Source organism: Triticum urartu, chromosome 3, assembly GCF_003073215.2.
Source record: "Triticum urartu cultivar G1812 chromosome 3, Tu2.1, whole genome shotgun sequence".
In the NCBI taxonomy this organism is placed as follows: domain Eukaryota; kingdom Viridiplantae; phylum Streptophyta; class Magnoliopsida; order Poales; family Poaceae; genus Triticum; species Triticum urartu.
This window is the reverse complement of record NC_053024.1, coordinates 699,869,607-699,940,842: the sequence shown is the minus strand read 5'-3', so window position 1 is coordinate 699,940,842 and position 71,236 is coordinate 699,869,607. Positions and strand designations below refer to the sequence as shown.

General features: G+C 46.8%; 4 protein-coding genes across 5 annotated transcripts; 3 read left to right on the top strand and 1 right to left on the bottom strand.

The window, feature by feature from the left end:
- Positions 1-32,867: 32,867 nt before the first annotated feature.
- Positions 32,868-33,728, top strand: LOC125546014. Its single transcript, XM_048710089.1, has 2 exons — positions 32,868-33,224; positions 33,310-33,728. The coding sequence occupies exons 1-2, from the start codon at positions 32,883-32,885 to the stop codon at positions 33,496-33,498; spliced, it is 531 nt and encodes a 176-aa protein (XP_048566046.1). The 5' UTR covers positions 32,868-32,882; the 3' UTR covers positions 33,499-33,728.
- Positions 33,729-33,950: 222 nt separating this feature from the next.
- LOC125546013 (BTB/POZ domain-containing protein At2g30600) lies at positions 33,951-39,567 on the bottom strand. Of its 2 annotated transcripts, XM_048710086.1 has the most exons (13): positions 39,276-39,566; positions 37,593-38,412; positions 37,164-37,496; positions 36,815-37,042; positions 36,356-36,517; positions 35,497-35,709; positions 35,349-35,396; positions 35,199-35,257; positions 34,988-35,120; positions 34,833-34,907; positions 34,656-34,736; positions 34,500-34,568; positions 33,951-34,414 (listed from the first exon to the last, which is right to left on the bottom strand). In XM_048710086.1, exons 2-13 carry the CDS (start codon positions 38,394-38,396, stop codon positions 34,202-34,204), a joined length of 2,418 nt encoding a protein of 805 aa, XP_048566043.1. In that variant the 5' UTR covers positions 38,397-38,412; positions 39,276-39,566; the 3' UTR covers positions 33,951-34,201. The 2 variants fall into 2 exon arrangements, with proteins under 2 accessions (XP_048566043.1, XP_048566044.1); XM_048710087.1 differs by lacking the exons at positions 33,951-34,414; positions 34,500-34,568; positions 34,656-34,736 and having other exon boundaries at positions 34,833-34,930; positions 39,276-39,567.
- A 3,244-nt stretch (positions 39,568-42,811) lies between these two features.
- Positions 42,812-45,712, top strand: LOC125549269 (zinc finger MYM-type protein 1-like). Its single transcript, XM_048712720.1, has 2 exons — positions 42,812-42,890; positions 43,065-45,712. The coding sequence occupies exon 2, from the start codon at positions 44,103-44,105 to the stop codon at positions 45,069-45,071; it is 969 nt and encodes a 322-aa protein (XP_048568677.1). The 5' UTR covers positions 42,812-42,890; positions 43,065-44,102; the 3' UTR covers positions 45,072-45,712.
- Positions 45,713-46,842: 1,130 nt separating this feature from the next.
- Positions 46,843-52,002, top strand: LOC125546012 (protein LIFEGUARD 2-like). Its single transcript, XM_048710085.1, has 4 exons — positions 46,843-47,270; positions 47,770-47,883; positions 51,265-51,422; positions 51,534-52,002. The coding sequence occupies exons 1-4, from the start codon at positions 46,994-46,996 to the stop codon at positions 51,738-51,740; spliced, it is 756 nt and encodes a 251-aa protein (XP_048566042.1). The 5' UTR covers positions 46,843-46,993; the 3' UTR covers positions 51,741-52,002.
- The last annotated feature ends 19,234 nt before the right edge of the window (positions 52,003-71,236 follow it).

Below are 71,236 nucleotides of genomic sequence, written 5' to 3'. Positions count from 1 at the left end.
CTCACTTTTGTAATGGGAGGCAAGGAATGGGGATACCGGGAGAAGAAAGGATCACATGGACGGCAAGCCTCCACCACCGGCAAGTGGGGTTGCTTCACATCCAATCTCCACGGCCGCCGCCTCCATGGGGACGAACTCCCATGTTCACAACCGGGCTCCCAATCGGCCGCTGCCTCGCCGACCTTGACGACGAAGTAGTCCCTCCCTTCGATCCCATTCGCAACGGAGGCAACACCCATCCCAGCGGACGGGTCCGCGGTGAGATCCCTACTGGATTGTGGTCGCGCCTCCCCAAACCTCACCGCGGGACACATGAGAGGGCGCCGTTGCCATGGTCAGGCTTGGATGGGGAAAGGAGGCGACATAGCAGCAACGGCGCCTTCGCCGGGATTGGTGGCGACGGCGGCGGCGAGCGAGCGGGAGGACGGCGGCGGCGAGAGAGTAGGAGGGTGGTGGCGGCAGTCCATCGGCCGCCGTGACGTGAGAGGAGGATGGGGATGGGGCCGCGATCTGGACGTATGGAGCGGTCGAGAGGAGGGGAAGCAGGCGGCTGGGTTTTTCCATCATGCGGGGTTTGGGGGAGGTCAAACGAGAGGGTTTTTTTTCGTGTGGGAGGCAGAGCAACGAGGGCGGATGTAGGGAGACGGGACGCGGTCGGTTGGCAGGAAAAGAAAAGCTACGCAAAATCACATCAATATAAGAAAATATCCCATCAATACTTGATTGATTGCGATTTATATTTTTTATATGGTAACTAATCTGATCATCAATACTTGATTGATTGTGATTTATTTTTTATATGGTAACTAATCTGATGGGTTTATGTGGGTGGTGAAGTGAAAAGGAAAGCTACGCATTTTTTTAGTCTGTAGAGATGATTGATGATAAGAAAGGGAAAATCACATCAATATAAGGAAATATCCCATCAATACTTGATTGATTGCGATTTATTTTTTATACGGTAACTAATTCGATCATCAATACTTGATTGATTGCGATTTATTTTTTATATGGTAACTAATCTGATGGGTTTATGTGGGTGGTGAAGCGAAAAGAAAAGCTACGCATTTTTTAGGCAATAGAGACGATTGATGATAAAAAGGGGAAAATCACATCAATGTAAGGAAATATCCCATCAATACTTGATTGATTGCGACTTATTTTTTATATGGTAACTAATCTGATCATCAATACTTGATTGATTGCGATTTTTTTATGGTAACTAATCTGATGGGTTTATGTGGGTGGTGAAGCGAAAAGACAGGTGGGAGGGAGACGAAATAAAACCAGTGAAATAAAACCAACGAAAGTGGTGAGGCGAAATAAAAAACAGCGAAAAATAACCGGCGGACTATTCGTAGATTTTTTTGGTTCGTCTGCCTTGGTGCGACGGGATGTTAGGGCCTGGAGTGCGTGGGGGCGGGCGGGGGACTCGGCTTGAGGTTTTTTTTGGTTCTATGTGTCTTAGCGTGAGACGGGAGGTTGGGCGTGTGCGGGACTCGATCGCGGGGTTTTCTTTGGTTTTTCGCGGCTGAGAGGGAGGTGGGAGGAAGTACCAAAGAAGTACCAAAAAAGACCGGATGAGGTGGGATGAAAATAAAATCCGGAACGCGACCTACCAACTGAGACATTAGGAGTAGAGATTGTGAGAAAGAGGGAACGTAGGAAGAAGGGGAATCTATTTTGGTATATAGCACGGGGCGGCATGGTAACCGGCATGCAATTATCGGCATCCGGGAGTGGCGCACTTCGATCACCAATTCACCATTAAGGCTGGTAGCAATGGTGATTTATTTCCTCAAACTTTGTACTCAACTGAAGGGACGATTCGCCCCCATCCCATGAATGCCAGACCGGCGAGGTCGCCCTGTGGCCTGTGGCGTCCCATCGCCTAGCGAGGCCCTCCCCGCCCCTGGACGGCTGGACCCATCTAGGCAGCAACGCACGATTCGCCGCCGCTAGAAAGGAGAGAAGTCGGGGAGGAGCGAGCGGTTATGGAGAGAGGTAACCCCAGCAAGGCCGAGTCGACACAGCCCAATGCTAAGCTGGCCCAATTAACAGGAAACATCGGATTTTGTTATGGGAGCAGCAGCCAAATCCAGTTCGCGTACACCCATATGAAGAGAAGTGCATCTCACGGCCAAGAATGTCTAGAGGGTGAGATCCGATGGCTTAAACGGCTGATGGCCTGAGATGAATGGAAAAGTGCTCGGTTATAATGTATCTAAATAATTACCTATGTAACGGCCTATATTAATAACTACGATACCCCGCACATTGTTGCCGAATGGTTTGCTACATATTTCAAGGTGGTTCGTTTTATGAGACATGGATATTTTAAATGATAATATAAAAAAGCTAAAACTAAATATACATGTAATTTATTATGTTTGATTACTATGTAGTTGTAAAATGTTTATTAAATATATATTGTATTATAGAATGAAAATTCTCATGTATGTTTGCATGGTAAGATGAGTCTTTTTTCCATGCATGTTCTGATGAAGTGGCATGCTTGCATGTTGAGATATATGGTAGTGGGGGTGAGCCTTTTCTCATGCATGTTGTGCGATGATGTGGCATGTTTGCATGGTGAGAGAAATAGTTACTGAAGGCTAACTATTTAGATATAGAAGATTTTGATTAATTTGGATCGGTTATATGGCATATTTTAGTAGACTCGGGCTATGAACTGAGCGTAGTTCGGATGGTTAGGGTTGGTACCAACCCATCAAGGTTCAAGCCCTAGACTTTGCCATTGGTGGTCGCATGTTTCTGAATTTATTCACGTCTTTCATTGATTTGTGTTCAGTGGACGGAGACGTTTCTATCGACAATGAAGCTTTCTCTGGGGCGTAGCGTACAGCGATGGATCGGCCCGCTGCATGCGTTCTGCAGGCAGGCTTCTCTGATATGGGTGCCCTGTTCCTATGCGCGTTGTGACATTAGAGCATCTCCAGTCGTTTGGCCCCCCAGGGCGTTAAAAAAGGGCGGTCTGAGGGGAACCGGCGCTAGTTCGGCCCCTGGGGGCGATCTAGCTCCCAGTCACGTCCCCAGGACGCGAAAAATTCGAATTTGGTCGTTCCCGCTCACAAAAGACGCCACAAGTCGGGCGATCGCAAGCCATAGTTCGGCGTACAAAAAATAGAGTAGCAGAAGTTCGCGTGCGCATCACTCGGTGGGCTCTGTCCCAGGCGTCGGCGGAGTTAGCGTGCGTGGGCTTGGCTGTGACGGAGCAGCCTCTGCGCTGGGCGGCGTCGGCGCGGCTTCGGTGGTGTTGGGCGTCGTGGAGGCATCGTCACGCGGGCTTTGCGGCGGCGTCGGCGTGTGCGTCGGCGTCGGCATCGGCGTGCGCGTCAGCGTCGGCGGCCTTGTCGAGGGAAGCTGGTTCAGGATGAGGCCGCGCTCCGCCAAGTACCACGCCTTGACCGCCTCGTCGGTGCTCTGGAACATGTCCGCCCCGCCCAGCAGGAAAGCTAGGTCAGTGTTTCTCTTCTTCGCGGCGACGTTCGTCCGGAGCAGGTTGAGCTTGACGGCGCTGCTCGACATCAACGCCGACCACCGCACCTCGGTCTTCTCTTCACGAAGGACGGCCCGGGTATGCGCGTCGGCGAGGCAGTGCTCGATGGACTCCTGCACTCGAGCGGTGGTCGTGTCGGCGTATTTCCCCTTCTTGGCAACTTTGTTGCCGTCCGGCCGCCCTTCCGATGCGCCAGGAGTCGACGCGTCCGGCTTGTAGGTCTCCTTGGCCTTGTCGAGGGTGCGCTGGACTTCCGCTCACTTCTCGCACTTGTCAATGAGCTTGTAGACATGGAGGTACTTGAATTCGGCGTCGCTGTTGCTCTGCCGGTACAGGGTGAACATGCGCAGCAACTGCATGGAGGGACAAACAGTTGGCACACCTACACGGCGAAGAGAGGCGGGAGGCCGGCGTGGCATACCTGATCCTCGACGCTGGCGCCGCTCTCCGGGCGAGCCGCGACCTCCTCGATGACCCCATGCCATTTGTTGCACGCCCCCTGGATACGCCCCCAATGGTTCGCCATCGCCTCGGAGCCGCGCTGCATGTAGACGCCTTTGAAGTAGGGGTCGACGAGTTTGCGCTCGTCGAACTCGGCCTTGATGCGGTCCTAGTACGTGTCGACGCTCTGGTTCGTGCCGGTCGTCTGGTCGAGGCAGACGACTTTCCATGCTTCGGCGAGGCATTACTCCTCCTTGGACGCCCATTTGATGCGCGGCTTGTTATGGAACGTAGTAATTTCAAAAAAAATTCTACGCACACGCAAGATCATGGTGATGCATAGCAACGAGAGGGGAGAGTGTGATCTACGTACCCTTGTAGATCGACAACGGAAGCGTTTGATTGATGTAGTCGTACGTCTCCATGACCCGACCGATCAAGCACCGAAACTACAGCACCTCCGAGTTCTAGCACCCGTTCAGCTCGATGACGATCCCCGGACTCCGATCCAGCAAAGTGTCGGGGAAGAGTTCCGTCAGCACGACGTCGTGGTGACGACCTTGATGCACTACCGTCGCAGGGCTTCGCCTAAGCACCGCTACAATATTATCGAGGACTATGGTGGAAGGGGGCACCGCACACGGCTAAGAATATGATCACGTGGATCAACTTGTGTGTCAAGGGGTGCCCTCTGCCCTCGTATATAAAGGATCAAGGGGAGGAGGCTGGCCGGCCCTCTATGGCGCGCCAAGGAGGAGTCCTCCTCCTAGTAGGAGTAGGACTCCTACTAGGAGGGGGAAAGAAGTGGGGAGGGAGAGGGAAAGGGGGGCGCCGCCCCCCCTCTCCTAGTCCAATTCGGACCAGGGGGGAGGAGGCGCGAGGCCCACCTTTGGCTGCCCCTCTCTCTCTCCACTAAGGCCCATATGGCCCATTACTTCTCCGGGGGGGTTCCAGTAACCCTCCGCCTCTCCGGTTTTCTCCGAAATCATCCGGAACATTTCCGGTGTCCGAATATAGCCGTCCAATATATCAATCTTTATGTCTCAACCATTTAGAGACTCCTCGTCATGTCCGTGATCACATCCGGGACTCCGAACTAACTTCGGTACAAAACTCATAAACTCATAATATAACTGTCATCGAAACCTTAAGCGTGCGGACCCTACGGGTTCGAGAATAATGTAGACATGACCGAGACACGTCTCCGGTCAATAACCAATAGCGAAACCTGGATGCTCATATTGGCTCCTACATATTCTACGAAGATCTTTATCGGTCAGACCGCATAACAACATACGTTGTTCCCTTTGTCATCGGTATGTTACTTGCCCGAGATTCGATCGTCGGTATCCCATATCTAGTTCAATCTCGTTACCGGCAAGTCTCTTTACTCGTTCCGTAATACATCATCTCACAACTAACTCATTAGTTGCAATGCTTGCAAGACTTATGTGATGTGTATTACCGAGAGGGCCCAGAGATACCTCTCCGACAATCGGAGTTACAAATCCTAATCTCGAAATACGCCAACCCAACATGTACCTTTGGAGACACCTGTAGAGCACCTTTATAATCACCCATTTACGTTGTGACGTTTGGTATCACACAAAGTGTTCCTCCGGCAAACGGGAGTTGCATAATCTCATAGTCATAGGAACATGTATAAGTCATGAAGAAAGCAATAGCAACATACTAAACGATCGGGTGCTAAGCTAATGAAATGGGTCATGTCAATCAGATCATTCATCTAATGATTTGATCCCGTTAATCAAATAACAACTCTTTGTTTATGGTTAGGAAACATAACCATCTTCGATTAACGAGCTAGTCAAGTAGAGGCATACTAGTGACACTCTGTTTGTCTATGTATTCACACATGTATTATGTTTCCGGTTAATACAATTCTAGCATGAAAAATAAACATTTATCATGATATAAAGAAATAAATAATAACTTTATTATTGCCTCTAGGGCATATTTCCTTCGGTCTCCCACTTGCACTAGAGTCAATAATCTAGATTACACAGTAATGATTCTAACACCCATGGAGCCTTGGTGCTGATCATGTTTTGCTCGTGGAAGAGGCTTAGTCAACGGGTCTGCAACATTCAGATCCGTATGTACCTTGCAAATCTCTATGTCTCCCACCTAGACTAGATCCCGGATGGAATTGAAGCGTCTTTTGATGTGCTTGGTTCTCTTGTGAAATCTGGATTCCTTTGCCAAGGCAATTGCACCAGTATTGTCACAAAAGATTTTCATTGGACCCTATGCACTAGGTATGACACCTAGATCGGATATGAACTCCTTCATCCAGACTCCTTCATTTGCTGCTTCCGAAGCAGCTATGTACTCCGCTTCACATGTAGATCCCGCTACAACGCTTTGTTTAGAACTGCACCAACTGACAGCTCCACCGTTTAATGTAAACACGTATCCGGTTTGTGATTTAGAATCGTCCGGATCAGTGTCAAAGCTTGCATCAACGTAACCTTTTACGATGAGCTCTTTGTCACCTCCATATATGAGAAACATATCCTTAGTCCTTTTCAGGTATTTCAGGATGTTCTTGACCGCTGTCCAGTGATCCACTCCTGGATCACTTTGGTACCTCCCTGCTAGACTTATAGCAAGGCACATATCAGGTCTGATACACAGCATTGCATACATGATAGAGCCTATGGCTGAAGCATAGGGAACATCTTTCATTTTCTCTCTATCTTCTGCAGTGGTCGGGCATTGAGTCTTACTCAACTTCACACCTTGTAAAATAGGCAAGAACCCTTTCTTTGCTTGATCCATTTTGAACTTCTTGAAAACTTTGTCAAGGTATGTGCTTTGTGAAAGTCCAATTAAGCGTCTTGATCTATCTCTATAGATCTTAATGCCTAATATGTAAGCAGCTTCACCGAGGTCTTTCATTGAAAAACTCTTATTCAAGTATCCCTTTATGCTATCCAGAAATTCTATATCATTTCCAATTAGTAATATGTCATCCACATATAATATCAGAAATGCTACAGAGCTCCCACTCACTTTCTTGTAAATACAGGCTTCTCCAAAAGTCTGTATAAAACCAAATGCTTTGATCACACTATCAAAGCATTTATTCCAACTCTGAGAGGCTTGCACCAGTCCATAAATGGATCGCTGAAGCTTGCACACTTTGTTAGCTCCCTTTGGATCGACAAAACCTTCTGGTTTCATCATATACAACTCTTCTTCCAGAAATCCATTCAGGAATGCAGTTTCTACATCCATCTGCCAAATTTCATAATCATAAAATGCGGCAATTGCTAACATGATTCGGACAGACTTAAGTATCTCTACGGGTGAGAAGGTCTCATCGTAGTCAATCCCTTGAACTTGCCGAAAACCTTTTGCGACAAGTCGAGCTTTGTAGACAGTAATATTTCCGTCAGCGTCAGTCTTCTTCTTGAAGATCCATTTATTCTCAATTGCTTGCCGATCATCGGGCAAGTCAACCAAAGTCCATACTTTGTTCTCATACATGGATCCCATCTCAGATTTCATGGCTTCAAGCCATTTTGCGGAATCTGGGCTCACCATCGCTTCTTCATAGTTTGTAGGTTCATCATGATCTCGTAGCATGACTTCTAGAACAGGATTACCGTACCACTCTGGCGCGGATCTCACTCTGGTTGATCTACGAGGTTCAGTAGTATCTTGTTCTGAAGTTTCATGATCATCATCATTAGCTTCCTCACTAACTGGTGTAGGTGTCACTGAAACAGTTTTCTGTGATGCACTGCTTTCCAATAAGGGAGCAGGTACAGTTACCTCGTCAAGTTCTACTTTCCTCCCACTCACTTCTTTCGAGAGAAACTCCTTCTCCAAAAAGTTTCCGAACTTAGCAACAAAAGTCTTGCCTTCGGATCTGTGATAGAAGGTGTATCCAATAGTCTCCTTTGGATATCCTATGAAGACACATTTCTCCGATTTGGGTTCGAGCTTATCAGGTTGAAGCTTTTTCACATAAGCATCGCAGCCCCAAACTTTCAGAAACGACAACTTTGGTTTCTTGCCAAACCACAGTTCATAAGGCGTCGTCTCAACGGATTTTGATGGTGCCCTATTTAACGTGAATGCGGCCGTCTCTAGAGCGTATCCCCAAAACGATAGCGGTAAATCAGTAAGAGACATCATAGATCGCACCATATCTAGTAAAGTACGATTACGACGTTCGGACACACCATTACGCTGTGGTGTTCCGGGTGGCGTGAGTTGCGAAACTATTCCATAATTTTTCAAATGCACACCAAACTCGTAACTCAAATATTATCCTCCACGATCAGATCGTAGAAACTTTATTTTCTTGTTACGATAATTTTCAACTTCACTCTGAAATTCTTTGAACTTTTCAAACGTTTCAAACTTATGTTTCATTAAGTAGATATACCCATATCTGCTTAAGTCATCTGTGAAGGTGAGAAAATAACGATATCCGCCACGAGCCTCAATATTCATCGGACCACATACATCTGTATGTATGATTTCCAACAAATCTGTTGCTCTCTCCATAGTACCGGAGAACGGTGTTTTGGTCATCTTGCCCATGAGGCACGGTTCGCAAGTACCAAGTGATTCATAATCAAGTGGTTCCAAAAGTCCATCAGTATGGAGTTTCTTCATGCGCTTTACACCGATATGACCTAAACGGCAGTGCCACAAATAATTTGCACTATCATTATCAACTCTGCATCTTTTGGCTTCAACACTATGAATATGTGTGTCACTACTATCGAGATTTAATAAAAATAGACCACTCTTTAAGGGTGCATGACCATAAAAGATATTAATCATATAAATAGAACAACCATTATTCTCTGATTTAAATGAATAACCGTCTCGCATCAAACAAGATCCAGATATAATGTTCATGCTTAACGCTGGCACCAAATAACAATTATTTAGGTCTAATATTAATCCCGAAGGTAGATGTAGAGGTAGCGTGCCGACTGCGATCACATCGACTTTGGAACCGTTTCCCACGTGCATCGTCACCTCGCCCTTAGCCAATCTTCGCTTAATCCGTAGTCCCTGTTTCGAGTTGCAAATATTAGCAACAGAACCAGTATCAAATACCCAGGTGCTACTGCGAGCATTAGTAAGGTACACATCAATAACATGTATATCACATATACCTTTGTTCACCTTGTCATCCTTCTTATCCGCCAAATACATGGGGCAGTTCCGCTTCCAGTGACCAGTCTGCTTGCAGTAGAAGCACTCAGTTTCAGGCTTAGGTCTAGGTTTGGGTTTCTTCTCTTGAGTAGCAACTTGCTTGCTGTTCTTTTTGAAGTTCCCTTTCTTCTTTCCTTTGCCCTTTTTCTTAAAACTAGTGGTCTTGTTGACCATCAACACTTGATGCTCCTTCTTGATTTCTACCTCCGCAGCTTTCAGCATTGCGAAGAGCTCGGGAATAGTCTTATTCATCCCTTGCATATTATAGTTCATCACGAAGCTCTTGTAGCTTGGTGGCAGCGATTGAAGAATTCTGTCAATGACGCAATCATCTGGAAGGTTAACTCCCAATTGAATCAAGTGATTATTATACCCAGACATGTTGAGTATATGCTCACTGACAGAACTGTTCCCCTCCATCTTGCAGCTATAGAATTTATTGGAGACTTCATATCTCTCAATCTGGGCATTTGCTTGAAATATTAACTTCAATTCCTGGAACATCTCATATGCTCCATGATGTTCAAAACGTCGTTGAAGTCCCGATTCTAAGCCATAAAGCATGGCACACTGAACTATCGAGTAGTCATCAGCTTTGCTCTGCCAGACGTTCATAACATCTGGTGTTGCTCCAGCAGCAGGCCTGGCACCCAGCGGTGCTTCCAGGACGTAATTCTTCTGTGCAGCAATGAGGATAATCCTCAAGTTACGGACCCAATCCGTGTAATTGCTACCATCATCTTTCAACTTTGCTTTCTCAAGGAACGCATTAAAATTCAACGGAACAACAGCACGAGCCATCTATCTATAATCAAGCATAAACAAGCAAGATACTATCAGGTACTAAGTTTCATGATAAATTTAGGTTCAATTAATTTACTTAAAGAACTCCCACTTAGATAGACATCCCTCTATTCCTCTAAGTGATTACGTGATCCAAATCAACTAAACCATGTCCGATCATCACGTGAGATGGAGTAGTTTCATTGGTGAACATCACTATGTTGATCATATCTACTATATGATTCACGCTCGACCTTTCGGTCTCCTTGTTCCGAGGCCATATCTGTATATGCTTGGCTCGTCAAGTATAACCTGAGTATTCCGCGTGTGCAACTATTTTGCACCCGTTGTATTTGAACGTAGAGCCTATCACACCCGATCATCACGTGGTGTCTCAGCACGAAGAACTTTCGCAATGGTGCATACTCAGGGAGAACACTTCTTGATAATTAGTGAGAGATCATCTTATAATGCTACCGTCAATCAAAGCAAGATAAGATGCATAAAAGATAAACATCACATGCAATCAATATAAGTGATATGATATGGCCATCATCATCTTGTGCTTGTGATCTCCATCTTCGAAGCACCATCATGATCACCATCGTCACCGGCGCGACACCTTGATCTCCATCGTAGCATCATTGTCGTCTCGCCAATCTTATGCTTCCACGACTATCACTACCGCTTAGTGATAAAGTAAAGCATTACAGCGCGATTGCATTGCATACAATAAAGCGACAACCATATGGCTCCTGCCAGTTGCCGATAACTCGGTTACAAAACATGATCATCTCATACAATAAAATTTAGCATCATGTCTTGACCATATCACATCACAACCTGCCCTGCAAAAACAAGTTAGACGTCCTCTACTTTTGTTGTTGCTAGTTTTACGTGGCTGCTACGGGCTTAAGCAAGAACCAATCTTACCTACGCATCAAAACCACAATGATAGTCTGTCAAGTTGGTGTTGTTTTAACCTTCGCAAGAACCGGGCGTAGCCACACTCGGTTCAACTAAAGTTGGAGAAACTGTCACCCGCAAGCCACCTATGTGCAAAGCACGTCGGGAGAACCGGTCTCGCGTAAGCGTACGCGTAATGTCGGTCCGGGCTGCTTCGTCCAACAATACCGCCGAACCAAAGTATGACATGCTGGTAAGCAGTATGACTTATATCCCCCACAACTCACTTGTGTTCTACTCGTGCATATAACATCAACATATAAAACCTAGGCTCTGATGCCACTGTTATGGAACGTAGTAATTTCAAAAAAAAATTCCTACGCACACGCAAGATCATGGTGATGCATAGCAACGAGAGGGGAGAGTGTGATCTACGTACCCTTGTAGATCGACAACGGAAGCGTTTGGTTGATGTAGTCGTACGTCTCCACGACCCGACCGATCAAGCACCGAAACTACGGCACCTCCGAGTTCTAGCACACGTTCAGCTCGATGACGATCCCCGGACTCCGATCCAGCAAAGTGTCGGGGAAGAGTTCCGTCAGCACGACGGCGTGGTGACGATCTTGATGCACTACCGTCGCAGGGCTTCGCCTAAGCACCGCTACAATATTATCGAGGACTATGGTGGAAGGGAGCACCGCACACGGCTAAGAATATGATCACGTGGATCAACTTGTGTGTCAAGGGGTGCCCTCTGCCCCCGTATATAAAGGATCAAGGGGAGGAGGCCGGACGGCCCTCTATGGCGCGCCAAGGAGGAGTCCTCCTAGTAGGAGTAGGACTCCTACTAGGAGGGGGAAAGAAGTGGGGAGGGAGAGGGAAAGGGGGGGCGCCGCCCCCCCTCTCCTAGTCCAATTCGGGCCAGGGGGGAGGAGGCACGCGGCCCACCTTTGGCTGCCCCTCTCTCTCTCCACTAAGGCCCATATGGCCCATTACTTCTCCCGGGGGGGTTCCGGTAACCCTCCGGCTCTCCGGTTTTCTCCGAAATCACCCGGAACACTTCCGGTGTCCGAATATAGCCGTCCAATATATCATTCTTTATGTCTCGACCATTTCGAGACTCCTCGTCATGTCTGTGATCACATCCGGGACTCCGAACTAACTTCGGTACATCAAAACTCATAAACTCATAATATAACTGTCATCGAAACCTTAAGCGTGCGGACCCTACGGGTTCGAGAACAATGTAGACATGACCGAGACACGTCTCCGGTCAATAACCAATAGCAGAACCTGGATGCTATATTGGCTCCTACATATTCTACGAAGATCTTTATCGGTCAGACCGCATAACAACATACGTTGTTCCCTTTGTCATCGGTATGTTACTTGCCCGAGATTCAATCGTCGGTATCCCATACCTAGTTCAATCTCGTTACCGGCAAGTCTCTTTACTCATTCCGTAATACATCATCTCACAACTAACTCATTAGTTGCAATGCTTGCAAGACTTATGTGATGTGTATTACCGAGAGGGCCCAGAGATACCTCTCCGACAATCGGAGTGACAAATCCTAATCTCGAAATACGCCAACCCAACATGTACCTTTGGAGACACCTGTAGAGCACCTTTATAATCACCCATTTACGTTGTGACGTTTGGTAGCACACAAAGTGTTCCTCCGGCAAACGGGAGTTGCATAATCTCATAGTCATAGGAACATGTATAAGTCATGAAGAAAGCAATAGCAACATACTAAACGATCGGGTGCTAAGCTGATGGAATGGGTCATGTCAATCAGATCATTCATCTAATGATGTGATCCCGTTAATCAAATAACAACTCTTTGTTTATGGTTAGGAAACATAACCATCTTTGATTAACGAGCTAGTCAAGTAGAGGCATACTAGTGACACTCTGTTTGTCTATGTATTCACACATGCATTATGTTTTCGGTTAATACAATTCTAGCATGAATAATAAACATTTATTATGATATAAGGAAATAAATAATAACTTTATTATTGCCTCTAGGGCATATTTCCTTCACGGCTCGCCTGTCCTGGCCGCCCACTTCTTCTTGCGCCCCTTCGCCGTCGCAGGCGTCGGCTCCTCCTCCTCCTCCTCCTGCTCCTCCTGGTCGTCCTCGCCTTAGATGTAGCCGAGCTCGCCGTCCATGCCGCCGCTGAGATCCACCACCTCGTCCTGGGTGACGAACCCGGGAGATGCGGCGGCCGCGGCCGAACCTGTCGCGATGATGTCGTCCATGTCGGCCTCGGTCTCGTCGGTGTCGCCGAGGTGCGAGAAGGGCAGCGGGCCACGGCTTAGCGGGGGCGTCGGGGAGGAAGCGTAGGCGGGCGGCGAGTAGTTGTATGGAGGGTACTGCACGCCGGCGAAGGCGGGTGAGGGCGTGCGCTGGACCGGGTATCCATGGGGGAAGGTGACGTTTGGGTTGAGCCCACCGTGCGCGTCACCATCGGCGTAGCTCGGCGAGGGCGATCCCCATGGTTGTGGAGAGCCGACGCCTTGCTGACCCCAGGGCGCGTACTGGGCGTGGCTTCCGGGTGGATTCATCATCCCCGCGCGAGCCGCATCGGCCTCGATTTGGTCTGCCGAGGCAGCCGCAGCCGCGCCCGCCGCGTTGTCGCGGGCCTTCTTGGCGATGGCCCTGTTCCGTCGGTCGGCGGTGACAGCCTCCCGCCACTGAACTTGCGCCCTACACTCGGCGTTTGACATGCCCGGTGGCTTGGTCGGCGGCGCCCTCGGCTTCCTCTGCTTCGGCTGGGCGACGGAGGCGATCGCGGTTGCCGCCGCGTGGAGGGCGACGCACTTCTTCGGTGGCATGGCGGCCGGCTGGGACACTGGTAGAAAAAGGGCCTATAGTCCCGGTTCGTAAGGGCCTTTAGTCCCGGTTCCTGAACCGGGACTAAAGTGTCTGTACTAATACCTCCCCCCTTTAGTCCCGGTTCAATCCAGAACTGGGACTAAAGGCCCTCCACGTGGGCAGTGCGCAGAGCCCAGTCAGGAGACCCTTTGGTCCCGGTTGGTGGCACCAACCGGGACCAATAGGCATCCACGCGTCAGCATTTCCGTGGCTGGGGTTTTTGTTTTTTTTTGAAAGGGGGGGGGTTGGGGGTTTTGGGGGGTTAATTTAGGTGTTTCATATATTGTGTTAGCTAGCTATAATTAATAGAGAGAAGTGTCCTCTCTTATGTCCGTGCTTGGTCGACGCTACGTACTATACATACGTATAGAGAGGACTAGACACGCTGGCTAGCTAGTAAGCAAACGAAGGAAACAGAAGATCGTGATGAACATATATATGCATACAGAGAGAAGTGATATCGACCACCTCTCCTTCTCCGAGAGATTGGTCGAACAACAAGTTCTCGTATATCTATCTGACACTACCGGCTACATATATACAGTAATTATCTCTTACAAATATAATCATACGGACTCAGGGTCAACATAGAATTCTCCGTCTTCAGGGATCACGTGGTCAAGAAAGAATGCCGCCAATTCCTCTTGAATTCCTCGCATGCGAGCTGGTGCTAGGAGTTCATCCCGCTTCCGAAACATCTAATTTAAAGAAGGGGTCAATACATATATATATGAATGAATGAAACTCAACACAAATGATGGTAATAAAATAAAATTGTGAATGCTGTTATTTACGTACTTCATATTGTTCGTCAGTGTAGCACCGCTCACAGGTCATGTGGCGGATGGACTCGCAAACATAGTATCCACAGAAATCATTCCCTTGTTCCTGCCACAACCACTTTACAAGAAATAGAGGTTAATCAAACTGATAAGCAAGAATGCCAAATGGTATTGATGAAACTAGCGCTTGAATGACTAGTAGATGCGCTTAAAATGCTACTATAGCTAGTACTTACTTTCGGGTGTCTAAATTGCAGCTCCTTCGGCAGTCCCGGAGCTTTTCTTGTGAATTTTCTCCAAACCCTGCCGGACAAAGAAAACAATTACTTGATATATCAGGAAATGAACAAAGTTGCTGATATGGTGGATAATGATCGATTTAATTTACTTCTCGAGTATTTGAGTCATGTCTGCATAGTCCTTGGGATCTTTTCATCTTGAGTCTAAGACGGTTACTAGTCCCTGCTCAAGCTTAATATGTAGGAGAATATAGTGGAAACTGCACACGCATGCATAACTCATCAATTACATTACTATAACCTTGACTAATATATAAGGGAAACCGAATACGCACAAGACAGTAACACTCACTTGAAGTTGTAAGGAAAGAGTATTATATCTTTGTTTTGATTTATTATCAACGATTGTAGCATGCTGGCCTCGGTTTCTGCGACATGAAATTTAACCTGAGTTGCATCTATGAGATATGTGTTAATGAACCCAATATCATCGACTTGTCTTTTCTTCAATTCGATGATCTTCAATCTGCATAATATAGTGAGGATGATTATAAATACATGCAATGAAAGAGCTAAGCTATATAGAGAAACTTAATGACAAGTAGTACTACTTACAGACAGTAGCAGGTGGCAGTTGCTTTATCGAGGGCCAATTGATTGAAAAACTGATAGAACTCCTCAAATGGAACAGGCAACAGATCAATTCCAACGAGGTCATGCTCCTTTTTAACTTTCAAATACAAAGTACTCCTCCCCCCAGAGTCTCTGCAGATTTTCAAGTACCAATCATGCAATCTTCGCATCATCGTTGATAGAGATCTTTCATCTTTGACGAGAGGCTTCTCGTACTCGTATCTTTGTATCTGCACGTCCATGGGTTCATAATGTACTTCGTCGGGCAGGTAATCTGCAAGATTGCTATAACCGGGCACCATCCTCGGATCATTAGCGACGTTGTGGCTAGGCACCTTGAGCGGGGGGCACGATTGCTTCGCTTGTTCGCCGAGCTGGGCAATTTGTTTCCCAGCTCGTCGTTCTTTCAGCCTTTGATCACTGACAGTACTTCCCGACCGCTCCGCTTCGGCAAATTCCTTTCCAATAATGCGGTCATAGTTTCCTTTCGGCGAATCAGACTTCGGTGGTTTTGTCAGGGCAGCCAGAGTGCGCTTCACTTTCACTCGATCTACCTTCTCCTCCGGAGGTGGATGTTTCTTTGCTTTCACCCCTTCAAAGAATTTCTTCACTTCTTCTCGCGCGATCTCGGCGTTCTCCTCCTGGGTCCTCTCGTATGGTAACTTCTCTGGAGTCTTCAGAGAAGGACCGAATCTGTATGTCCTCCCGCCTCTGGTTGTACTACTAGACGCCGACCGAGCAGACGTAGCGGTTGTCTTCTTTACTTGCTTAAGAGGCGGAGGAGAAGGACTACGACGCGCCGGAGCAGCTGGAGCGGCGGCAGGTCTCTTCCGCCCTTGCTGACGAGGCGGAGAAGGAGGAGGCTGGCTGCTCGGGCGCGTCGGCGCAGGCGGAGAAGGAGGCGGAGTGCCGCCGCGCGCCGGAGAAGGAGCCGGCCGAGGGCCCTGATCCTCACTCGCCGGAGGAGGAGGCGGTGGAGGCGGAGTGCCCTGACTCGCCGGAGGAGGAGGAGGAGGCGGTGGCGTCCAGTTCGGAAGGTTGATGAGGTCCTTCCGCCATAGGCATGGAGTCTTCAGAGCAGACCCCAGCCGAGTCTCCCCTTCACCGGTAGGGTGGTCAAGCTGGAGGTCCTCAAATCCCTCCGTTATCTCATCCACCATCACTCTAGCATATCCTTCTAGAATCGGCCGGCAGTGAAAAGTTGCGCCGGGTTCAGTAGGAAAAACAGAGCCAACAGCCGCCTTGACCTTCAAATTCATCCATTGCGTCATAAGGTGGCAATTTTGAGACTCTGTTATAGCATCCACGGGATAGCTGGCAGGAGCCGTCAAGGCATGCTCCCGCTGAAGCAGCTCGGTGGAAGCCACGCTGCTTCTGCGCTGAGATGGCGGGGTAGCTTCGGGGGAGGCTTCGGCAGTACGTTTGCTGCGATTTGCTTCTCGTTCCTCTATCGCGTCTACCCTTGCTTGCAGCGCCTGCATTTGGGTCTGCTGCACTTTTTTCCTCCTCTCATGGGATTTGTAACCGCCTGCGTCCGGAAACCCAACCTTCCACGGAATGGAGCCTGGCATGCCTCGTGTCCGTCCAGGGTGCTCAGGATTCCCGAGGGCCATTGTGAGCTCGTCGTTCTCTCTGTCTGGAAAGAACGTCCCTTCCTGCGCTGCTTCGATATACTGCTTAAGCTTACTGACTGGTATGTCCATTTGATCGTTCGTCCAAATGCACTTCCCTGTTACAGGGTCCAGTGTTCCGCCAGCCCCGAAGAACCAAGTCCGGCAACGGTCTGGCCAGTTAATTGTCTCTGGTTCGATCCCTTTATGAACCAGATCATTCTCAGTCTTGGACCACTTAGGCCGGGCTACGAGGTAGCCACCTGACCCCGTGCGATGGTGAAGCTTCTTCTTCGCAGCATTTTGCTTGTTTGTCGCCGACATCTTCTTACTCTTTTCCGATGTCTTGTGGGCCACAAATGCGGGCCAGTGATCTCTGATATTCTCATATCTTCCCTTAAATTCTGGTGTCTCATTATTTTCGACAAACTTATTCAGCTCTTTCTTCCACCTCCTGAATAGTTCTGCCATCCTCTTCAGAGCAAAAGACTTGATTAATTTCTCTTTAACTGGGTTCTCTGGATTATCCTCAGGCGGTAGGGTGAAATTTGACTTCAGCTCAGTCCAAAGATCATTTTTCTGCATATCATTGACGTAACAGACCTCAGGGTCTTCTGTAGCCGGCTTAAACCATTGTTGGATGCTTATCGGGATCTTGTCCCTAACTAGAACCCCGCACTGAGCAACAAATGCGCTCTTTGTCCGGAGGGGTTCAATAGGTTGACCGTCGGGCGCGATTGCTATGATCTCAAACTTTTCATCCGAGCTCAACTTTTTCTTCGGGCCTCGTCTCTTTACCGAAGTTGTGCTCGATCCGAAGGGCTAGAAAAAAGAACAAAGACTTCATTAATATGTGTACATACCAAAACAATGAATGCAACAATCAGCTAGTCAGCATAGGCTTAACTAATATATATACCTGGCCGGACTCGGTTCGGTCACCGGAGCCGTCCTCATGTTCTTCTTCTTGCACCGGCAATAGGTCACCGTAGCCAGCTTGTTCACCCTCTCCTTCCAGACCATCGGTTTCGTTGAGAAACAATGAGATGGCATCACTTCCTTCTGCGATTATGTCCCTCAACAATGCTTCTTTTGTTGCTTCGTCTAGGGCGGTGTCCATAGTTTCTACAAATATTTACAACATGGCAATTATTATTCAAACATGATAGATGGATATATTAGTGCCAAACGTAGAACTAGCTACCTAATCATAGTAAGCTATCGGGAGGGGGTATATATCGACAATGACGACACTACATCTTCTCCTCTATTCTTTCTTCTCCTCTTATTTTTCTTCTTCCTCTTCTTTTTTTATCCTCTTCTTCCTCTCATGTTCGATAGGATCGCCAACATGCCCTGGTTACTTCCGGCTAATGATGAAGGCATGGATTTCTTCAATACTTTGACACTCGGAAACCTCTCTCTACTTCCGGCTAATAAGAAGAAGAAGAAGAAGAAGAAGAAGAAGAAGAAGAATAAAAGAAGAAAAAAAAGAGGAGAAGAAGAAAGGAATAGTGGAGAAAAGAGAAAATAGAATATATTCTATTTTCTCTTCTTCTCCACTATTCCTTTCTTCTTCTCCTCTTCTTTTTCTTTTTTTTTCTTCTTCTTATTTATTTCTCCTCTTCTTTTCGGTAGAGGAAACCCTAAATAGCTAGCAAGTATCGTGGGTGTGAGATACATGTGGCCTTCGGTGTCGGACACTACATCCACGTCCCACAAGTGACGTGGGCGTCGAAGCCCGCGCCACTTGTGGGATGTGGGTGTAGTGTCCGACACCGATGGTACATGTATCTCACACCGACGATACTTTCTATTTAGGGTTTCTCCTCTACCGCTCCTCGACCCCTCGACAACCCCCGTTCCCGATAAAATAAAGAGGAAGAAGAAGAAGAAAAAAGAAGAAAAGAAAGAATAGAGGAGAAGACTTCCTCTTCTTCCTCTCCTTTATTCCTTTCTTCTTCTCCTCTTCCTTTTCTCCTCTCCTCGTCTTCTCCTTCTTCTTCTCCTTCTTTCTCTACTTATTTTCCTTTTCTTTATTTTACTTTTTCCTCTCCACTAACATCATCATATATATGAAAAAATGCATATATGAAAAAAAAACATCATCATATATATCATCTATCATCTATGAACAAAAATATTCCTAGATACATAAAAAATTTCTACAAATGAAAATAACCTAAAAAAATCATATGATCATCTATGAACCAAAAAACATCATTTGATCATCTATCATCTATGAACAAAAAAATCATCATTTGATCATCTATCATCTATGAACAAAAATATTCATCATTTGATCATCTATCATCTATAAACAAAAATATTCCTAGATACATAAAAAAATTCTACAAATGAAAATAACCTAAAAAAATCATATGATCATCTATGAACAAAAAAACATTCATTTGATCATCTATCATCTATGAACAAAAAAATCATCATTTGATCTCTATCATCTAAGAACAAAAATTTGCAAAGGGATGGCGCCGGCGGCCGGACCAAGCTAAGGAGAGGTCGGCGGCGAGGATGGCGTCGGGGGGGCGGGGGCGAGGGGCGCGGGCCGGGGCGGCGCAGCGGGCGACGGCGACGGGGGCGGGCCGGGGCGGCCGCGTCGCAGGGGCGGGCCGGGGCAGGGCCTGGCGGGCGACGGCGGGCGGCGGCGAGGGCGAGGGCGCGGGCGACGGCGGGCGACGGCGAGGGCGCGGGCGACGACGGGCACGGGCGAGGCGACGGCGACGGCGGGGCAGCCTGACGGCGTCGTCGAGGCGAGCTCGGGCAGCCTGGCGGCGTCGTCGGGGCGGGGAACTGGCGATGAAATCTGAAAAACGCTAAGTCTCTGCTTATATAGAAAAGGCTTTGGTCCCGGTTCGTGGCACAAACTAGGACCAATGCCCCCCTTTAGTCCCGGTTGGTGCCACCAACCGGGACCAAAGGCCAATTTTCGGCAGCCCAAAGGGCGGGAAGCGGCGGCCTTTGGTCCCGGTTGGCGGCACCAACCGGGACTAAAGGGGGGCAATGGTCACGGTTGGTGCCACGAACCGTGACCAATGCCCCCTTTAGTCCCGGTTGGTGCCACCAACCGGGACCAATACCCTTGTGCTGCCCCGCGCCCATAAGTTTAGTCCCACATCGCTAGTTCACAGCGCCCAACACCAGTTTATAAGCTCTGCTGCCTCCTCCCTCTCGAACTCCTCTGAACAGCAGGCCTATGGGCCTAATTTGACACTGCTTTGCCTGTGGGCCTATTGGGCCTTCTGCGGGCCTGAATCCTGGCCCATGTAGGGTTTCTAGTCGTATTCAGGCCGTGGAGGCCCAGTAGGTGGCATTTTTTTTGGTTTTTTCTTTTTTATTTCTATATTTTTTTGGTTTTTTATTTTTTTTATTTCTACTTAAAACTAAATACTTACAGTTTTTTAGTGATTTCTTTTTGCTTTTAGGTCACAAAAATTATAAATTTTCTGTTAGTGCCATTAGTTTTAAATTTTAAATAGTTTAAATTTGAATTTTTAAAATTTTGTGTGAATCACTAGTTTATGAATAACTTTACTATAAAATTAGAATTTTTTTCTATTTATTTTTTATTTCTACTTAAAACTAAATACTTACAGTTTTTTAGTGATTTCTTTTTGCTTTTAGGTCACAAAAATTATAAACTTTCTGTTAGTGCCATTAGTTTTAACTTTTAAATAGTTTAAATTTGAATTTTTAAAAATTTGTGTGAATCACTAGTTTATGAATAACTTTACTATAAAATTAGAAATTTTTTTCTATTTATTTTTTATTTCTACTTAAAACTAAATACTTACAGTTTTTTAGTGATTTCTTTTTGCTTTTAGGTCACAAAAATTATAAACTTTCTGTTAGTGCCATTAGTTTTAAATTTTAAATAGTTTAAATTTGAATTTTTAAAAATTTGTGTGAATCACTAGTTTATGAATAACTTTACTATAAAATTAGAATTTTTTTTCTATTTATTTTTTATTTCTACTTAAAACTAAATACTTACAGTTTTTTAGTGATTTCTTTTTGCTTTTAGGTCACAAAAATTAGTGAAAAGGTTGAAAGTTGGCATGGTATCATCATTTCACCCAAATAGCATGTTCCAAAAAGTAGAGAGGGTTACGACAAAAACTTGATGCTCTTCGTGTACAAAATGGACAATCACTTTCGAAGTATCAAAGTTTCGAACCATAAGACATGAAAGCATTTCAAATGAACTCTGAAAAAGTTGAAAGTTGGGATGGTATCATAATTTCACCCACATAGCATTTGCTTATTGCGGGAGAAAGTCTTCACTTTTTCTTCGCTTGTGTCATTTGCTTATTGCGCCGTAACCATGGATAATCTTCATTGTTTATCAGGATGCTTGGGTCAGCCTTGACATTGAAGGGAGGAATTTCATGAAACTTTTCATAATCTTCAGACATGTCTGTCTTGCCGTCCACTCCCAGGATGTCCCTTTTTCCTGAAAGAACTATGTGGCGCTTTGGCTCATCGTATGATGTATTCGCTTCCTTATCTTTTCTTTTTCTCGGTTTGGTAGACATGTCCTTCACATAGATAACCTGTGCCACATCATTGGCTAGGACGAAAGGTTCGTCAGTGTACCCAAGATTTTTCAGATCCACTGTTGTCATTCCGTACTGTGGGTCTACCTGTACCCCGCCGCCTAACAGATTGACCCATTTGCACTTAAACAAAGGGACCTTAAAATCAGGTCCGTAGTCAAGTTCCCATATGTCCACTATGTAACCATAATATGTGTCCTTTCCGCTCTCGGTTGCTGCATCAAAGCGGACACCGCTGTTTTGGTTGGTGCTCTTTTGATCTTGGGCGATCGTGTAAAATGTATTCCCATTTATCTCGTATCCTTTGTAAGTCAATACAGTCAAAGATGGTCCCCTGGACAACAAGTACAACTCATCACAAACAGTGTTCTCACCTCTGAGACGTGTTTCCAACCAACTGCTGAAAGTCCTGATGTGTTCACATGTAATCCAGTCGTCGCACTGCTCCGGGTGTTTGGAGCGCAGACTGTTCTTGTGTTCATCGACATACGGGGTCACCAAGGTAGAGTTCTGTAGAACTGTGTAGTGTGCTTGAGATCAAGAATATCCGTCCCTGCATATTATTGAGTCTCTTCCCAGAGTGCCTTTTCCAGTCAGTCTCCCCTCATACCACGATTTAGGGAGACCAATCTTGTTAAGGCCAGGAATGAAGTCAACACAAAACCCGATAACATCCTCTGTTTGATGGCCCATGGAGATGCTTCCTTCTGGCCTAGCGCGGTTACGGACATATTTCTTTAGGACTCCCATGAACCTCTCAAAAGGGAACATATTGTGTAGAAATACGGGCCCCAGGATGACAATCTCGTCGACTAGATGAACTAGGACGTGCGTCATGATATTGAAGAAGGATGCTGGGAACACCAGCTCGAAACTGACAAGACATTGCGCCACATCACTCCTTAGCCTTGGTATGATTTCTGGATCGATCACCTTCTGAGAGATTGCATTGAGGAATGCACATAGCTTCACAATGGCTAATCGAACGTTTTCCGGTAGAAGCCCCCTCAATGCAACCGGAAGCAGTTGTGTCATAATCACGTGGCAGTCATGAGACTTTAGGTTCTGAAACTTTTTCTCTGGCATATTTATTATTCCCTTTATATTCGACGAGAAGCCAGTCGTGACCTTCATACTGAGCAGGCATTCAAAGAAGATTTCTTTCTCTTCTTTCATAAGAGCGTAGCTGGCAGGACCTTTATACTGCTTCGGAGGCATGCCGTCTTTTTCGTGCAAACGTTGCAGGTCCTCTCGTGCCTCGGGTGTATCTTTTGTCTTCCCATACACGCCCAAGAAGCCTAGCAGGTTCACGCAAAGGTTCTTCGTCACGTGCATCACGTCGATTGAGGAGCGGACCTCTAGGTCTTTCCAGTAGGGTAGGTCCCAAAATATAGATTTCTTCTTCCACATGGGTGCGTGACCCTCAGCGTCATTCGGAACAGATAGTCCACCGGGACCCTTTCCAAAGATTACGTAGTGTAAATCATTGACCATAGCAAGCACGTGAACACCGGTGCGCATGGCGGGCTTCTTCCGGTGATCTGCCTCGCCTTTGAAATGCTTGCCTTTCTTTCGACATTGATGGTTGGTCGGAAGAAATCGACGATGGCCCAGGTACACATTCTTCCTGCATTTGTCCAGGTATATACTTTCAGTGTCATCTAAACAGTGCGTGCATGCGTGGTATCCTTTGTTTGTCTGTCCTGAAAGGTTACTGAGAGCGGGCCAATCGTTGATGGTCACGAACAGCAACGCCTTAAGGTTAAATTCCTCCTGTCTGTGCTCATCCCACGTACGTACACCGTTTCCATTCCACAGCTGTAAAAGTTCTTCAACTAATGGCCTTAGGTACACATCAATTTCGTTGCCGGGTTGCTTAGGGCCTTGGATGAGAACTGGCATCATAATGAACTTCCGCTTCATGCACATCCAAGGAGGAAGGTTATACATACATAGAGTCATGGGCCAGGTGCTGTGATTGCTGCTCTGCTCCCCGAAAGGATTAATGCCATCCGCGCTTAAAGCAAACCATACATTCCTTGGGTCCTTTGCAAACTCATCCCAGTACCCTCTTCCTGAGGGGCTCGCCGTCAACATCACCAGGGTCATCTCGTCTGATCTTATACCGCAACGCACCGCATACCGGGCATGCGTTCAGATCCTTGTATGCACCGCGGTAGAGGATGCAGTCATTAGGGCATGCATGTATCTTCTCCACCTCCAATCCTAGAGGGCATACGACCTTCTTTGCTGCGTATGTACTGTCGGGCAATTCGTTATCGTTTGGAAGCTTCTTCTTCAATATTTTCAGTAGCTTCTCAAATCCTTTGTCAGCCACAGCATTCTCTGCCTTCCACTGCAGCAATTCCAGTACGGTACCGAGCTTTGTGTTGCCATCTTCGCAATTGGGGTATAACCCTTTTTTGTGATCCTCTAACATGCGATCGAACTTCAGCTTCTCCTTTTGACTAATGCATTGCGTCCTTGCATCGACAATGACCCGGCGGAGATCATCATCATCGGGCACATCGTCTGGTTCCTCTTGATCTTCAGCAGCTTCACCCGTGGCAGCATCATTGGGCACATCGTCTGGTTCCTCTTGATCTTCACCAGCTCCCCCCGTTGCAGCATCACCGTATTCAGGGGGCACATAGTTGTCATCGTACTCTTCTTCTTCGCCGTCTTCCATCATAACCCCTATTTCTCCGTGCCTCGTCCAAACATTATAGTGTGGCATGAAACCCTTGTAAAGCAGGTGGGAGTGAAGGATTTTCCGGTTAGAGTAAGACCTCGTATTCCCACATTCAGTGCATGGACAACACATAAAACCATTCTGCTTGTTTGCCTCAGCCGCATCGAGAAACTCATGCACGCCCTTAATGTACTCGCGGGTGTGTCTGCATACATAGTTCTCATCTAACAACATATAGCTCTCCAGAGCATCTAATTAATTAAACCATACGTTGAAACTATGTAAAATATTTCAATGCGAAAACAAATGCGATCATAATCGCAACCAAGGTAACAATTGATCCAACGGCATAATGATACCAAGCCTCGGTATGAATGGCATATTTTCTAATCTTTCTAATCTTCAAGCGCATTGCATCCATCTTGATCTTGTGATCATCGACGACATCCGCAACATGCAACTCCAATATCATCTTCTCCTCCTCAATTTTTTTTATTTTTTCCTTCAACAAATTGTTTTCTTCTTCAACTAAATTTAACCTCTCGACAATAGGGTCGGTTGGCATTTCCGATTCACATACATCCTAGATAAATAAAATCTATGTTACGTTGGTCGGCATAATTTTCATAAACAATAAATGAACCAATAGTTATGAAGATAATATACATACCAAATCCGAATCATAGACAGGACGAGGGCCGACGGGGGTGGATACCAAAACCATCGCACTATATAAGATGCAATAATAAATGTAAGAAAATGATACAAGTATCTATCTAAACAGACAAGTAAGAATATTTTTTCTTTCAGAAAGAAGATAAGAACAAGAGGCTCACCACGGTGGTGTCGGTGATGAGATCAGCGCGGGTGATCGACGGCGGTGAAGACGGGGACGGGGCGTGACGGACCGCTAAATCTAGACAAATCTCGAGGAAAATGGAGCTTGGAGGTCGAGCTTCGAGAGGAGAAAGTTTAAGTAGTGTGGCTCGGGCATTCCATCAAACACCTCATGTGCATAGGAGGTGAGCTAGAGCACCACAAACCCCTCCCCTCGCCGGCCAGAGAAAAACAGAGCACTGGAGTGCTCTGCTCGCGGGCGAGGGTATATATAGGCACCTCATTGGTCCCGGTTTGTGGCAAGAACCGGGACTAAAGGGGAGCCTTTGGTCCCGGTTCAGGCCACCAACCGGGACCAATGGTGGTGGGCCAGGAGCGAGGCCCATTGGTCCCGGTTCGTCCCACCAACCGGGACCAAAAGGTCCAGACGAACCGGGACCAATGGCCCACGTGGCCCGGCCGGCCCCCTGGGCTCACGAACCGGGACCAATGCCCATATTAGTCCCGGTTCTACACTGAACCGGGACTAATGGGCTGAGCCGGCCTGGACCATAGCCCTGTTTTCTACTAGTGGGAGGGACGCGAGCGGGAGGGAGATTGGCGGGAGGAAGGAAGAGTACTGGAGGGAAGTGGGGAAAACGCGGGAAGAAACGGCGGGAAGAGGCACTCGCCTCGCCGACAGGATGGACCCACGCGCCCTTTTCGCTTGTGCCGGCGCCCCAGACGCCCCCCAGGATGCCGGGTTCAGCCTGGGTCCGCCGGCACCAGTTTCGCCCCGAGCCGGCGTAAAACGGGCTTCTGGGGGCGCGACTGGGCCGTTTTTTGGACGCCGGCGCGGTAAAATCGCCTGGGGAGGGTCTGTTGGGGGCGCGGCTGGAGATGCTCTTAGGCATCAAACCGTAAATTTTTCTTCCACGTTCATTCGCGGACAACGGACCAGTCCGCGGTGCAGGAGACCGTCATCCTTCCGTAGACCTATATATTTCGAACCACATTTTAACTAACCGAACAAAATTCTTACGAAGCGGTGGACATTCATCAAAGTTTGGATAAAAAATAGAACAAATTATCTATACATATCATACAAATTAGGTCTAGTATAACAATGTCTCTAATTCCAATAGATCCCGGATGTCCAATAACTTTTCATCAACGGATCATGTCGTTTCATACATACTCCCATTTCATCTTCATCCAATAGTGTGTGCACGTAAATGACCCTCTCTCTGTCTTATGATACACCGCGGCAGCGCGTGCGGACTACATATAATGTGTAGACCAACATTGAGTGAATGAACAATGAACTAGTTGAGCAAGAGGAACTAGAACTTACGATCTCGTCCTCTACCACGTGCAAGAGCCATCTTGCCTCAAGCTGACGAACCACGTCGCAAAATTTGGTGACGCTGGTCTGGATAGCATGCCAGCAATAGTCAACGACCTTATGTTGCATGGTTGAATGATGAACTTATCGTAGGGCGCCCTTCCCCTCCCCTCCGCTTCTGCCTATGAAATCCGCCGGCCAGCCACGCATCGCACACCAATTCATCCTTCATGGTCGAGTAGCTCATCATATTTCGTACTCTAAAAACACGATATAGCATTTGAATATATCAATTTGATGTACTCCCCCCGTCTCCGAATAAATGTACTTTGATAATATATCTATTTGATGTCATATATGTTAATACTATTTTTAATAAAGTTGGTCAAAACTTTAAAATTTTGAGTTAGAATAAAAGCTGGATGTACACTTATTCAGGGCCGGAGGGAGTACATCAACAACGGCGGAGGTGTAGGATGCGGATGCAAAGTAAAAGGAAAAGGGACGGAGTGGAAGGAATGGGACCGGGAGGGGGGGTTGGGTCAGTCGGGGGTGTCGGAGTCCTATGTTTTGGGTGTCCGGACTCCCGCAAGCCAATCCTCATTTTGTCTCTAATTTGCGAAAGAAAACGCGTTCGGACAGTCTGTCTGACCGATATAGACTCGGGTTGAATTGCTTCAACGGTCCGGACAGCGTGATCGAAATGGATACGAACGGTTTTCGAGTCCTTGAGCTCGTTTTGTATGTGTACATGCCAGTAGGAAGGAACGGCCGATATAATCAATCCTGCCGGTCGACATGTGTACGTCACGGAACACGATCTCATGACGCCACACCACGCTGCGGAGACGGACGTGACGGCGGCGACATGGAGCTAGGGACCGCCGGTCATCCTCGGTCTCATTCCCACTATAGCTAGCAGCATTAATAATTGGAGTATTTTCATCTGCCACGCCCACGATGTGCGTACTACGAAAGGGACCGACGGGAGGAGAGTAATTCATTACCACCCCGCAAAGAAGAGAGTAATTAATTATACCAACAAAACAGCGGTCAATCGCGAATGTCACAGCGACCGATCTTGCCGAGGCCAGGCGGTCGACGTCGACGTGGACGTGATATGATCCAACCGCGTCGCCGTCGACGGGAAAGAGAAAAACAAGTGGACAGCGACGGCTGCATGCTATCCAATCCAATCGACCTGATCGTGGCAGATCGAGGCGGCCGGCCATCGGCGACAGACGTAGAACGCACGCGCTGCGTAGCTGGACGGTTCCACCGCGTCCGAATGATACTATATCAGGACGCCTGAGGAAATGATGAAGATGGACCTCGCTTTGGTTTGGTTTTCCTTTTCTCATGCAGCGGCCATGCAACTTGCTGGGAAGGGGGAGCGGGGTGGTGGTAGTACGTGTGTCCGAAAAGGCAGCGAGTCACCCTGTGCGTTTGGTTTATTCGGTTTACATGGTTCAATTTATACGGTTTTTCAGTTTGTACGGTATTAATACTTTGATAAATATGGTATGAAATTAAAATACGGTTCGATTTTAGTATATATCAAATTATTTCGGTATAGTTTCGGTATATACCATAAAAACCAAAGTTGACACCAATTTGGAAATGACGTAATAATAATTAGCAAATTTATGACTCAAAACACATACTATTCTACACAAATAGTATATGACTATATATATAAGTATATATGCATGCATTGATTCATCTGTTGATGGTTATGGACGTGCTTAGCATTTTAAAAATAGAAAAATGACTATGTTACAAGAAAAAATTATGTGCTTAGTAGTGCATTTGACTCATGTACAAGAAAAATGACAACTTGTATGGTTGTTCATCTCAAGAAATATAAATTTATTTTTTACTTCGGTTTATTCGGTTAACCGTTTGGTTTTCCGGTATATACCATAAAAACCAAGTTCAAATCGGTATGAAAAGTTCATACCATACCGAAACCAGAAATCATAAAAACCATAAAATTGATTCGGTTCGGTTTATTTTCGATATGGTTTTTCGGTTTAATTTTTAAATGCGCAGAGTGAGCAGCGAGCGGCGCGACGCGGTGGGTCGGCCGCCCGGAGACGTGCGTGTATGGTCCACCTGTGTCAGTCACACCACCCCGCCGACCACGACCGGCGTCCGCGTCTCCACCCTTCGATCATTTCCTTGTTACTGTTGGTGGTGTCGTTGCCGATGGCCATGAATATCATCCAGTTTGTGATGCGACATGGCGAGTGTGTGTTCGGACGTCTTCCAGGAGAGTGTGGCTGTGGATATTTTCTTTCCTGTTTTCAGAATCAGGCTCAGTATGATCCTGCCACCCTGTAGAATCGGGTATTGTATAGTACTACTATAAACATGTTGATTTTTTTAGAATTTTTTGAAACTTCAAAAACACCTTTTTGGCACTATTTAAAATATTGGGCTCGTTGAAGCTCGTCCTTCAAAGTGACTTTTTCCTCCACTGAGCCCTATTTTTTGAATGATGCCAAAATAGTATTTTTCAAGCTTCAAAATATTATTAAAAAAATCAACATGTTTATATGGATGTACATCGCACGTGTATAAATTTTGATGCTGAAATAAATAACCATGCGAGTAAAACAAAAAGGAGAATAAGTACTCTCTCCCTCCCATAATGTACAAAGTTTTTTGACAGGGAGTATGATTTTGGCTATTTAGATATAGCCATTCTGTCATTTTTGTATGGCTCAAATTATGTCATAGTGATTTTTGTATAGCTCATGATCATGTAGAATTCATTTTGTAAGTTTTTATGGGAGGAAATACAGGTGGAAGCTCCTATTTAGCACGTGAGGCGCTGGCGAACAAGCCAGCGCGCACCCACACCCCTCCCGAGCGCCCAATTGCCCCGGCCCATGAGTGGGGATCGACGCCCACTTTTTTATTTCTTTTTTCCTTTTATAGCTATTGTTTGTTTTTTTTCTTCTTTAAAATAAGGGAGACAGTACGCGTCCGCTGGGTAATCTGTATGACACATCCGTCACCTCGACGGCTGTTCGATGTACGCGCGCGCAGCCGTCCGATCTATTCTGGCGCGCGGCTCGGTCTCCTCCCCCGATCCACTAATTACTGAAACAACGATTGAGTTGTAGAAACAAGCGTCTCGCGAGCCATTCAATGCGTGATGCGAGCCGTTCAATCCCCCTCTCTAATTTCCTGCAACAATGCTCTTGTTACAAGATCTAGTCTGTTCTGATTTCCTGCAACAAGACCTTGTTGCGAAGCCTCATCTTCTACAAATTTCCTGAAACAACAGTCGAGTTGCTGAATCAAGCGTCTAATTTTTTGTACATCTTTCACGCGCCTAATTTTCTGCAACAAGATCCTTGTTGCAAAAATTACAACAACATCTCCCGTTGCGTCCTATTTTCTGCCACAAGACCCTTGTTGCAAAAATTAAACAAGATCTTTGCCGCATCTAAATTTCTGCAACAGGACCCATGCAGGCATAGGGAGGCGGGGAGAGGAGCAGTTGGAGAGGACAATCAGGAGAGAAGGACTTGCAGCTCGACGGGCGACGACGACAAGAGCGCCATGGATGGAGATCTCAGAAACAAAAAGAGCTGTGGCCTGCAGCAGTCCTTGCGGTGGCGGCGACGCGCGACAAAGCGGGAGCGACGACCAGCTTGGCGTTGAGCAACGCTGTGAGAGAGAAAACGCGAGATAGATTGAGGAAGACGACGGAGTTGCGTTCGGTGGGGAAAGTAACGAGTGGATGAGAGCCAAAAAGAGTAGATAAGGATATGACCGTGCGATGCTATAATTGTTTGCCAGGGACACATGTCCGATGACGGAGGCAGCGGATGCAATTGCTAGATCGGTTGATTAGGATCATTTCCCTTAAAATAATTGTTCCAAAATTCATAAACTATTGGAGGATTAGTAACTTTTTTCATGACTGAAAAAAAGTTTACGTATTGAAAAATATTCATGAAGTTGAACAAAAATTTCACGAATTCAACATATGTTAATGCATTTTTAAAAAAAATCACAAAATAAAAAATGATCATGACTTACAAAAGAATTTCACTGATTCAAAAAATGATCGCTGATTCAAAATGTTCATCCAGTTTTTAAAAATGACTGTCATCCGCAAAATATTCATGAATTTCAAAAAAATGGTTGGCTGTAAAAATGTTTGCAGATTCAAAAAATGGTCATATAATTCAAAAACAAAAATTTGCTGAATCAAATTTTTAAACACAGTAAAAAAATCTGTGTTTCAAAATTGTCCATCAACTTAAAAATTAGCTAATTCAAAAAAGTTCATCGATTCCAAAAATGTTCATTTGTTAAAAAAATGTTCGCCAATTAAAAGGAGTGTTCATAGATAGAAAACAGGCTGTATTTTTTTTGTTTGTCCAATAAAATTTTATATTATTAATTAAACATAAGTGAAATATTTATGTTTTATGAACGTATAAGATTATTACACATCATTGGAATATGTTCATAGATGTCAAAATGCTGTTCACATTCTTTTCTTAAAAATAATCATGCAATTTAAAAACTGTTCTGACATCACCAAAAAATATTTATGGAAGTACAAAAGGTATTCAAAAATTTAATAAAAATGTTTGTGTAACTAAATAATTGTTTGCATATATTTTTAAAATTATTCACATAATTTAAGAAATTGATCGGTTCCTTTTGGAACATTTTCATGTATTTTAAAAAAGTAACCTCATGTTAAAATGATCGTGTAATTTTAGAAATTTTCTGATATTTCAAAATATTCATCTAATATGAATTGTTTACTGTAAAATTTACCTGTGATATATAAATCATTAATTGAAAATAGAAAACAAGCGCATTAAAAAACAGGAAAACCACAACCAAGCACTAAATCACAAAAATAAAAGCTCCACAGTCATACATCCGCTAAAAACTACAGTAAACCATAACTAACCATGCGCATATCAAAAATTTAAAACTCATATACATAACAAAATTTAACTTCAGAAATTTCGTTTAAATAATATAAAAGAATTGTATTTAAAAAGGTTTGTTGTTTTAGATAACCACAGTTTTACTGCCAAGAAAAGATATTTAAAGATACAAGAATGTTATCATAAGGACTGCTTAGCCATCCATGGCGGCCAACATCTAGTGATAAAGTATTTTTGTGAGATTATGAGCCTCAAAAATTGAAGCCGTCCTTTCATGGGTGGAACTAAACTGCATCAAGAATTGCCATTACACCATTGTTCCTGGTATGCCATCCTGGATATCAGCCACAACTGGTTTGCAATCTGGAACAACAAGGTGATCATCCAACGCCAAATCTTCATTAGAAAGTTTTCTTGTAATTAAAGAAGTCTTTCGTTTTTCGACATATTCATGAGGCACATCCTATTTCTCGCAACATGCGGCATATTGTCGCCCCACTGTACAAGGCGAGGGACCAGATTAGACCAACCTGTTTACCTACTCTAGGTGTTCTACTGTTTTGGGAACGTTTTAGGAGCTTCCAATAACCAAAAAAAAAAGCTTCCAATACGGTTTTCTTGCTTTTAGGAACATTCTTGAAGCTGCCTATCAATTTTTTCCTGCTATTTATTTAAGAGTTCTTTTAATTTCTTAATATTTTTTAAAATGCAATTTCCCAAATATTTTGGCTTTTGAAGAGAATCATTAACTTTTTGGAGTTTAAAAAATCCAGTTTCCAGAATTGCTCAGAATTTTATAAATTTCCCAAAAAATCATTGGAATTTATACAATTTTACAAGAAAAGTCAGAATTTTCATAAATGGTTTGAGATTTTCAAAAAATGGCCCCAATTTAGAAGTATATTCGGAATATTTGGAATTTAAAAAATGTTGGAATTTCACAAAAATTGTTTGAAAATTTAAAAATGTTCTGAATCTCTAGTAAATGATCTCAATTTCAAAAAAATTGTTCATGTTTCGAAAACTTTTCACTTGTTTAAAAATTACTCTCAATTTGAAAACAATGTTCATGTTTTTAAAATAAAGGTGTGTTTAAAAATCCACAATAGCGAAAAAAGCTTGAGCTTTTTTTGGAAAAATGTTCAAATTTTTAAATACATTCTTCACGATTGCAGGAAAAATTCGAAATTTTAAAAATGTCTTGTTTTGCAAAAGAAATATATCCCTTTACCCAAAAAAAGTAGTGCTGCTTGCTAGAGCGACTTGTTGTGGGCGTTTTGACGCAGTGAGCATCCAATAGGTGCCCCTTTTTTATGATATTATTCTGTTCGTCTTGTGCACGCTTGGCATGGGCTTCCGGCCCGTTGGCCGCTGAGATGGTCGTAGGGCCTAACGGTTAAGCATGCAAGTACTTTGTCTCAAAAAAAAAATGCAAGTACTCTCGCCAACAAAAAAACATGCAGGTACCGCTACGATCGGGCGGCTAGGATTAATCGGGGCGACGTGGCGCAGAGGAGAGAATGGATAAGACAAACGCCATCGTCCTATCACACTCTCCGCCCGCGCAGGCAGCCGAGCAGAGCCTCTCCAGTCTCCACCGTCCGTCCATGGCTTCTCGAGCCCTCGCCGCTCTCTCCATCCAGCCGCGCCTCGGCGGGGGCGCGTCGGCGCTCGGACGGCCCGCCGTCCGCGTCAGCGCCAGGCCGCCGCGGCGGCGCCGGCCCATGGTGGTGCGGGCGGGCGGGCCGCCGAGCACCAACGTGCTCATCCTCGCCTTCGTGCTCCCGCTCTCGCTCTTCGTCGGCACCCTCGTCGCCGCCGCCCGCGTCGCCGACGACCTCGACGAGCGGTTCCTCCGGGAGGTACGTATTGTGTATGAACAAGCCTCTGCTGATTGGTATGTACTGTGCTATCATTCAGAGATAAAATACGTGTGTGCATGTGCAGATGGAGATCAACAAGGCGATACTGGAGGAGAACGAGGCTTCCTCCGAGGAGGCGGCAGACGACGGCGGAGAGTACGTCGTCGGCGGAGACGAGGCCCCGTTGCCGGCGGCGGAGAAGGAGCAGGTCCTTGTCACAGCCACTGGCACAGGCACGCGCGCCAGGAACAGGCCGAAAAGGGAGGTGTATTAGCTTAGCTAGATTTGCACGGAGGGAAATGCTTTGCTACCTTCGAGATGTGTCCGTCAATCAGCTTGTAAATCTTTTCGCAAATATTTCAGTTTGATTGATAGCATATGCAAGTTAATGCGCGATCGAAGAATATATATATACCCGAGGCGACCAAAGAACGAAACCGATTTTATATATATTGAGGTATATATAACAAGGAGCTGAAGCGCTTCAGAACTGTTTTTCAGAGATATCATACATCCATACTGTTTTTCAGACGATCCGCAGTCTTTTCATAGAAGGATGATATTACTACATGCTAAAGTGGTGTACTGACTAATGAGAAAGTTGTGCAACGGTGAAATCTGTGGCTTTTAAGAGAACATTGTAAAGAGATGCTGATGAAGCTAGGCATAGCACATCAAAGCTGTATGCACATTTCAGACAACATTCTCAAGTTCTACAACTAGGGAGAAGCAAAACAAACAGACGTTTATTCCAACTTTCTTTTTGCGGAAACATTTGTTCCAGCTTATTACAAGTATCCTTTTATGAACTCTATGTACCACATGCTTGTACCAGTGTGTGTGTGTGTAACTCAAGCAAGAGGTGTTTGTGCTGTGTGTAAACAGTGATACATACAGTGTTGTCCTTCTTTGTCACATCTGGTGCAGTTCTAATCTTTAAAACAACAGAAAACATCTTACACGAGACCTGTCTCCGTCTAGCGGAAGTAGCCGTAGAGCTCCAGGAAGCAGATGCAGAGGTTCCAGGTGTTACTGGTCGTCGGCCCCGTCAGAGCAAGCCGGAAGAACCGGAATGGCAGCAGCGCCGCCAGGCCTGTGATCGGCCACGACGCAAACTGCCCTGGCTGGCAGATGGCCCGCTCGTCCTCGTTAACAATGAGGCTTGTCCAGTTCTCACCATCCATGGATCCCTGACATGCGCGATGCATGGTTAGCTCATGTCAACCATTCAGCTCTCAGTCTCAGAAGAAACGCAAAGCAAAGAAAGATTTGTACCTGAAGAACCCAAGACCTCATAAATGCCGTAGAGCCATCCTGCCTTACCGTGTAGTAGTTGCACATAAGCTGCACGAAAACAGAACACAGTAACTTAACGTCTTTGCTCAAATCAAACAAAAGAACCCTTTTCTTTTATTTCTTCACATAAACAACCTGGTGGTCCTGTCCAATGTCTACCATCCACCAAGAACACTTCTTGCCATCTTCGTCTCGAGGCCCAGCAAAACAAGTCCCCTGATGTCATGTGTCCCAACATGTCAACTTTATCCCATGCAAGGGAAAATAATACTAAAAAAATAATATTCCAAGCATTCTCAACAACATCGATACCTGGTAATTTTTTGAAACCAGAGCCTTTGGATCCGTGTACCTCGAATTTGGGCTGCTTGCCGTCACAGTGATATTCTGGTCGCAGAGAATTAGAGCCACTGAAAACCCGAGTTACTTCTATGTTGAATACTCACAAACACAAACCTCTCTCTTACCTTGGCTAAAACAGGATTGATCCATTGATGCTTCCCGAATGACGTCCCAGCATAGTAGATCACACCATTGTTATCACCATCAGAAATATACTGAAGCTCTCTATAGCTTGAGCGTCTATGTAGAAATCTCTCACTGGAAGGTTTAAGGTTTATAAATATTCAGGCATACCAACTCTTACTGAACTTGATCAATGCATTAACATATACTGACCATTTGTTTGTCATCATCATCCAAGCACCAGCATTAGAGAACTCAATGGCTTCTGCAACCTGTTGTCCAAGAAGTAAATCAGCTGTACAGTTCCTGTTTAGGATAACATACCCTGACGTGCCAAAGAAATGGATCTATAGAATTACTAACCAACTGTCTGAACAGTTGTATGTGCTTTGCTAGGTTACTTTTCTCCATCTGCAGAGAACCAACAAGTGTTTATTAGGAGCAAAACAAACACTCAGCAGAAGGTTAAAACTGATCCATGATAGGACAATATAAAAACAAACGGTAGTACCCGCTGAAGGAGAGACGGCGGCATTAGAGGGAACCGCACAAATGGTAGTAAAGTATTGATGGCGGTGAGCCTCTCTCCAAAGAGCTGCTCTGGTGTTGAAGTGCTTAATAGCTTATCTACAGAACTCCAGTAAAAAGTTTCACAAGCCTCCATACACCATGTTAAGATGGCATCCAGAACCTTCTCTTCCGATGTCACAGTCATATCACCTTGCTGCAAAATTACTACTAATATGACCAATGTCGACAAGAAAAACTTGCTAAACTTCTCAGCAACACAGTCCATTTAGGACAAATGTTATGCATGCCATTTCGCAACTCACAAGAAACTTAGCATGCAGTTCCATACAGATTTATTCAACTATGTAATCCTTAACTTTAATACATGCACCAGCGATACCACTGATGTTCAGCATATGTTGGCAAAACCAACATTTGAAGTAATAAAAGAGAGCTTTCACCATCCATACTCAACCACATGACATTCTTTTTTATTCTGTTTCTACAGGTGCAGGTTGATCAACAGATTCCACCCAACAATTGTAGGATTGGATTACTACAGAAAAGTTACCATTTTACAAAGACTACAGGAAGAAACCTTTGCTTGGTAGGAAAAGTCCAAAATTAGATATGAGATTTCTTTTGAAGAGCATTATCAACACAGTTATAATCCTTAAGTTGTTTCTAGTAACATCGCTGCACTTGTGGGAAGTGGCAGTTGAAGCAGTCTATTGCAGCTTTCGAATGTGATGCTCAATCTCGGTGGTCTGGTTACCTTATATCTATTTTCGCATGGACGTGATTCGTATTTGGCCTGACTGCAGGGCAATTGATAAAATGAAAACAGTATTCCAACTTGCCTGAAGAATATCCTTAAATGTTGCCTCATCTAACAGCACAAAGTCCGTGCAAGCAGTTGTGCAATAATCAAAGTGTGTTGCAAAATTCTGTTTGCACATTTCTTCAAGCAGTTTACAAGATGGTATTGATGACACTGCTTGTAATACTGAACATACTGTGTCCTGCAATAAACTTTCAGGGGTCAGTCTATGCCGAGCCAGCTAGCAAGTTCACCAAATGTGCACAAGCCATATCCCTTAAATTCGTTAAAATAAGCTTCTTCCGGTAGAACAGTCGAATCCTGCATGTATAATGCAGATGGAAAGTTGTATCAATATCTCAAAGAATTGAATTCTGAGGCTAATGGCCCCACTTCTACAACCAGCACAGGCCCGCGTCAAGTCTTGAATAGCAACAGATAAAAGTTACTAAATAGCATCACTTGGTGTACCATTCTATGTAAGAGAAAGCAAAGGTACCTCTGAAAGGAATTCCATAATTCTTTTACAGCATTCAAACTGAAGAACAGTGATGCCAAACTGATCTGATAATAAGAGGAGCTGAACCAATGCAGGTGTGATATACCGGTTATCCACTTTAAGTTCCCCACTGTACATAAACTGAAGGAGGAGAGAAAATGCTTCAGCAGAAGCATCTTCGAAAAATACATTTGGAGCGCTGCTTTCTTTCATTCCATTTGTGAACATCTGCATAAGTATACTAGTATCTTTGATTACACTAAGTTTGATGCACTATGCCAAAATATGCATATTGTAAACCAACAAAGGAAAAACCAGAAACAAATACAATGTTGGGACGAAGATGTACCTTGGCGAATGGCATGCTCCACAAGCTAAGGACGAGTTTGTGAGCCTTGGCAACAAAACCTTGTCCACTAACAAAGATGTTTATATCACTATGCTCACCACTTGCAAGGAATTGTTTGATTTTCTGCACACTCACTGGAGCCTTGAAAGGGAAATAATCAACTTGATGGGCTTTAGATCCACTACTTGATACTTCTAACTTTCTACTAGACACAGAGAGATCATTATCCATCTTAGTAAAACAGTCGAGCATTTCCTCACAACGTTTTACCAAAGGTTTAACTTTAAATTGTAAGCTCAACTCCAGCAGTGAATCCAGTTGCCACTCTGCAATCTGTGTTAACCCCAAAATAAGAGCACACTATACATTAACGGTCTCCACCATTGCATAATTTCAATATAAGAGCATTTGAAACAAATCGAAGCTTACCTGAGTAGACCCAGTATAGATATACTCAAGAAGCGAGTGGAGAACTGGGTAGGAGAATGACGGAAGCTCGATGGCAGTTCCACTCATTGAGATAAAATCAAACTCTCCAGAAGCAGCCAAGACAATTTTGTGCGCAGGGACAACCTTTCTTTCACTACCAACAACAAACATAGCATCGGAGAAATCCCAGCTCTCAAGAAAGTCTGCAATCACCCTTTGCTCACAGCCATCTTTTGATTCTTCATTTTTAGCATGACCTCCTTCCCCGTGCCGCTCAGCATATGCATACTCAATTTGACTCCAATGGATGCTGTTTTGAGGAGCTGATGGAAGAACACTTATATTTCGGTAGCCCACGTGCTTGTCCCAGCTGGATAATCCGACATACTGAACATTCCGGTTGGGATCAGGGTCGAGCCACTGGAAGAGGACATTGTTGTTTGGATGCCTTCCTTGTCCAATGCTTATCAATCCATCATAGATGCTGATCCAGTAGCTCTGGAAAGATGATGAGCGGCATAGGCCGACTCCAGCTTCATCGACAACAGTCCTTCCGTCCACTTCAATCTTCAACCTTTTGTTCCTATGGCTACCCAAGATGACAGCGTAATGACGACTGCTGTCCATTTTGTAGTGGTAGTGCTGGCTCCCAGGCTGTTCACGGAACACCAGGGTAACATCATTCTGGGCAGATGCCTCGAACGCAATGCACCCACGCCCAGCCTCCACAAACCGGAACTCCTCGCCCCAAGCACACTTGAAGGGGGCAACTGTTAGGGATCTTTTTTTGTCCTCTACTCTCATTGTGCAAGCAGCTTAACTGAAAAGATGAGGACAACAACACGCCATGATTAGTAGCACCACAAATAACAAGAGCAAGTGGATGCACAATATAGATAGAAAATACGAGAGTAGTAGCCAGTCAGATAGCTATGGAGGTACAGAAGAAATTTCAGAACATACAGAAATCATATCAGACACAGAAGGGTGTGACCTAGCATCAGGGGCTGATCTAGGGGTGCGGTTCTTTCAGCTGAAGCTTCTCTTCGCATAGAAACAATGGTGAAAAAAAAGCCCCTGGGAAACCCTAGACTGTAACCTTATCCTGATTAATCGACATGTGTTATCGCTTACTGCGTTACTGAAGATATGAGCAAGAAACGAATTCCCCTGACTTCCAAATTTTAGCCTACAATTCAGACGCTCAAACCAACCCTTGGATGATTTTTGGCCTAAAATTCAGAAGCTGAAACAAACCTTGGATTTGGCATTGGCCACAGTTAATAGCATCATTATTAAGGACAGTTTCTTGCCTAACTGAGAAAGGCAACAAACTGCAAACATTAAAGAATCTACGAATTTATGTTCGGTAACAAATGGGCAGACATGGAACTGGAGTGATCATACATTTTATCTCCTGTATTTGTGCTTTGCACCTCAACAAACTCGGACATATGCTCACACAGAGTACGCACGAGTTGACATCAAGAGCAAGTTCGCAAGTTCGTGTATATAAAAATTGACACCAATAGCCAGTTCATGGTAATACACAAGGGCAGATTCCATTCCAGCTATATGCAAGAGCATGTATACAGCAGCAAATTTCATCACCATGTCATCCCAGAGCAATCCATTCTAGCTGAAAGAAAAAAAAAACCGGCACCGATGGCCCAAGGCCCTCACCTTGTGACAGCTGGTACGGCGGGGACCAGGCGAAGAGCGGTCCGATTTCGGTGAAACGGGGCGGGGACCAGGGGGCGGCCTCGACGAGGAGGCCGACGGGACGGAGCTCGGGGGCGGCGAGACGACCCCGGGAGGACGCGCGCGGGGGGAAGCGGGCGGCGAGCGGAGCAGAGGCCGGCCGCGGGCGCGACGCTGTCAGGTACGGATCGGGGATGGGATTAGCGGCGATTTGGGAGATTGCTCGCTAGGGTTCCAGCTGCGGTACAGTACTGGTCCTACATTAGTGCATCCTATCATCGTTTCGTTTGCTTTGTAATAACGGCAGCAACGAATCTCAGCCGTCGAGCGAGTGACGGGACGGATCTGGGCGAGGACGCCGTCCGTTAACTCAAGTGGCACAAACTTCTCTATGCTCCTTTGGCTCCCCTGATTACATTTCATTTGAAATGGCAAAACACAGATTCGCAATTCGAACTACTCCCTCCGTCCCATAATATAAGGTGTTTTTGTTAACTTTGTTAGCTTACAAAAAACGTTTTATATTATGGGACGAAGTAGTATATGTTTTGCTGACGCTAGGATTTTGAAGTGAAATCCTTACCAACACAAATAAGCAACAATATTATGTTGTTCACACATACAACAATGTTTTGCTCACGGTGGCTTCCACGGTGATAGTTGTCGCGATCCTTAAACTTGGTGACGTAGCATCAACTCCCCCTACTGCTTCCACTTTGCTCTTGAAGTGGCGAATGGATCAAATCCTTCCTTGCATCACCATCTTACCAGTGTTTGTTCAGGATGCCCTCGCCGTCGCCTTCGTGAGGGCAGCCCCCACTCCCGGCCTCCCCTAAAGCGACCGTCCCATATGGCAATTAAGAATGTTCAGGAGATGGGGACGCCCTGCCGGTGGTGATGGATTCCGGCGGCGGCGGAACTCGTGCATGGTGGTGGTTCAAGGAGACGCGGGCATCGGGGACGAGATAAGGGCGTCCGGTGTGAGCAAATTTGTAAAATGACAAGGTGTTGGACGGGATTTGGTTTTTCATCGCGTTTCAATCAGCTGGATATGTGGAATGATTTTACAGGCCAAATTCCTGGGTAGACAAACTTGTTCATGTTGGGATTCGTAAATGAATTCCGCGAATTCAGACACAAATGATGGGTGCCAAAGAAGCTTTCATGAATTGACATTTTTCTCCGGAGAGAATACTCCCAAAGTCCATCTCATATATGATACTCCCTTTGAGTAGACAATATAATCAAAGGACAACCAGATACAAAATGACCTATAAAATTTAAAATTACAACATAAATCACACTGGTCGTCTTCTTCATTCACTTGTTTGTCACCTGTCGGAGCTTGGAAATTACACTGAACAGACATTAAAAGGTAGGGAAACCTACAAATGCGCTCGATGTACAATGCTTTGAAGCCTTTTTTGCGGGAAGTACAATGCTTTGAAGACTACGATAGTTGCTCCCGACTAACAACAAGATCAGTGACCGCTATAGGAACATCAGTTGGGGCGACACCTCAGGCAACACGAACTTGCACCCATTCGCCTCCAATCAAGAGGGTTGTATAAACCAGACCTTGTCACAGAAGAAAACAATCGAAGAGGTCGACGTTGCCACGTCAATAACCAGTCAACTGCTTTCCTTGATAGACATAACAACTGCCAACATCCGATAAGAACCGACAGATCTGGCGACACCGACCCTCGCGGGCACTCGTCAGGTTCAAAAGAATTGTGGTATGATAAGGGCAACTACAGACGAACCTAGCTAATATGACCCCCTAAATACCTGCGAACGGTGACAGGTCACTCCTCAAAAGTTCGCTTTCCACAATCGGATACATCATTAGCAAATCCTCAAATCCATACAATTACTTACAATGTAAAACCTACTCTAAATCTTTGCCCATGGCCGTCCTCCAGGTCCTTGTTGTTCCCTTCCCTGCCCTTGCCTGATGCCCGCGAGCCCCGGGAACTGAATGCCCGGTTGCCGGCGAGGAAGAGTAGGACATGGGACACGAGTTGCCACCGTCTCCCATTCTCTACTATTCCTCATCGATTCCCATGGCCTTGACATCGTCGGTGGAGGTGAGATCGATGATGGATGAGGACGGGTGGGCCTCGAGGGCTACCGCGGCCTCCCGCACCCTCTACGTCACACGACAGGCATGCCTCGCGTCCGTAGTGGACGAGCCATATGCATTTACCTCCGACTTAGTGCCCGACGGGAGGACGCGCCCCGAAAGGGTTGCGTCACCACCCCTGGGGTGGGCGCCAACGGATCGCACTGTGTCCGACAAGGTGGCGGTCATGCAGCTCCAGGCAGATCCAAGTGCCATTTGTGCAGACGCAGTGGATTCCCGCCGGATCAAGTCCGTCTGCGTGCTGCTCACGATGGATTTGTTGGATTTCCCCGAAGAGGAAGGGTGAAGTAGTACAGTAGCAGATAATTTTTTCCTCGGTTAAGAACACAGATTTATCGAACCAGTGGGAGGCACCACACTAACAACTTTAACGACAGCTCCACACAAACAAAACAAAACTGCTTGCACCCAACAAAGGCAAAGGGGGTAATCACTCCCCTTGTTCTTGCTAGTCACAAGATTGAAAGCATATATTGATATGCAAAGCGATAGAAAGTAAAAGAGCAAATGAAAAGAGCATATGTGGAGACTTTTTGTATTGATGAAAAATAGACCCTGTGGGCATAGGTTCACTCATGGCATCTCTCTCAAAAGCATAGCAACTGTGTGGTTCACAAAATACTGCTAGGCAATTGACAGAATTTAGAATATTTATAATCATTTATGTCATGTATAATTGTAATCATAAAACAGTAATTTAATTGATACACAGTTGTAATTCGTTCACTACGTCTATCCTCCCGTTCCATTCACCCCTTATTGCTTTCTACCTCGATCAAACTCTCTTTTATTGTTTACAATCTGATTCAGTAATTTAATTTGCTTGCATTCATCAATTTCAACCACACTATATGTTAATCCTTATAACTACCAAGACTAGTTGGACTAACAACCTCAAATAGCACTGGCGGAGCGTTGTGGGGACAATTCCGGGCTGTGGCCACCCCTTCCAAAAGCCCAAATATTTTTTTATAGGACTCATAGCCCATCTCGTGGCCCAGTAGCAGCAGAAACTGAGAGGCCCAGGCGCCGAGCGCTACCTGAACGATCGTGAGCGCGTCATGTGGGAGCAGCTGCCCCATCCCTTTTCTGTTCGCCTGTCCCCCCTCCGCACTCCACTGCTCCTCGCCTCCTCCGCACTGCTCCTCCGGTCGCCCCCATGGGACATGGTGACTTCTACCGCTACTGCTCCTCGCCTCCTCCCCTGACTAGCTAGGTCTTCTTCCTCCTTGGATCCTCCCATCTCCACTAGTCCCCTACTTCCCCGGCTCCCTGATAAACTACGTGAGTCCCCTCCCAATCCAATCCCTAAATCCCCATCTACTTATTGTGTATGCTCACTGTTTTCTCCTAAATCCTTTCTGAATTCCAGCAGTGCAAGTGGATCTGCAGTCTATAGCAGCAAATTTGTGGGGGTTGCCAATTTTGTGGGGGATCTGCAGCCTAACAGGGTATGTTATGTGTGGATCTTAATTTTTGCAGTTCTATCTTGCTAAGTTAATTGGAGACCATCTTAAATTCTTGATTTTAGATTGCTAGAGTAAGTAGATTAGTTCCAGTTAAAGAACAAATGTGGAATTATGATTTTTCAGCTGATGAAAATTTGTTTGCAAATTCCAATTTAGGTAGCAATGGGGAGAAACAGAGCAACAACTATGCATTCATTTTTCAAAAGAAAAAGAGATGACACATCTGTTGAAGTTGAAGGTCTTTTGCCTCTTGAATCTCTACCATTGGCATTGCTTGAACAAGAGTATCATACTGAGAATGAAGAACAACATCAAACTGAAAATGAAGAAGCAGAACAGCTGAGTGAAAATGACGAACGACAAACAAATGAGCCTATCATATTTCGAGGTGTCGAGTTCTTGCAGAGAGATCCTGCATTGCGACCACAAATTTGGCAATATCCACCTAATGTGAGAGATGAAGTGCGAAGAGCATACATGCAACTAGGTCCTATGCAGCCAAAACTGAATGATTACAAACCTTCTGGAAAACCTGGGCATCAACGGCGTTTCCAATTCAGTTGGTTCAAGGATTTTCCATCATGGTTAGAATATTCTACTAGCAGCCATCGTGCTTATTGTTTTTACTGCTTCCTAGGCAACAAAAACATCAAGAAACGAAGTGGTTTTGATGTGTTTTCTGCTCATGGCTTTGACCATTAGAAAAAAGTTAAAAATGGAGAAAGGTGTGCGTTCTTGGCTCATGTTGGATGTAGTCCTTGTTCACACCACAACAATACAGTGAGAGATTGTCATGCTATCTTGGATCAACCAACCCACATAGTAAACGTTATGAAGGTTCAAGACAACAAGGAGAAAGAGAGAGATACTTTGCGGTTAAGAACATCAATTGCAGTTGTGAAGTGGCTCACCTTCCAGTCTTGTGCTTTCAGAGGCCATGATGAGACACCCGAGTCAAGAAATCGAGGGAACTTCATTGAATTGATAAAGCTTCTCACAGAATTCAATCCCGAAATTGCAGCTGTAGTTTTAGAGAATTCTCCTAGGTGTAGCAAATACACATCCCATCAAATTCAACAAGAGATATTGAGTATTTATGCACTGAAGGTTAGGCAGTATATCCGCCAAGAGATTGGTGATTCAAAATTCTCTATTCTAGTGGATTAAACATGTGATGCTTCTAAAAGAGAGCAAATGGCAGTAGTGTTCAGATTCCCCGATAAAGAAGGTTTGTTACAAGAACGCTTCTTTGATCTGATACATGTAAAGAACACCAAAGCACTAACATTAAAGGAAGAGTTGACTGCTTTATTGTCCAACAATGGCTTTGATGTTCAAAATTTGCGTGGCCAAGGATACGATGGGGCTAGCAACATGAAGGGTGAGTTCAATGGATTACAAGCACTTTTCCTCAAAGATTGTCCGTATGCTTATTATGTACACTGCTATGCACATCGCCTGCAACTTGCCCTTGTTGCTGCAGCAAGAGATGTTGTTCCTATTAGCCAATTTTTCCAGAAACTTCTCTACATCATAAACATTGTTGACTCATCGTCAAAGCGACATGATGAGCTACATGATGCCCAAGTTGTTGAGATTGCACGTCTACTTGCAATTGATCAGATTGAGACAAGCAAAGGGGGGAATCAGATCAGAGCATTAAAGCGTCCAGGAGACACTCGATGGGGGTCACACTTGGGTTCTATATCTAGCCTTATGGATATGTTCAACGCAGTAAGTTCTACTCTACAAACTATAGCTTCTGATGCTTCTGCTGGTACACACCGAGCTGATGCAGATACTGCTTACAACTACTTGATCGATTTTGAGTTTGTGTTTGGCCTATGTATGATGATAGAGATATTGCAGATCAGTGAAGAGCTTGGGAAAGCTTTGCAAAAGAAAAGACAGGATATAGTGAATGCTATTCGTTTAGTTTCATCCACAAAGGCCCTTCTAGAAAAACTGAGATCAGATAATGGTTGGGATAATTTTTTTTTACTACTGTTGTTGAGTTTTGCATGGATCATGGCATTGAGATTCCTGATATGGATGAGCCATATATTTTACGTGGGGGTCGTGCTCGTCGTCAAGCTGATAATTTTACCAAAGAGCATTATTTCCGAGTGGAGATATTTCGAGCAACGTTGGACAACCAATTGAATGAGTTAAATTTGAAATTCAACGAAAAAGTGATGGGTCTTTTATCTGTTAGTGTAACTCTAATACCAAAAAATGGGTTTGCATGTTTCAATGCTAAAGACATATGCAAAATGGTCGAGAAGTTCTATCCGGCAGATTTTACACATCAAGAGCTAATTGCATTGGAGCGTCAATTGAACCATTTTGCTTCAGATGCTTCTAATAATGAAGATCTAAAGAAGCCAACAACTTTGATTGCACTTTGTAGATGCCTTTTTGTGACAGGACGGTATAGGATCTATAACATGGTTGATAGGTTGATTCGTTTGCTTATCACTCTTCCGGTTTCCACTGCTAGTGCTGAGCGTGCATTCTCTAGCTTGAAGATTATCAAGACAAGGCTGCACAACACAATGGAAGATGAGTACCTCGCCAATAGCTTGCTTATACAGGTTGAACGGGAACTTGCAAAAAAATTCAACTTTGAAGATATAATTGCTGATTTTAAAGATCGGAAGAAGAGGAGAGCAAATCTTGAATGAATCACGTACTCCATGTTGTCTAACTATCCATGTTTGATTCGTCTTTTGCTAAATGGTTAGGAGGTTGCTAAATGCCTAAATATGCTTGGGTGCTCTTAGACTGCTATATATATTCTCCAATGATTCTAACCTGATACATACATGAACTTGCACTTTCTTGGTGTTACTTGCTAATTTTTTTTTCATAAATCTGAACCAGTTGGCCCCCCCTCATTTTTGCTTCACGCTCCGCCACTGCTCAATAGTATTGTCGGAAACCAAGAACTACTCTAACTGTGCGCATGTACTGATCAGTGATTGCAATCCAAGCACTCGTACTCGCTGGAAAACCTTGATCCTCAAACGAGGGAAAAACTTTCTGCTAGCTATATCGCCCTTTTCTCCGGGGTTCAACAACTTCCAAGCATGGAAGTAGCAATACACTCCCGCATAATGATGCAGATTTAGTCATGTGGATCCCAGTATGCACAAAAAGGATTCCTCACTTCTCGACATGGAATTTTGAGAAGAACAGCATATTTACTGTTTGCTCCCTTGCTATATGCTTGTCTTGACCAAATTTGGAAGACAAAGCTAGCATGCTAGCTCGACAGGGCTTTCAAACATGGAAGCCAAGTCGAAGGGTTAGTGTTCCCTTTGAAAAATTGAAATGTGGGCAGTCAAACGGGTTGCAGAACATGACTCCGAGCCCGCATTACTTCAACCAGATTACACCGAGGCCACTTGTGCAAGGGGCCAAAATCCATGTGAGCATCCAAACATGCCCTTCATGTTGTCGCCATGTTTGGCTAGATAGTCATAGTGATATTGTAAGATGTTTGGCTAGATAGTTATAGTCATAGTGATATTGGATAAAACTGGCAGAGTTTTTCCTTTTTTATCTATAGTTCCCATGTGAAAAGAAACTCCTAAAAAGATCCAAAAGAAAAACATTAGTCCCCTATACGCGCCCTGGCCCACAGTCGACCTTGCTCATGCGCGTCGACCGCGCGACGACTCAATCAAGCGCGTCTCTCCCGCTGGGTTCGCTCCACGCCATCTCGTCTATCATCGTCTCGCCGCCTACCGGGCCCCAACGCCCCTCCCCACCAATCCAAAATTCGAAACCGCTCGAGAAAAAACCACGTCCGTCTCCACAGCCACACAAGATGTGTGGGTCCCGCCTGTATGCGGAACCGCATTTTTTTTCTAAGAAAGATCCAGGAAACATTCCCACGGCGCCCCCCTGCATCTGTCTGACCGGTTGGTTGAGCACTAGAGTCTTCTCGTCCCCAAGTTCCCGTTCGCTTTGCTCCTCCCCTCCCTCCCTCCCCTTCCGCCTTCGTTCCGCCACACCCACGAAAACCCTACCTCCGGAGGCCGCTTCCCTTCCCCGGTCACCGCACCGACGGGCGGGGCGAGATGATGGGGTACCAGAAGGGCGTCGACATCGAGGCGGGGACCTCCGGCGGCACCGGCACCGCGGCGCCGACGCGGGGGCTGTACCCCGGGATGACGGAGAGCCCCGAGCTGCGCTGGGCGCTCATCCGGAAGATCTACGTCATCCTCTCCCTGCAGCTGCTCCTCACCGCCGTCGTCGCCGCCGTCGTCGTCAAGGTCCGCGCCATCCCGCACTTCTTCGTCTCCTCCAGCGCCGGCCTCGGGCTCTACATCTTCCTCATCATCTTCCCCTTCATCGGTGAGGCCTCGAACCAGCACTCCTCCGTCTGTTCCGTTACGAATTTGTCCTTGGGGGGGTTTCGGTCCGATCCGATTGTCGGCAGGGTTTCCGCGACCGCGAGCGTCTCGAATATATTCCCTTCTTCTTATTATTGCATTTCCGTTTAGATATCGGTGCTTAATTCGCACGAATTTATACCCGATATCGCTAGTTGTATGCGAGTTGGTCGTGAGGGCCTTGGTGAGGGGACATGACTAGCTTTCCCTTTGCGTGCTCTGCTCTGTACTCCATTACCTTTGAGATGCTCTGCTCTGTACTATTATTACCTTTGAGATGCCGTCGCGTCCCCGCAAAGCAATGGATGAGTTGTACTTACAAGTTACAACTCCTGAATTTTGCATGAACGCCCCATGTACTGCTCTTAATTTTGCTTTACTAGAATGAGACGTGGTTGCTTTGTGAATTTGTGGTATATAATCTGTTACTAATTAAAATGCTTGTTAATTTTTGTACGCAGTGCTGTGCCCGTTGTACTTCTACCGCCAGAAGCACCCAGTCAACCTGCTGCTGCTTGGCGTCTTCACAGTAGCTATCAGCTTCGCTGTGGGAATGACATGTGCCTTTACTAGCGGTAATTGTCTTCTCACCATGTACTCTGCTCCTAGCTTGTTCTCGTGTCACTCTGCTCTGCTGCTTATGTAAATCAGCACCCTCTAACGCCCCTCTCATTAGTTGTGTTAATTCATTGGTCATGACATACGATTAGTAGATATTTTCCCACTATTAGCTTGTTAGTCACTACTATGTACGGCAATTGGATAGTTTCCTACTAGCTATTGTTGTGAAGCATTTTGTTTGCGTGCGAACTGGGTTCAGAAATACATGTGCCGCCAATTTGTCATGGCCATGCAAATGGTACACACTCAGGCAGCCCATGTGACTATCGTTGATGCATTTTACTAGTCTGTGTTGAGGTCCAAGTTGTAGCTGTTAGTCACCTTATATGATATGCTTGTCTGAATTAAGCATCTGCAATATTACCAGCTCGTAGGATTGCTTTCTGAGAAGACCTTGATTTGCTTTTCTCAGCTGTTAGTTTTTAAACTCAGAAATTTAGCAAATAGCAGTAAGCTTTGCTTTTCATAGAACATTGGTTGGATCTTACATATTTATCTACTTTTTCTTCCTGCCACTGTTTGTTGTAAGATACATAGTGATGTGATAGTATCAATTTGATCTGAAGGGCTGTTTGGTCCAATAATATGCCAGCCGACCTGCCCATGTTGGCATGGTTTTGGCAAGGATGTGGTTTAGGCTGCACGACTAGCTTAAACTTTTATCGAAATAAAATGGATTTTCACATGATATATCATACTACTGGTGACAAGACAATAGATGCTTCATGGGTTCAGATACATGTGCTGCCAATTTGCCGTGGAAGCATTTTCCTGGTCTGTGTTGAGGCCCAAGTTTTAGCTGTTGGTCACCATTTATGATCGAGATATGCATGTCTGAGTCAAGCATTTGTAATATTGCCAGCTGGTAGGCTTACTTTTTGAGAAGACCTTGATTTGCTATTTTCAGCTGTTACTTTTTGAACTCAGAAATTAGCAAACACTAACCTTGGCTTTTTTTCATAGAACATTGGTTGGATCTTGCATATTTGTTTACTGTTTCTTCCGGCCACTATTTGTTGTAAGATACATAGTGTTGTGATAAAATCAGTTTGATCTGAAGGGCCGTTTGGTCCAATAATACGCCAGCCAACCTGCTAAAGTTGGCATGGTTTTGGCAAGGATGTGCTTTAGGTTGCGTGACTAGCTTAAACTTGTATCAAAATGAAAGGGATTTTCACATGATATATCATACTACTGGTGACAAGACAATAGATGCTTCATGGGTTCAGATACATGTGCTGCCAATTTGCCGTGGAAGCATTTTCCTGGTCTGTGTTGAGGCCCAAGTTTTAGCTGTTGGTCACCATTTATGATCGAGATATGCATGTCTGAGTCAAGCATTTGTAATATTGCCAGCTGGTAGGCTTACTTTTTGAGAAGACCTTGATTTGCTATTTTCAGCTGTTACTTTTTGAACTCAGAAATTAGCAAACACTAACCTTGGCTTTTTTTCATAGAACATTGGTTGGATCTTGCATATTTGTTTACTGTTTCTTCCGGCCACTATTTGTTGTAAGATACATAGTGTTGTGATAAAATCAGTTTGATCTGAAGGGCCGTTTGGTCCAATAATACGCCAGCCAACCTGCTAAAGTTGGCATGGTTTTGGCAAGGATGTGCTTTAGGTTGCGTGACTAGCTTAAACTTGTATCAAAATGAAAGGGATTTTCACATGATATATCATACTACTGGTGACAAGACAATAGATGCTTCATGGGTTCAGATACATGTGCTGCCAGTTTGCCATGGCCATGCAAATGGTAGACACTGACAGGAAGCCCATGTGACTGTAGTTGAAGCATTTTCCTGGTCTGTGTTGAGGCCCAAGTTTTAGCTGTTGGTCACAATTTATGATCGAGATATGCGTGTCTGAGTTGAGCATTTGTAATATTGCCAGCTGGTAGGATTACTTTTTGAGAAGACCTTGATTTGCTATTTTCAGCTGTTACTTTTTGAACTCAGAAATTAGCAAACACTAACCTTCGATTTTCATAGAACATTGGTTGGATCTTGCATATTTATTTACTGTTTCTTCCGGCCACTATCTGTTGTAAGATACATAGTTTTGTGATAGTATCAGTTTGATCTGAAGGGCCGTTTGGTCCAATAATATGCCAGCCAACCTGCTAAAGTTGGCACGGTTTTGGCAAGGATGTGCTTTAGGTTGCGTGACTAGCTTAAACTTGTATCAAAATAAAAGGGATTTTCACATGATATATCAGACTAGTGTGGTGACAAGACAATAGATGCTTAATAGGTTATTTAAGGGCACTCCATGCATGTGCTGATTAAATCTCATAGGATTAAAGTGATTGGAAATACATAATCTCTTGATTTAGATGAAGTTATGTTGTCAGGCACTCTTACCTGTCATCCATTTGTGTTTGCGTCAGCGTTCATACCACTCCATTTTGGGGTTGTACTAATTCTAAGGCATCCGTCAATTTGCCATGGCCATGCAAATGGCAGTCCATGTGACTATAGTTGATGCATTTTCCCAGTCTGTCGAGGGTCAATTTGTAGCTGTTGGTCACCGTTTATGATATGCTTTTCTGAGTTAAGCATTTGTAATATTGCAAGCCAGTAGGATTACTTTTTGAGAAGACCTGCTATTTTCAGCTTTTACTTTTTGAACTCAGAAATTAGCAAACAGTAACCTTCGCTTTTCATAGAACATTGGTTGGATCTTGCATATGTATTTACTGTTTCTTCCAGCCATATCTGTTGTAAGATACATAGTGTTTTGATAGTATCAATTTGATCTGAAGGGTCGTTTGGTCAAAATAAGCCAGCCATCCTTCTCAAGTTGACATGTCTTTGGCAAGGATGTGGTTTAGATTGCACCACTAGCTTAAACTTTTATCGAAGTAAAAGGGATTTTCACATGATATGGTGACAAGACAATAGATGCTTCATAGGTTATCTTATATAAAGGTACTCAATGCATGTGCGGTTAATCTCATTGGAAAGTGATTTGATTGAAAATACATAATCTTTCGATTTAGACAAAGTTATGTTGTCAGGCACTCTGTTTTTCTGTCATCCATTTGTGTTTGGGGTTGTACCAATTCTGAGGTTCATTCTAGCTTGTACCACATCGCACAAGGTTGCTGATAGTTTGCTTCTTCAATGTGGCCATTTACTTCAGATTTTAGCATGCACATGCTTTTATTGTTTTGTCAGATTTACATGGAAGGTTCTTTCGTAAAGAGCTGTTTGAGATGATAAGAAAGCAATTAGTTCATTTAGTGATGTGTGTGTGTGTGTGTTGTTCTTTGTCATGCTGATGTTTTTTTTAATAAAGAAACAACTAAAATGGTCTGCCCTGTTCACAGGCAAGGTCATTCTGGAGGCCGCGATTCTTACAACAGTGGTTGTCTTCAGCCTCACTGCTTACACTTTCTGGGCCGCAAAGAGGGGCCAGGACTTCAGCTTCCTTGGTCCTTTCCTGTTTGCTTCTCTCATCATGTTGCTCGTCTTTGGGTTCATTCAGGTCAGATCGATGCCTATGCGGCTCGCATTAATTCCCTTCAAATTCGTCCATTTATCAGTCTTCTCTATTACTCTACAATAAGTACTGATCAAGGCTTCTTTAAATATGCAGATCCTCTTCCCGATGGGCAAGCTGTCTCACATGATCTATGGCGCGCTGGCGGCACTCATCTTCAGTGGCTACATTGTGTATGACACGGACAACATCATCAAGCGTTACACGTATGACGAGTATGTCTGGGCCGCCGTCTCGCTCTACCTTGACGTCATCAATCTGTTCCTGGCCCTGCTGACCCTGTTTAGGGCGGGTGACAGCTAAGCGCATCGCCCTGTGGCTTCAAATCCGGTGGACGAATTTGGTATCGCGATGAGTCCGACTTGAAGAATTGTATAGGCTGGTATCGCTGGCACGGTGAAGATGTTGCTTAGTTTAGTTGAGTTGATCCCTAGTAGAGAGGAAACGTAAGAAAACTGTGCAATCGGTTCTATGTATGGTGGATGTGATAGCTGGATTGGTGGTGTTGCTGCGTGTACGGTATCGTCTCTTACTATAACTGTGTCTGGTATCATTTCTATCTCTACACTGCACGTTGACCAGAGTCTGGCGCAGTGGCTAGCTTGGCCATCTTTGTCTCAGGCCAGACAAGAGGTCTCATGTTTGAACAATAGCCAGATCCTTGTATGAAGGATAGCTGTGTTACATATAGGTACCCACTCAGGACCGTATATGGACTGTATTACTCACGAACAACCAGCGAGTTCGAGGACTGTAGGTGCAGTAAGAAGTTAATGAAGACTTGCATCGTTCCGGTGCTTCCAAATCTTCCAAAACGATGGGAGTAAATTGGCTAGTCTGCGGACGCAGTGGAATGTAGTAACATAAGTCTATGAGTGTAGTCGTGGATTTTTTTTTTTGAGGCAAGTGTAGTCATGGATGGTTGTGGGTCATGTGTACCGACACCCACAATGTGGCCGGGCCTCTCTTGCCCCTCTTCTCTAATACCCCCTCCGTTCCAAATTACTCGTCGTAGAAATGGACGTATCTAGAATTAAAATACAATTAGATACATCCATACCTGCGATAAGTAATTTGAAACGGAGGGAGTATATGATACACAAAGATTTTGCGTATTCTAGAAAAAAAAGTAAGAAGTTAATGACAGTTTGACGCGCTTTCTTCCTCATGAAGAAAGAAAATGCGATCTTGCCTCCGGCGGCTCCCCTACTTTGGTCATCGGTGGGGGGGGGGGGGGGGGGGGGGGGGGTCACCAGATCCACGCGTGTGGACCGTTTTTAGGCTCTAGCAGTTTAGTTTAGGTTTTTATTAGTTTGTTCATTGTCTTCGTTTAGACGGTGGCGATGGCGACGTTGAATAAAGTTTCTTCAAATCCTACTCTAAGACAATTGGTTCTATGGTTGGGGATGAATTAGGAAGCCAGTCTGTTCAAGTAATGATGGTGCGGGGGCGGCAACATCCTCGTGGTGGACCTGTGTCCTCAAGCTTTGCTGCTGCGAGGATGTTTGCTCCAACATCGGTGTAGAGCTTGGGAAGTAGTCCAGGAGAGGATACAGATTGTGGTCTGTATCGACGACATCTGAAAGATGGTGGATCGTGTTCGTGAATGGCAGGCTTGTTTTTCTTCTCCGACGTCTTAGTCATGTGGGGGTGTTAGATCTAGAGTTTGATGACGTATCCAGGGTGTTTGCGCTGGTATGATTCGTTGTTGTCTTTTTGGTTTTGCCGGGTCGAATGTACGTGACCTATATTAAGATTGTTATGATATGTAAATGAAGCATGTAAAAAAGGTATAGTTTACTTATGAATTGGTGTCCGGGCCCTTCGTAATGTTTGCTCGCAACTAATGAGCTGCGTATGGGGGGTCCGCGCTGTCCGCTCGGACATATGGGAATGGCTGGGGGAGGATGAGATTCAGCATGTAATCAGGTCAGCAAACTTGCCAGTGCATCTCTGTGCAAAATGTGCATGCACTTTGAATGTGACTGACTGTTGGCTTAACGAGACTCCTAGTTTCTTGGTAAGCAGCCTTCTCGCTGGCTGCCGGGACAACTCCTTTGTTGAATAAAAGCTCTCTGATTTGCCTGCAAAAAAAAAGGCTGGGGCAGGGTGAGGAGGGGAGGGGGGGGGGAGGGAGGGGGGATGAAGATGTCTAACAATAATTAAGAGGCAATGTCTCAACGAAGGAACTACATCACAGGTAGACCAAATTATGGATTATTTTTCGGTGATAAAGTCTGCAATGTCCGAATTGTGAAAGTAGACTTTTATTAAGAGAGGAGCGAATGTCCTAGTCCTCTTGTAGAAGGTTTGTCAAAGGCCTAAAGTTTGTAGAGAAATATTTTCCCCCAATCTTAACTCATGAAGGATGCACAACTATGCCCGCTACGTAGCGACATGCTGATGGCTTCTCACTTGACAATATCTCAAGACCTTGTTGAACCTATTTTATTTATAAATGTGGCCGTATGCATTGTTCTGATGCAGAGGCCGGAGAGTCCCCCTTTTCAAAAAAAACTTAATATCTCGAATACCATATCTAAACCAATTTTGCTGGTATGGATCTTATCAAGTTATAGTAACAGAGAGTTTCCTTGTAAAAGTTCTCGGGGTGGGGGGTGGGGGTGGGAGGGTGTTCCTCATATGAATTTGCATTTCACATAAGGGCAGGCCCCGGGATATTGTTACAACAAAGGGACAAAGGAAATCTGAGAGAGGCGGGGAGGGGGGAACTTGGAGGTAATTACAAGTTTACAACAAACACCTAATTCAAATGGATGCAGCCAAGCCATCGGCCAATATCACCCCGATGGTTGGCTAGCATGCGAGGCCTCAAGAGAACAACACCATTGCGACAATTTTTGAGCATAAGGGGGAACGATGGTTGGAGGCCGCGAAAGACAACTACGTTCCGTGCTTTCAAAGTGGGGTGAAACTTCTGGAACCTTCCGCCCATTTTTGGGAAGGTTCCAAAAGTATATATATTTTTATTTTTTTCTGCCATGTTTTCTTGTTTTTCCGGTTTCTGTTTTGGTTTAAAATTTTTTGCTTCCTTTTATTTTTTGTCTGTTTTATGTGTTCCCTTTTTATTTTTTAACACACGAATAGTTTTTAATTCATGTCTTTTTAAAAATTTACATAAAAATTCAAGCTCTCAAACATTTTAAAATTCATGAATATTTTCGAATTTACGAACAGTTTTCAAATTATTATTTTTCAGTATCCATGAAGAATTTTCTAATTTGTGAACTTTTAAAATGATTTTACTTAAATTCGTGAACATTTTCCCAAATTTATGAACTTTTTAAATCCAGTAATGTGGTTTGAATTCATCAAAATTTGAAATTTACATAAAAAATTCAAGCTCTCAATTTTGTTTCAACAATTTGATTATTTTTATCCAACGCGAGCGGTCGCTCGATACGTATTGCGTCAAGCGATGTATACCAGTGCCCTTCTTTATCTCGCCCACAGCGAGACGGAAGAACTGCTGGCGTCTGGTGTTTCATAAATGGCCAGCCAGCGCCTGTCCCGTTCTATTTTTTTCTTTTATTTCTATTTATTAAATTGAAAATGTGTTACATAAATTTTAAAAAATGTTCATCACACGTTTAAATAAATGTTCATCTAGTTTAGAATTTTTTTTGCTGCAACTTTTAGAGAATGTTGATAGCATTAAAAAATGTTCATGTATTTGAAATATTTGTCCATGGCATGTTAAAAATTATTTATAAATGCAAAAATATTTTTAGTTTAATTTAGGAAAATGCTTCGCACCATTCAATGATAAGGTCATGTCATATTCATGCATTTCAAAAATATGTTCATACCATTTCAAAAATATGTTTAGTTTAGAAAATGTTTATACAATGCAAACAATATTCACATACTTTAATTGTTTTTGGTACCATTCTAAAAATGTTTTTTTGCGAATATACCATTCTAAAAATGTTCATACCATTTTAAAATAAATCTTCATGCATTTCAAAAATATGTTTCTGATGGTTGAATTTTTGTAACAGTACAATATGAAGAATGTTCGTGTAATGTAAAAGAAATGTTTTGTAGCATTCAATAAAAGTTCAACATGTATTTGAGACTGTACAGCATGTATATGAAAAAAATGTTAAAAACATATATAAAAAATGTTACGCACGTATACGAAAAAAGTACAACATGTCTTGAATAAGTTTACAAGTATTTGAAAAAGATAAAATAAAGAGAAACCAATACAAAAAACATGGAAGATTATAAAACCTGTTTGAACCGGTCTCTAAAATCTTCCCCAAACCACTCCAGCGAGCTACACAGGGCGGAGCTTCCTTGGTGCCGAACTGCCCACCCAGATTTTTTCACTTTCTGCAGGCTGCAGCCTAAGAGCATCTTGAGCCGCGTCTTCAATAAGGCCTCTCAGGTGACTTTTCAGCTATTGGCGTAAAAAAATCGGCTGAGTTGCGCCCTCAAGGGCCCAATTTTCGCCGGCTCAGGTTGAAATTGGTGCCGGCGGACCCAATCCGAACCCGGCGCGTTGGGGGGCGCTCAGGGGCGCCGGGCGAACCGGTTTTGGCGCAAAAGAGCCGCGGGCCCTCCTTGCCAGCGACTCGTCTCGCTTCTCGCCGCTTCGTTGTCCTCATCGCCTCGTTTCCCGCGGCGAATCAATGCCAAAGCTGCTGCGCGCTGCCGCGCCGGTCAGCCTCCGCCATTGATGCCTCACGGCCGGTGCAGTGAAGGCGTGACGACGCGCGTCCCCGCGCATGCCAGGCGTAGATGAGGCCGCCACGCGTGCTCGCGCCGCCTCCGCCTATATAAGCCGACCCCAGCGCGCCGGTGGCACGCACAGAGTCTCCACCGCCGACGCGCCCTATCTCCCCTTCCTCCCTCTCCCCTCGCCGTCCCAGTTCGTAGAAATGGCCGAACGATTCCCAGGCGACGGCGCTGCGGCGAACGGCTTCGGCCGCCGCCACCTTCACGAAGACGAAACTCGGCTCCTCTACAAGGCCGAGTACCCGGTCCCGCCGGACATGCGGGTGCCCGGGGCGTGGAGAATCAGCGCCGGCGGGGTCCCGGTGCCACCACCGCCCACCGGGGTGGCGCGTCGTGCGGAGATCGCGCGTATTCGCGCCCCTCTGCCGCGGGCGGCGAGGGAGGGGCCGCGCTACGTCCCCGACAGCCCGCTCTGGGAGCCCTACTTCCGCCGCCGTCACGCCGAGCAGCTCGAGGCCACCAACGGCGTCGTGCCCTCCGGCAGGCTCAACTCCGAGGGGCGGCGCCGATGGTGGGGCGTGCCCGGCCGCACGCTGGAGGCCGTCCTCGAGTACATCGAGGGCGGCAACACGCGAGGCTGGAGTACCCCTCCCCGCGGTCCTTCTCTCGCCGCCGTGGGAGCTCGTGGACGCCGAGGCGCATGGACCCCGAGGCGTCCTCCTCCTCGTCCGGTCGGTCGACCGGCTCTCCCTGCCTCCGCCCCGTCAAGCCGGAGCCCCAGGACACGCCTGTCAGCCGGCGCACCCGCAGCTCCGGTATCCGCATCACCGACTCCACCCCCGCTTCCGGGCGCCTCGCCCTCGTCGCGCCCAAGCCGGAGCCCAGTCTCCTCCCGGAGTATGAGGAGATAGCCCGGCATGGTTTCTCCGACGCGGACGCCCTGCGGTGGGCGCGCGACGACTACCTCCGGACGGAGATGACCCGGCAGACCCGGGCCCTGGAGGAGATCGCCGTCCGCAAGCGTGGGCGCGAGGACGAGCACGGCGTCGTGATCCTCGACAGCGACGACGACGAGGACGCCGCCGGACCGTCCAACCCGCCGCGCCAACCGGGGGAGGGTTGCAGCAGGGACGGCGGCCACGACGGAGGCGGCGACGACGTCGATGACGACGACGACGACGGCGGCGGCGACTACACGCGGTTCTACAGCCTCCTCGGCATGTAGAACTGCAAGGGCGGCGGCCGGCGAGGAGAGCAAGACGGCAGGCGGGCCTAGTAATGTGTTTTTTTTATTTTTTAAAATACTTTAAATATGCATGACCTCACCGTGTTTGGTTGAATTTGGTTTGAAGTCGCCGAAATATGCATGAACTCGCCGTGTTTGCGCCGTTCAAAAAAATCTCATAGGTGCCGCGACTGGGCGGCATTATGCCCCCAACGCGCGTTTTGCGCGGGTGCACCCCAGGAAGCGATTTTTAGCGCCTCCTGAGGGGCCAACGGCTGGAGATGCTCTAAGCACACACCTCGTCCCTTTTTCAGTTTACACGAATCATTTCAAGCACAAAGGCACAGTCCTCGCACACAAGTTCTATTGTGCACTGACTAATGGCTACCATGTTTGAGAATTTTTTTCGTTCTCTCCTTTGCGCTGGCCCACCCAGTTTTTACTTTGAAACTCCGCCACTGGAGCTACAGTGTTGGACGCGAGATGAGGGCATGTCTCACATTAGAGCATCTACAGCCGCAGGTTGCAAATCCAGACCCTCAAACGCCCGCGGACGCGTCCGGTCTGCGGGCACTGACCGAGCACACCTTATTTTGGTGGCTTCCACACCCGCGTCCCTTATATCCGAACCATCATAACAATACAAGCCATGCAAATGCTACGTAAACAACACACAGTTCATCAGAGCAACTAGCATTGCTGGACAAAAAAAGCCTGGTTCATTAGAGTTCAACGGCAAATTCATACTACAAACTTAAAACATAGTTAAAATATAAACATAACGAGGAAGGGCGAAGGAAATCACTATTTCCTCGCCGGCCCCTTCGCCTTTCGGTCGTCGGCGCAGCTATGCCCCTCCTCCGTGTAGCCGCCGGCATGTGGAGGCGCATCGTCGTCGGAGCTGGAAATTGAGCTATCCGTCAGGTCCGAGTCTGAGCTGCAACGCATGCCCGACAGCCTACGGAGCAGGCGGTCCTGCTCCTTCGCATGGCGGGCCGCCTTCGCCTTCACCGACGCCTTCTTGGTTGCCTCGCGCTCCGACATCTCGATGGTGAGTCGGAGCGCCGTGGCATTCTTTCGGCGGAGGCACCGGGCATCCATCTCCGCCGTTGTCAGAGAGCGGTGGAGGACCGAGGTGAGGAGTGCGGCCTCGGGATCAACTGACACGCTCGAGGGCGAACGGCAGGCCGACATTGCCTGCCCCCTCTCCCTCGCCCGCTGCCGCTCGCGCCGGGCTGTACGTGCCTCGGACTCGGGCGTCTGCGTGCGTGTCAGCCCTGGCGCGGGCACGAGGACCCAACGATGGCCGGGTACCACTTCTAGACCAGAGGACGGCGGAGGTAGGTGGCGTACCTGGCGGAGCGAAGGGAAGCTGCCGAAGCGGAGCGGGGCAGAGCTGCCGGTGCTGCGCGGTGGGTGGGAAGGCCCAGCGACATCGCGGGTGCTGCGTCGACGGGCGACGGGCGCTGAGGAAGAAGATCCGCCGCTGCCGGGGCCGCATTGCTCGAGCAACGACCTTCGCAATGCGATGCAGAGGGCCACCTCCTCCATGTCGATGTTCGAACCGTCGGATTCTGAACCGGATCAGCCACTGGTTCCGGCGCCGGCCATTGGATTGGAGAGAGGGGATCGGAAGTGGAGTGGACGGATACGTGAGTGAAGCGGATTTCGGATGACCGTTGTCTAGGGTTTTCCAGATGTGAGGATATTTATGGGGTCGGGGTGGGCCGGGCTGGCGTGACGGACGCACCTGGTTGCCCCATATCCAGCCCAAATATGGGTTGGATATGGGGATGCCGGTCAGCCCGGCCGTTTGAGACCTGTTTAAGAGGACCGTCTGAGTTTAAATTTTACGATCGGACAATGGCCGAGCGGCTCACCCAAACTATGAGACGAGTTTAAGGCGTCCGGCTGTAGATGCTCTTAAGCGAGGTCCTCACGCCGAAGAGGACCTGAACGAGCATATAGCCCGGTGCCCTCTCCTCGGCCTCGGTAATGGCCGAAATATGCTTCACTGACCTGTTCGCCCTTTCCTACGAGCCCTGCTCGGAGCAAATGTCTACGCTAATGCAACAAGATTATCGAACAAACGACGTCCCGGTCCCGTCCATGATTCGTATCCGGCCGTGTCCGATGGTGCTGTGGATCCGACTCCGGTGGAGGTCACAACTCGCAAGCCAGATTCCGACTTGTTTTGCCAGGCCATGGTTTATGAGCATCGCAGCCAAGCGCTTTGCATTCCTGGTTTTTGTTGGCCAAGGAGTAGCGCCTGGGTGATCCTCGGGCCAGCAGTTGTAGAACCATCCAACTCCGCGACACAAAAAGCATCGCCAGACATCGATGAAGCTTCTTCCGGCCGACCTCGGTCTCACCCTCCTTGTTCTACATTACTAGTGGTCTCCACCACGTAGCAGTCCCCCGACAGCGGCCTGCAGCGGTCCGCACCAGGGTGCACTGTCCCGGCGGCAGCTGCCGTGGCTCCGCACCGTCCGGAGCCTTTCCCGCGGCGTTGCTCCACGGGTGAGGAGCGGCGACGTCCCTTCGGCTCCTTGGATGGCGTCGGATCCTTGCCCGAGACGGCAATTTGCATGGGTGTAGACGACCGGCCGGGCCAAAAGCGGCGAGCGGCGTGCGGGCAGGCAAAAAAAGAGGAACTTGCAGCCGCAGCGCGAGGCCAGCGCTTGGAGCAGGGGAGAGGAAGGATGGAGATGGAGTATTTTTCGTTTGGTGTAAAACAATGAACGTGTTTTCTTGACCAATATGCCATGTCATCAATCTGTGGAGTGGTGTCTTAACCAATAGCCTTCAAGCACCTGGATTATGTGTTTCTTTGTCAACCAATAGGCTTCAAGTATTTGAATTATGCGTTCCTTTATCAACCAATAGGCTTCAAGCACATGAATTATGTGTTTCTTTGCCAACCAATAGACTTCAAGTACATAAAAAAAGTGTTTTTGTTTGTCAAAAAATGTGCTTCTTTGCAGTTTATAGACTTGAAGTACATGGGTTGTCTGTTTCTTTATCAAAAAAGTGTGTTTCATGCACTATGGGAAAAATATTATGTACTATAAAAAAAGGAACTAGCATGATCCGTATAAAATAGAGACATTTACATTTCTTCCCTAATTTTGGCTCGACTTCATCTTTACTCCTAAATAAAAACAGTGCTCAACTATACCCCTCTTCCATCTGATGCTCTCACAAAAGTACCCCTTCGTGCCGTTTCCACCTGGTCAAAGGGGTTTGACCGTCAGATGGACTTTTTCTAAACATTTTTACCTCTCGCTAAAGAAATTAAAGAAAAATGAAACAAAAGAAGAAAAACAAGGCAGAGAGAAACACACCTGTAGCCAGCCCAGCCCACCACTGCAGCTAGTTGTCTTCAACCTCGAGCCAGGAACCAGGATCGTCTCCGAGAGCTGCCACTTGCCATCACTTCGCGTCCGCGTAGCTACCGGCTAGCCCCTGTTGGAGCTAACCCTCTTCTACCTCTCGCACTAGACTTCTCTGGCACATACACAGGAAGAAGAAGGAAGAAGAAAGAGGAAGAAAAAACACAGGTTTTGCCGGGTGCTCGAACACCCGCCGCGGCAAGTACGGCATGTTTTCTATTTCCTGAGCACAAACTCAAAAGCTAACCAGCGATACACAGAGGATTAGCGAGGCTTTATACGCGCGCATGTACGCCACGCCATGCCCATGGCGCTCCACTCGCCCACGCCCCGCGCCCGTCGCCCTACCTGGCTCGCGCTCCCGTCATGCCCGTACGCGGACGACGCGGCCACTAACTGCCCGCCCGACGCGGTCACCCCTCCGGTTCCATCATCAGCAAACCTACGCACGCACGCACACTCCCTCAGCCACACATACATGCACCCGAGCCCGCCACGGGCCGGTCCCGACGCGTCTGGCGCACACACGAGCACGCGTTCACGCCCGCCATGGCTTATTCCTAACACTCACCCCCTAAGCCGTGGCTCAGAGGAGTTCGCCGTCTTCAACGCCGGCGTCCGCCATCAACGCGCGCTCCGCCGCCGCTCCCTCCGCAGCTGGGGGCAATCCCTCTTGAAGTGGCCGCACACGCCGCACTTGTAGCAGCGGCCGTGCCTGTTGCCGCCGTTGCCCGACGCCACGCTCCGCCCGTCGTCGTCGTCGCCCGCTCCTCCCTACTGCCGCTCCCGTGCCCGCCATAGCGCCATGGTGAGCATCAGCTGATCGCCGCCACGCTCGCCGCCGTCTTGCCCACGGCGCCGAACCCGCTCATCAAACGCGTGCAGCCGCCCGAGCGCCTCGTCGAGCATCATCTCGTCGAGGTTGCAGAACTGCTCAACGCCGGCGACGACGGGGAACATCCGATTGGGGACGGTGTCCAGAAGCTTTTTCACCAGCAACGCGCCGCCGAGCGTCTCCCCGAGGTTCGCGAACCGCGCCGTCATCCTCGCCAGCCTCCCGGCGTACGCATCCAGCACCTCGCCGTCCGCCATCTTCATGCGATCGAGCTCCCCGCGCAATGTCGCCCGCCTCGCCGCGAGCACCCGATCGGCGCCGACGAACCTCACCTTCAGGGAGTCCCATACCCCCTGGCGGTGAGCTTCATCGCCACCTGCAGCAGCACGTCCTTCGGCAGCGCTCTGAGGATCAACGCGCACACCGCCTTGCACTTCTTGGCGTTCACCGCCGCGTCGCCCGGCGCCACCACCTCCCACACAGTGTGGATGTCGAGGATCGCCTGCGCCTTGATCGCCCACACCGTGTAGTTGTCCAACGTGAGCATCGACATCGCCATCGACACCGATCCGCACGCGCCGCCGCCGTGTGGGACGAGCGCCATGGTCGCCGGTGATCGCCTGAACCGAAGCTCTGATACCAATTGTTGGAGCTAACCCTTGCCCTAGCTAACCCTCTTCTACCTCTTGCACTAGAATTCTCTCTGGCACATACACAGGAAGAAGAAGGAAGAAGAAAGAGGAAGAAAAGACACAGGTTTTGTTGGGCACTCAAACACCCGCCGCCGCACGTACGGCGTGTTTTCTATTTCCTGAGCACAAACTCAAAAGCTAACCAGCGATACACAGAGGATTAGCGAGGCTTTATACGCGCGCACGTACGCCACGCCGCGCCCACGGCGCTCCACTTGCCCATGCCCCGTGCCCGTCGCCCTACCTGTCTCGTGCTCCCGTCGCGCCCGTACGCGGACGACGCGGCCACTAACTGCTCGGCCGATGATACGTCTCCAACGTATCTATAATTTTTGATTGCTCCATGCTATATTATCTACTGTTTTGGACATTATTGGGCTTTATTATCCACTTTTATATTATTTTTGGGACTAACCTACTAACCGGAGGCCCAGCCGAGAATTGCTGTTTTTTTGCCTATTTTAGGGTTTCGAAGAAAAGGAATATCAAACGGAGTCCAAACGGAATGAAACCTTTGGGAACGTGATTTTCTCAACGAACAAGACCCGGGAGACTTGGACCCTACATCAAGAAACAACAGAGGAGGCCACGAGGTAGGGGGGCACGCCTACCCCCCAGGAGCGCCCTCCACCCTCGTGGCCCCCCTGTTGCTCCACCGACGTACTCCTTCCTCCTATATATACCTACGTACCCTCAAACGATCAGATACGGAGCCAAAACCCTAATTCCACCGCCACAACTTTCTGTATCCACGAGGTCCCATCTTGGGGCCTGTTCCAGAGCTCCGCTGGAGGGGGCATCGATCACGGAGGGCTTCTACATCATCACCATAGCCCCTCCGATAAAGTGTGAGTAGTTCACCTCAGACCTACGGGTCCATAGTTATTAGCTAGATGGCTTCTTCTCTCTTTTTGGATCTCAATACAATATTCTCCCCTCTCTTGTGGAGATCTATTTGATGTATCTTCTTTTTGCGGTGTGTTTGTTGAGACTGATGAATTATGGGTTTATGATCAAGTCTATCTATGAATAATATTTGAAGATTCTCTGAATTCTTTTATGTATGATTGGTTATCTTTGCAAGTCTCTTCCAATTATCAGTTTGGTTTGGCCTACTAGATTGATCTTTCTTGCAATGGGAGAAGTGCTTAGCTTTGGGTTCAATCTTGCGGTGTCCTTTCCTAGTGACAGTAGGGGCAGCAAGGCACGTATTGTATTGTTGCCATCGAGGATAACAAGATGGGGTTTTCATCATATTGCATGAGTTTATCCCTCTACATCATGTCATCTTGCTTAAGGCATTACTCCGTTTTCATTAACTTACTACTCTAGATGCATGCTGGATAGCGGTCGATGAGTGGAGTAATAGTAGTAGATGCAGGCATGAGTCGGTCTACTTGTCTTGGACGTGATGCCTATATACATGATCATACCTAGTGTCGGTGTCAAAACCGGCGGATCTCGGGTAGGGGGTCCCGAACTGTGCGTCTAGGCCGGATGGTAACAGGAGGCAAGGGACACGAAGTTTTACCCAGGTTCGGGCTCTCTTGATGGAGGTAAAATCCTACGTCCTGCTTGATTAATATTGATGATATGGGTAGTACAAGAGTAGATCTACCACGAGAGGCTAAACCCTAGAAGCTAGCCTATTGTATGATTGTTGTGTCCTACGGACTAAAACCCTCCGGTTTATATAGACACCGGAGAGGGTTAGGGTTACATAGAGTCGGTTACAATGGTAGGAGATCTACATATCCGTATCGTCAAGCTTGCCTTCCACGCCAAGGAAAGTCCTTTCCGGACACGGGACGAAGTCTTCAATCTTGTATCTTCATAGTCCAGGAGTCCGGCTGAAGGTATAGTCCGGCCATCCGGACACCCCCTAATCCAGGACTCCCTCAGTAGCCCCTGAACCAGCCTTCAATGACGACGAGTCCGGCGCGCAGTTTGTCTTCGGCATTGCAAGGCGGGTTCCTCCTCCAAGTACTTCATAGAAGATTTTGAACACAAAGAATAGTGTCCGGCTCTGCAAAATAAATTTCCACATATTGCCATAGAGAGAATAATGTTCACACCAATCTAATCTGCTGACGTATTCCGTAGCATGACAATACCACGGCCAAGCCTTCATTCAAATCGTTTTATTATCCCACCTCAGCGTGTCATGCGAGGCGGTTTCCTTGGCACATCTTGTTAAAGCAGAGATTGTGTCCCCTTATTCCGGGATTCTCATCGATACGGGCGTGGGTAACCCAACTGCTTCTAGGACTCCTAGACTATAGGCAAGTCCAAACGGCCACGGAGAGGACGCTTGATATTCACCCTCTTTATAAAGGGACAAGGCTTTTATTTTTTCCCTCCCGTGCTCAATCGAATCCTTCCCCCACCTCAAGCTCAAACACCCAAAGTTTAGGTCAGGTGCTCCGAACCTTCAATCATGTCCGGATCTAGCCTTCAAGGCCGATGGATGCCTTCCTCCGTCACGGAAGAAGACATCAAAAAGTTGAGGGAGGCCAGATATCTGACCGCCGAGGTTTCGCATCGGCTGCCTGCCCGAGGGCAGGCCGTCCCCTCCCCCGAACCCAACGAGAACGTCGTGTTCGTCTCCCACTTCCTCCGAGGTCTAGGCCTTGCTCTGGATCCTTTCGTCAGGGGTTTGATGTTTTATTACGGGCTAGATTTCCATGATCTAGCTCCGGACTCCTTTCTTCATATCACGACATTTATTGTCGTGTGTGAGGCCTTCCTCTGGGTTACCCCTCACTTTGGCCTGTGGCTCAAGACCTTTGAAGTAAAGCCGAAGATGATCGAGGGGCAACATGCAGCATGCGGAAGTGCCTCAATATGCAAGATGACGGGAGCTCCATGGCCCAAAGGTTCCATTCCAGAGGTGTCTGAATTGTGGCAACAGGAGTGGTTCTACATCACGGCTCCTAGAAGTGCCAAGTGGGCGGCCTCCCCTGTTTTCCGCTCGGGCCCTCCACCACAACTGATGTCATGGATCAGCAGAGGTCTGAGGTGGGGTCCAGCCAAGGACGTGCCTATACTTCAAAGCCGCATTCGAGATCTCTTCAGTGGAGATTTTAGTTTGGTTGCGATAATACAAGTTATGCTGGTTCGTCAAGTCCAGCCTTGCAAACGTCGACCCCTTCGCTTGTGGGAGTTCAATCCCGAGGGACCGCGTGTCATTCAAAATTTCCTCGGTCTGACGCACGAGGAGATGTACAAGTCATTCTTCGGACCTCGGGTAGAGTGTCCGGAAATCACCGAGGACGTGGGCCTGAGCAGTAACCGCGCCGCCGAACAGGTAAGGAATCTTCCGGCCGAACATACTATCTCTCATTTGTTACGAAGTTATTTCTGAGAGTTCGCTTTTTGACCAGGACTGGCTAACAAAGGCGAAGTTGATTCGGTGTTCGGCCCCCCTCCCTGAGGGTTTGGACAATCCGGTATTGGAAAAGATGCTCCAGGTTGCACCTTGCCCGGAGCCCTTGAAGGAAGATACTGGGGAGGATAATACGGGCGGACGCGGGCCCCCAACGCTGCCCATTCTAACCGAGGGAGCGAGCGTCTCCATGAAGGAAGACGACCGGAGGAGGAAAATGACTGCGCCCGGGGATTCGGAAGCCGAAGCTTCCAAACGGGAGAAGAAGTCTCCCACAGAGGGTCCTACCTTGGGGGGTGCTTTTGCCGCACAAAGTCCGCGGGGGGATCAATTCTCCAGCGCGTCGTAAGTGACCCGAAATACTTTAATAGTACAGGTATGCCATCTTTTTCTTCTGAGAAAATAACCACCGCATATATCTTTGCAGTTCGGGCCTTAGCCCCTCTCAAATGAGCTCGTCTTCGGGGGATCTTCTTCCAGAGATGATGGAGAGCAAAACGCCTCCTCCAGACTCCTCCGCTCCGGAAGCGGGCGACCCCGAAGTGTCGTCGCGGAGGGCCTCTCCGAGTCCGGTGAGGCCACAAGATAATCCCATTGACCCCCGAAGCTCCCAGTGTCCGGCTCCCGAAGAGAGCAGACAAAAGAGTCCGGCACCGTCTGGTGTGCGATCGGATGTTCTGAGGGAGTTGGTGGGGCGAGCGTGAAGGAAATATGCCCTAGAGGCAATAATAAAGTTATTATTTATTTCCTTATAATCATGATAAATGTTTATTATTCATGCTAGAATTGTATTAACCGGAAACGTAATACATGTGTGAATACATAGACAAACAAAGTGTCACTAGTATGCCTCTACTTGACTAGCTCGTTAATCAAAGATGGTTATGTTTCCTGACCATGAACAATGAGTTGTTATTTGATTAACGAGGTCACATCATTAGTTGAATGATCTGATTGACATGACCCATTCCATTAGCTTAGCACCCGATCGTTTAGTATGTTGCTATTGCTTTCTTCATGACTTATACATGTTCCTATGACTATGAGATTATGCAACTCCCGTTTACCGAAGGAACACTTTGGGTGCTACCAAACGTCACAACGTAACTTGGTGATTATAAAGGAGCATTACAAGTGTCTCCAAAGGTAGATGTTGGGTTGGCGTATTTCGAGATTAGGATTTGTCACTCCGATTGTCGGAGAGGTATCTCTGGGCCCTCTCGGTAATACACATCACATAAGCCTTGCAAGCATTACAACTAATATGTTAGTTGTGAGATGATGTATTACGGAACGAGTAAAGAGACTTGCCGGTAACGAGATTGAACTAGGTATTGGATACCGACGATCAAATCTCGGGCAAGTAACATACCGATGACAAAGGGAACAACGTATGTTGTTATGCGGTCTGACCGATAAAGATCTTCGTAGAATATGTAGGAGCCAATATGGGCATCCAGGTCCCGCTATTGGTTATTGACCGGAGACGTGTCTCGGTCATGTCTACATTGTTCTCGAACCCGTAGGATCCGCACGCTTAAGGTTACGATGACAGTTATATTATGAGTTTATGCATTTTGATGTACCGAAGGTTGTTCGGAGTCCCGGATGTGATCATGGACATGACGAGGAGTCTTGAAATGGTCGAGACGTAAAGATTGATATATTGGAAGCCTATGTTTGGATATCGGAAGTGTTCCGGGTGAAATCGGGATTTTACCGGAATACCGGGAGGGTTACCGGAACCCCCCGGGAGCTATATGGGCCATAGTGGGCCTTAGTGGAAAAGAGAAGGAGCTGCCCTAGATGGGCTGCGCGCCTCCCCCTTCCCCTAGTCCTAATAGGACTAGGAGAGGTGGCCGGCCCCCTCCTCCTCTTTTCCCCCTCCGCGAATCCTATTCCGACTAGGATTGGGGGGGGGGGAATCCTACTCCCAGAGGGAGTAGGACTCTCCTGCGCCTTCCTCCTTGGCCGGCCAGCCCCCCCTCTACTCCTTTATATACGGAGGCAGGGGGCACCTCTAGACACAAGTTGATTCACGTGATCTATTCCTTAGCCGTGTGCGGTGCCCCCTGCCACCATATACCTCGATAATACTGTAGCGGAGTTTAGGCGAAGCCCTGCTGCTGTAGTACATCAAGATCGTCACCACGCCGTCGTGCTGACGGAACTCTTCCCCGACACTTTGCTGGATCGGAGTCCGGGGATCGTCATCGAGCTGAACGTGTGCTCGAACTCGGAGGTGCCGTAGTTTCGGTACTTGATCGGTTGGATCATGAAGACGTACGACTACTTCCTCTACGTCGTGTCATCGCTTCCGCAGTCGGTCTGTGTTGGGTACGTAGACAACACTCTCCCCCTCGTTGCTATGCATCACATGATCTTGCGTGTGCGTAGGAATTTTTTTGAAATTACTACGAAACCCAACAGAGCGGCCATCTCATATGAACACCGTATGCTGATGAATACGGTGATGGAGAGAATCTTGTCCGCCGAAAGCGGATTGCATGAAGCTTTTATGAGTCTACTGACAGGCGTTGAGGTACGTAAAATAATGTATGATAGTCCTGCACATGCTAGGTGTGCCCTGTGTAGATAGTAGCCCCTGAGACTCTGGTTGTCGTCGGAAATGACGACGAACAGAGGATCATATTCCCAGGTAATAACCATACTGCCTCTATATGCAGGTGATGGAAGCTCCGGTGGCTAGCCGGACTAGCGAGTTTGCCCATTTAAAACGGCAGTTGGATGCGGCAGACACCGACATCGAGCTTGTTAACAAAAGGCTTGACGAGGCACATGGTAAGTGTCATTATCTGGTAAACGCCACATAGTAAGAGCAGCATGATGCCAGTATCTTTAATATGTTGTGACTGCAGATGGAGCTGCCACTGTTGAAGCCTTGCGGGCAGAACTTGCCCGAGCCAAGGAACAAGCGAGGCTTGGTAATGCGGCTGCTTTGAAGGCGGCCGAAGAGTTGAAAGCCGAGAAGGCCGCACATGGCGAGAGCCGAGATAAGATGGCCATAGAATTAAAAGCCGCCGCCGACCGTTGCCGGGTTCTTGAAAAGGAAAACCTAGCGAAGGCATCGGACCTTGAGAAGGCTGCTGCGACGAGAAAAGACATCCGCTCTACTATGAGGGCGAAGAAGGAGGAGCTGCGGGAAGCCGGGGATATTGTAGCTGGGAAATCCTTTGTTGCGGAGGAAGTTCGGAGATCCATGGTATGCCCCTCTGGATCGGCTGTGGAGTTCGGAGTATGTGTATATGGATTTGCCGGCGAGCGCTGCCGATGCAGCCAAGTACTTCCAGGGTCAGACGGACCGTGAAGTGGACCAGCTGTTTTGGACACAATTCCATTCTCCCGAGCGTCCGCTTTCATTGACTGACCAATTAGCCGAATGGGCCAAACTGAATAGGTTATCCGGACTCGCCATGAGGTCTATTGTGGATCAGCTATGGCCGGAAAGGCCAAAACCGAACATCTATTTCAGTTTGGTGCAGCAGTTCCTTGACGTGGTGCCGCGCATTAATGCGATGAAGAGGTCGGCGTGCATAGAGGGCTCATGGATGGCCTTTGCCCGTGTTAAAGCATACTGGGCGGAGATGGATGCTACCACTGTTGCATCGCGGGATTCGGCCATAGGCCGAATGGCTGCTGAGCACTACTTTGAATAAGTTCTTGAGGGTGCTCGTTTGATAAAGACCCAGTGCTCAAAAAATATTATGTTTGAGTGATATGTAATCTCATTGTAAGTGAAATGCTTTTATAAATTTTTATAAGGCTATTTTTATACTTTTGCCTGAAAGTAATATGATGCCTCCTGGGCGGCCGTTTATGTATACATGTGTATAACCTAAAAGATTGCAGCCGTCGGCTTCAACCCCCACGCATATAATGCGGAGGTGCTCGCAAAAACACGCGTTCACACTTAACCCAACGTCTTGGTCCTATTAAGGAGGTGATAGCGGAGCGAGCGGGGCAACCAGACTATAATGCTTTAGCACTTTCACTTAGCCATAGGAGTTTGACAGTGGGGCTACTAGATAGCCCCTGGTGGCTCCGCACTCTCCCAATCCCGGGGTGCGTACATGCCTGGCCGGAAAATGGCCCATTGTTAAGGCGGAGGAATTCTAACATTCCAACAGGTCATCGAGTGGTTGACCAGTCTCACGCTATATCATGACAGTCAGTTTTCGGCTTTCTCTACTGAGGTGCTCGTTCGGATGAACCAGGGCACAATCGCAGTAGTTCTCCCGGTGCTACCTTAGCCGGTAAAGCGGAACGTAAGGCACCAAAACACAGGAGCCGGGCAAACCCAACATTTGACCAAAGACAATGATTCGGAGCTGATGCATATAGGGCCAAACTCGCGACGCCAAACACTCCCTAAGGTATTCGGTCTTTGTGGTATAAACCAGGCCTAAATAATGGCCTTTGTAAGAAGCCCCTTGTGTCCAGGTACGTGCATTGTTCTGGCGTGGCCACATGCCAAGACGTCAACATCCTTCTCAACGGTGGATATGTATCAACAAGAGACAGTAAAAAAGGTTTACGCAGGGTCTTAATCTAAAAAGAATCCTTGGAGCGGGTCCCTGCTGCACGTCTGCGCCTGTGTCTCCGTTGTGCCGTATCCTGGACGGGTGTAGCACGATAATCGTCTGTAAAAGAGAGGAATTTAGGTGAAAAAATTGTCGTGCAAAAAGATAGTTTTTAAAGAAACCATGTATAATTGAAGATGAGAAAAAATTGCCAATTGTCTGCGCGCGTTGAGCCCCTTGTATTGACAAATAGGGGTGTGACCATTTATTCGGTATAAATAGCGGCGCCGGACTTGATTAGTTGTGTCTGAGGTCTTGACGACCTATTGGATGCTTTCGCTGGTCCGGGCGCCTTTAGTGTGCGGCTGCCAAGGCAGCCGCACTCTCTTCGGCGCGCAGAGATCGCTTGATATTTCCGTTCACTGAAATGATGCCACATGGACCGGGCATCTTGAGTGTGAGGGAGGCGTAGTGTGGTATTGCATTAAAGCGAGCGAAAGCTTCGTGTCCGAGCAGTGCTTGATAGCCACTTTGGAACGGAGCGATGTGGAAGGTTAAATGCTCGCGACGGAAGTTATCGGGGGAGCCAAATATAACTTGTAGTAGGAGGGAGCCCGTACAACGAGCCCCTGGGCCTGGCGTTACTCCTTTAAAGGTAGTATTGCTATGGTGAATTTTTGTTGGGTCTAACCCTGTCCCGCGGATTGTATCCTGATATATTAGGTTTAGATTGCTGCCACCGTCCATCAAGACTCGTGTGAAGTGATATCCGCCGATTACTGGGTCTAATACCAGGGCAGCCCATCCTACGCGTCGGATACTTGCTGAGTAATCGCGATGGTCGAAAGTGATCGGTTGAGACGACCAGTGGCAGGACTTCGCGGTGACAGGCACTTGGGTATATTTTCTTGAGAGTGCCGCGTTGTTTTTTCCCTTGATCACGTGTAACATGTTTACTGTTTTGACTTCTGGTGGAAATTTCTTTTGTTCCCCAGTGTCTTGCTTGGGAGGCTCGTCCTCGTCTT

Bases quoted from the DNA above. Each gene is read 5' to 3' on its own strand.
- LOC125546014 (XM_048710089.1), top strand. From the start codon at position 32,883: ATGGATAAGACAAACGCCATCGTCCTATCACACTCTCCGCCCGCGCAG. The intron at 33,225-33,309 runs GTACGTATTGTG...GTGCATGTGCAG, and splicing joins ACGAGCGGTTCCTCCGGGAG to ATGGAGATCAACAAGGCGAT.
- LOC125546013 (XM_048710086.1), bottom strand. From the start codon at position 38,396: ATGAGAGTAGAGGACAAAAAAAGATCCCTAACAGTTGCCCCCTTCAAG. The intron at 37,497-37,592 runs GTAAGCTTCGAT...GGGTTAACACAG, and splicing joins TCTATACTGGGTCTACTCAG to ATTGCAGAGTGGCAACTGGA. The intron at 35,121-35,198 runs GTCAGTATATGT...TAAACCTTCCAG, and splicing joins ATGATGATGACAAACAAATG to TGAGAGATTTCTACATAGAC.
- LOC125549269 (XM_048712720.1), top strand. From the start codon at position 44,103: ATGGCAGTAGTGTTCAGATTCCCCGATAAAGAAGGTTTGTTACAAGAA.
- LOC125546012 (XM_048710085.1), top strand. From the start codon at position 46,994: ATGATGGGGTACCAGAAGGGCGTCGACATCGAGGCGGGGACCTCCGGC. The intron at 47,271-47,769 runs GTGAGGCCTCGA...TTTTGTACGCAG, and splicing joins CATCATCTTCCCCTTCATCG to TGCTGTGCCCGTTGTACTTC. The intron at 51,423-51,533 runs GTCAGATCGATG...TTAAATATGCAG, and splicing joins TCGTCTTTGGGTTCATTCAG to ATCCTCTTCCCGATGGGCAA.